The sequence below is a fragment of the Glycine max genome, chromosome 11 (genome assembly GCF_000004515.6).
Source record: "Glycine max cultivar Williams 82 chromosome 11, Glycine_max_v4.0, whole genome shotgun sequence".
NCBI classification, from domain to species: domain Eukaryota; kingdom Viridiplantae; phylum Streptophyta; class Magnoliopsida; order Fabales; family Fabaceae; genus Glycine; species Glycine max.
Window position 1 is genome coordinate 1,263,031 of NC_038247.2, and position 68,541 is coordinate 1,331,571.

The window sequence follows — 68,541 nt, forward strand, 5'->3', positions numbered from 1 at the left end:
GAGATATGCGGAAAAACCACTCAATGTAATCCGCAGATACCTGCCCATGCACTAAACAAGGCTGACCCGCAGGTAGTAAGTGATCCGCAAACTCCATCCACCTGTCATCTATCTGTTCCTGTGACAATCGTGCACTAACAGGCGGCGGAGGGATGCTCTGGATGTAACCGAACTGGCGTACCACCCTCTCCGGTCGAACTGCGACGATCATAGGACCCCATCTGAGCTGACCCTGGAACGATGAAATCTCCTGAAACGCCCTAACACCCCGATGCTCCGTGTACGGCAACCAGGACACATCTGTGACGGTCAAACCATCACAACGTGCCCTGTAGGGTGCTCCTGTGATGCCCTTCATGTGCGCCTTCGACGTCAACCACCGGGAAGCACGTGGGGACGTCTCCTGGTATGTGTCGTCAGTCACGCACTGATGCACACTAGGGAAGTGCTCATAGATCCAGCACTACACAATAATTGAGGTTAACATAACATAAAAACATGTTTAAATCATAATCGAACCTAACATATTAATAAACACAAAATTTACCTGAAATAGCGTCAAGTACCCCGCAAGCTGTCTGGTGGTGGTCCTACAAGCCTCATCTAACTGGTCGTACATATGAACCAGCGCGGCAACCCCCCAAGCGTAACCACCACTATGAGCGAGGTCCCGGAAAGCGTCAAGGTGGACCACATGCACGTATGTTGCACTCTTATTAGCAAAAAGAGTGCAACCGACAAGGTGCAGCAAATAAGCGCGAGCTGCGACAATCCACCGCCGGGCCTGACATCTGGTCTCATAAATGTCACGAACCCATCCTAATCGTACATATGCTCCACGTGTGAGCGCTGTCTCGGCTCTGGCCTCCTCCGCAGACACTTCCAGCAACTCCGTGAGCAAGAATCTGGCCTCCTCCGTAGAAAGAGCGTGGAAACTGTGCAAGGCGCCAGTGATGGGCAAATGTAGAATGGACGACACATCATCCAATGTGATCGTCAGCTCTCCTACTGGAAGGTGGAAGGTGCTAGTCTCACTGTGCCACCTCTCCACAAATGCGGATATAAGTCCAGGATCGCCAGTAATAACTGAACAATCTATCAGTGGACTTAATCCTGTGGCAGCCACCAGGCCTTCAATCTCAGGCACTGGCCTCCCAATCAGTGTCAGCTTCCTCCCATGTGACACTAACTTCAAATCAGGACGTTCCTGATTTGAAGTACAAATTATACAATTATTAAAAAAAAATTAATCATAAACAAATAAATAAACAATGACAAATAATTAACAAATTAAAATACCTGTCCACTCCACACGGCATGTGCAACATGCTCGGCAAATGATGTGAGCACTGACGGGTCACGTGGACCACCAGGAAATCCCTCTGCAGCATCATCACCATCTGACCCCTCACCACTATCAGCACCCTGTGCGTCCGCACGCATCTCAGGTGCCTCCGTAGGCTGCTCAGGGACATCATCAGTCATGTCAGCGACGTCCTCAGCCATATCACGTCCCTCCGTAGTCATCTGATGAACGCGTAGCCTACGGGCTGAGGCAGTAGGCCTACGCCTCTCGAGAACATCGCCAGCATCCTCGTCAGCAGCTCTATCTCTGCCTACAAATCTACCTATGGCACGACCTAAACCTCGTGTTCTGGCCATGATCTGTAAATCATGTCGAACACGTTTTTTTTTTCGGTCAAAATATACACAATTTTCTTTATAAAAAATCAACTTTATTTATAAACAAATAACACTAACTTAAATCAAATCATTTTCACACATACACGACCTAATTTTAAAAAAAAAATTAAACAACTTCATTTATATAAAAAAAACAACTAATGTAAAATAAAATTATTAATAAACATGCACAACTTAATTTTTTTTTAAAAAAAATTAAACAACTTCATTTATATAAAAAAAAACAACTAATGTAAAATAAAATTATTAATAAACATGCACAACTTAATTTTTTTTAAAAAAAATTAAACAACTTCATTTATAAAAAAAAAAAACACAACTAATATAAAAAAAATTAATTAGTAAACATCCACAACTTAATTTTTTTAAAAAAATAAACAACTTCATTTATAAAAAAAAACACAACTAAATTACTTAGTAAACATCAACAAGTTAATTTTTTTTTAAAAAAAATAAACAACTTCATTTATAAAAACAAAACACAACTAATATAAAAATAATTCATTACTAAACATCCACAACTTAATTTTTAAAAAAAATTAAACAACTAATGTAAAAAAAAAATTATTTAGTAAACATCCACAATTTTTTTAGTAAATAAAATACTTCATTTATAATAAAATAAACTAATTAATTATAAAAAATTAGTATTTTTATAAAACTTCCAAAACACACAACTTTAATTATAAAAATAGCCAACTTCATTTTTAAAGAAAAAACACTAATTTAAAAAAAAACAATAAACAAAAACAAACACAACTACTTTTATAAAAAAAATTAATTTACAAATTAATATTTAGTAAAAATACACAATTTAAATTATAAAAAAAATATGACATCAAAAACCCAAACTTCATTTTTCATAAAATCTAAAAAACAAAATAACCAAAATAAATAAAATAATTCATTTAAAAAAAAACAAAACAATTTCTGTTTAAAAAAAATTTAAAAAAAAAACACAAAAAAAAAACCCACTTCCGGAAGAAGTGGTTCTTCCGGAAACACTCCGGAAGAAGGGTTCTTCCGAAAAGGTCTTCCGGAAGTTTGAAACTTCTTCCGGAAGTGGGCGTCTTCCGGAATTCTTCCGGATGAACCACTTCTTCCGGAAAGTTCCCGGAAGACGTTTTCCGGAAGTCTTTCGGAAGAAGTGTTCTTCCGGAAGACGTTTGGTTACTTCCGGAAGAACACTTCTTCCGGAAACTTTCCGGAAAACGTTCTTCCGGAACTTCCGGAAGAACCCCTAACGGGTCTTCCGGAAGACTCCGTCGTCAGCCATTTCCCCATTTTTTCCGGCGTCTCCTGCTCTCGTCTTCTACCCTACGGTTCCGCTAACCTAAGGTTCTTCTAACCTACCCTAAATGCTACAACTACAGTGCATAATAAAAGCAAAGGGAAGATTAGGGACACCTACCTCGAACGGAAATGGCGTCCAACCGAAGCAGCAGCTGGGCTCGCGGTGAAGGAGAAGGCTCGCAGAAGAGGTATGCAAAGGAAGAACGAGAAGGCTCGCGGAAGAAGGCTCGCGGAAGGAAGAAAAGCAGAAGCAAGAAGAAGGCTTAGTGATTCCGGGAGAGGAGAAGAAAACTATTTCAATATTTTAAACTTTTTTAATGAAGGGTAAAATGGTAGTTTCAATAAATTGCTGGGTGCACCAGCAATATTGCTGGGTGCACCTAGCATATCCCAATATTTGGTGTAATGGGTTCAACTGAGTGTGCATTGAGTGTCCCATTACCACTGTTGGCAATATTCGAGAATCAGCCCTCACGGCTTTAACTAGTTAACTTGAGATTGCTACACGCGTTATTTAATCCTTTACCTCATAACTCTAACTGGTTTCTTATTATCATGCGAAGGGGATCTGAATTTCAACTAAGAAAACCGTCTTTTTATCGTTGACTGCCTCCTTGTCTTTCCAATGGAATGGAAGGAGTCTAATATTTATTTCCTCAGAGATAGCTAAAGTGTTGTATCCACCAACAAGCAACCAACCAGTTGACTTTTTATCGGATGAGATAATAAAAAAACTAAAATATTTTATTAACATTAAAACGAGAAAAATAAACATGTGCTTTTCTTTAATTTTAAAAAATATTTTTAAGATGTGTATATATAAAAAATAAATATGAAATTAAAACATTTATGCCTATATTTCACAAAAGATTTCAACTAGTTTTTATATTGTTTTACTTACTGTTTTGAATAATTGTTTAGTAAATAAGTTTTTTTTAGTAATTTTTAGTATTTTTTAAAACACTAACTTCTAATTTTTATATTTTCTTTTATTTTTGTCTTTAATATATTTATCAAATTTTCTACTTATATTTTTTTAAATAAATAATAGTTTTTTAGTCATTTTATATTTTTAATTACTTCAACAGCTAATTTTATTAAATATTTATAACTTCTTTTCATATATATATATATATATATATATATATATATATATATATATATATATATATATATATATATATTACATATCAACATTTTAAGACTAAACCATAAATATTATTCTCTCTTAAATGGTTTTTAAACTAACAAAAAATACTAGGAAGTCTGGGAAACATTAAAAATTATATTAAGTAGTTTCTTAAATATTTAAAAATCTTTTAAAATTTTAGTCCTTTCGGTTTTACTGAAATACATCAATTAAGAAATCAAACTGACGAGTATTTTATTACTTGAGAAACTATTATAATTTTAGTAAAGATGTTAGATTTCATGACATAGAGAGGAAAAAGAGAGAAAAATAAAATGAGTAAAAATCGACTATTTCATGCGAGAGTCTTGGGTTTATATACCCATTCCTGTTCTATATTTCCAATAAAAGAGGTTAGTAGTTTGACGCAAAATTGGTGTTTTATTCAATCATTTTAATATTCAGATAATTGAACCCGAGGAAGAAGGATTTTAAAACGATCGAAAAAGCCGTATGTGTAGAAGGCATGAAAAACGTAATCGGGAGTCCAACCCATTAATCTGATACGTATAAAATCCATTGAATAATAGAAATGATTAATTTGCTATGAGACAAGATGAATATATATAGGTAGGTAGGCGTGCATGGTCTAGAAATAACTAGAAGTGACTCAAAAACTTGCGGATCCTTTTAAAGAAGCCAAATCCAGTAGTAGTGTGATCTGCTTGTTGATGGTGATAATAAACCCTATCCATAGGTTAAAGGATGTCTTGTTGTGCAGGAAGGGAGTACGAGCCCATGAGAAGGTCAACAAAAACGAAAGGAAGCATAAGAATAGGAGAATGCTAGTGGAGGAACCAAGCCCTTTCTCCATTGTCATTGTTAACTGCATGGAATTCTAATTAATAGAGTCACAGTACAGAGAAACAAGGGAAGGATGACCACGTGACTGGATTTAACTCATTTCTGTCTTATGCATGTGTCATTCTCTCTAATTTCTTCATCAAGAAAATAATTATAAAGCCTTATTCAATAAATAACTTAGTAAATCAAAGTTAGTGTAAAGGTTCAAAGTTTACACTAACAGTTTTTTTATTATTATTATTAAATAACAAATTTTCTGTGTCATACTTTATGATTTTAATTTTATGCTTAAATAATTAATCAGATATAACGTCAACCACTACATGTTTCGTAGGGTGTTTATAACAGTTCATTATATACATGATGAGTTCGAATCCAATATGGTTTAACTTTTATTATTTTTAACTAAAATATATTGGAAACGGAAAACCTGTAAAGAAGTAATAAAAAAACCTGCAAGAAAAAAAAAACCTGAAAAACTACCCTTATATCCAAAGTTAACAATGTCCGACCTAAAAAAACATCGATTAAGCCTTATTTCATCCTGTTAATAACGACATTTCACGTGGGATCGAACATCGTTTGGCTGGAATAATTAACAAGAGAGGTTAGCCTTTATATAGCAGCCTTGAAGGGCGATAACAAACAATACAGCAACTTTAAGTCCTCAATGGCATCTATACCTTATCTTTAATCACATGAGCGTTAATGCAAATATTTATATATTTCCTGTTTGACATTCCCTTCTTGTCTTGTCCCTGTTTTCCTGTTTTTCACTTTATAGTTTATAATATCAAACGAGTATCAAAATCCCTTCTATTTCACGTGTAACTTCCTTGTTACATCTTAAAAGGGATAAATTATAAAAAAGATTACAAATAAATCTTTAATTTGGTCCTTCACTTTGTTAATTATTAAACTAGTTGCACATTATCTTATATTAAAAAAAGTAAAAATAAGAAACCATTAATATGAAATGAAAATGATTAGCTATAAGTTTTGCTTTCATCCTCTGAAATAAATTATCTTATTTTAATAACTTAAGAGATTAATCAATTACTAGTTTAGGATAAAATGAAAAGTTGACTGAAGAAGAAAATATAGGTTAGATGCAATAGGAATTCTGTATAGATGTAACAACTAGACAAGTAATAATCCTAAGTCCTAACCACCCATATATACATACAATGTCCTTTAATTTGACAAGTGGCAACCATCATCAGTCATCACCAACCCGTTTACATATATAAATCCTGGAACTCTGGAAGAGCACTGTTGTAATGGAGACAGCGCGCGGATTGAGGATTGAATGTGAACACGCGCTCCTCCACTATATTCTCTTGTACCTGTTAGCTACTTTAGTGAACAATTTATATTTTTTTTTTGTCAATTAATAATTTTAATATAGTTTTAAGGGAAGTTATCAAAATATAATTAATTAAGATGAGGCAAAATTTTATTTTAAAAAAGATAAATAATAAAAATTGTAAAACCTTTTTATATCCTAAAAAAATATTTTAGCATTTTAAAACTAAATATATTGACTCGTATAAAAAATACATCCAATTTTTTATTGCAAACAAATAAAAGAAAGACATATAATCACCAAAATTTAAAAATGAGTATTTATGTTGTATTGTAAATATGTTTAAATTCATTGATTTCTTACGAAATTTTAAACCATATTTTTATATATATAAAAAACACAGTTATAACCTTTTCTTTATTTGTCAATTTAAAAGTGTTTTATATTGTCAATTTATAGACATTTTTTTTATAAAACATTATAAGAAAATAGAGAATTTCACGAAAATTAAGCATGTATTTGGATTACTTACGGTTTTCCCTCTCAGGACTTCATTTGGTTCAACTGTTTCGAACAAATAAACAGTAAACACATTTCCTTTATTCACTGGAAAGTAAAAGCTTTTTACCCATCTAGGCAATCCACTTTCCACGTTGAAGCTTCATTCGATCATGCATTTCAAGTTTCAACATTCCACCGTGATAAAAGTTAGCCCAGATTTGTTCCACGTACAGGTAAATAATTGGTCAAATGTAGAATCTACCACGGAGACAACTAGTCGCCAGGTTGGTCAAAGTCGGAAAGATATATCCACATTCCACGGTAAAAAAGTCTCTGTCTGTGTTACAGAAAATTGGCTTTTATTTTATGTTTAAAATTAAACTGTACATCTTATTAAAAAATGTTTTTATCACAAATAATTTTAAGAAATGGAATGCAAAGGCTTTTGTGTAAAAGAAAGAACAAGATTATAATCAATTTATACTTGCAATATATTTCTAAGTAAGACTTTTTTTTAGAGGAAAGAGAATTTGTCATTTTTAGATGTTTTAGCTTTCTTCTTTTTATCTTAAACTGATGTTTTAAAATTTCAAAGTCTAACTATTTTTCTCTCCATTGTACCCCTATTGTTATGGAAATAGTTGAGATAATTAAAAATTTGTAATATAATTTATTAGTACTAATAGTATCTTAAATAAGGATTTTTTGTACAAATTTAATTATATCCATTAAATACTTTTTAATTCATGTGGTGTACGTGAGAGGTAGTAAAATTTTACTTGTGCTGTGATATATTTTAAATTTGAATTTTGTGCATATCTTACGTAATATGCTCAATATAATTTTCGGTAACAAAATCTTTATGGCTGAATAGTCTAGTCTAAGCCATGGCTGAACTTGAGAAAGGACCATCAGCATCAACAAGCGAGGAGAGCTCTCTTTCGATGCTGATGCCCTTTCACATTATTTTTATCAGATTCCATATTAAAACAAGTTTCTAGAATTAGTTAATCCAACCATACAACCTAATTGGATGCATCTCTTTGTTTATAACGTTAGCAATAGCGCGACTCAGTTATAATAACATTGGTTGTCGAATTCTCTAAATTTAATAATTCAATTCGTTATGAATTGAGAATTCAATAATTTTATCCACTAATTTATTGAACAAAAAAGGAGATATCTACTAGTCAAACTCATAATTTTATAAAGTGAGATCGATAGTTTTGTACCAGCCGTTCCCACCATGTGATGTATCCACCAAGCAGTCATTTTTTAAAGGTACTTTGGCCTTTCAACCCTCTGCCATAAGAATAAAAAAAAAATCAACAAATCATCTAATCTACTTCTCGAAGATTTGACAGGAGGTGGGAACCTTGGGAAATTCATTACAATCATTTTTTCGTTTATCTAGATACATATTAAGTAGTGGTATAGTGCTATATAGCGTACACAGTCATGTACGTCGGTGCCACAAAATAAATTTTAAGAAAATAAATCTCATAGATTATAACAGGTATTTTCGATAATAAAAAAAAAACAAAAAATGATCCACCCAAAGATTTGTTCTCCTAACTGCTTGATCGATGTGTACACGTGCAGTAGTATTTTGTGAAGAATCTGTATTTTTTTACTTGACGTGGATCTGACATTTTCGTTTGTTTAAAATGGAAATCTTTAAATACTGATGCTGGAAATCGTGAAATATTAAACAAAATGAACAACTATAGGTGATTTGAACATGCATCTCTTCTAGAAGGTTATATATATTAGCATTAGTTTGACTGACCCAGGCCAGAGCCAGAGCTATACATAGTTATATTGTTCATTTTTTTATTAATACATAAAATTATTAATCTTTCTTTATATAATCAGTCATGTTACTTTATATTTTTTTTCTTATTTATTAAAAATAATATAAAAGTACTGTGTGCAATTATATGGTACCTATAAGTTCTCCCATGTTTCCGCACTAGCTTTGAGAACAAATTATCTTGAATTCCTTGTTTGTATCATTTCATCAGCAGAAGAGAATGCAAAGATGTCCACCACCGCAACTACAACCTCTGAAGGTTTTTATTTATTTAATTAATCTCATCGATCCCGTGCCACCATTGAATTGTTTATATCTTTCGATCTCTTTAATTATATCTGAACTGGGCCTTTTATTTGTACATGCACCAATTAAGAGATTGATCAGCGAGATGCATTCATAAGTAGGATATATATATATATATATATATATATATATATTGATAAATGTTAACATACGGATGCAGAAGTTAGCAGCAATGAGTGGAAAGTCATACACATGAGCGAGCAAGAGGAGGATCTCATTCGCAGGATGTACAAGCTAGTCGGGGACAAGTAAGGATATTTTATAATCCCTGCATTTTGTTTCTTAATCCCTATTGCACCTACACTTTAACATGATGAATCAATGTCTTTGCTTGTTATATGCTATAGGAGATATATACTTGCACCTTTTCTTTATCTTTTCGATTTATTTTAGCTACAATTCCAGAAACTAGTCTGGGTGCTGTGACAGTCTGCTTCTAGCTAGCTAGCATGAGTCCAAAAAGTAGTTTTAACCATGGATCAAGAAGTCATGCATGCATTAATCTATTTATTGATTTAAAAGTTGAACGAATCAATGGTTATATATAGTACTAGATTATTCATTCAGCTTAACCTATGGGGCGCATAGTAGAATTCACCATGCAACAAGTTTTGGGACCTGAACACTTTGACTATTTGATAGTAATAAGTTGTTCTTGTACCAAATGGTTAGATTGGGCATGATTATTACATACAGACAAAAGTCAGACAGAAAGTAAATAGTTAATTACCTCACAAACCTATCGTACCAAAACATATTTCTACTCTTGTGTCCTAGCCGAGTTCTATATTTTGATCAGTATGGATTATGGTATGTTTGGTTTAGGTCAGGAGTCAAAGTAAAAGAATGAAATGATTTTTAGATTATTTAATAAGAAAAGAAAAGAAAAGAAAAAATATATATGTAAAATAACATAAATACCTTAAGTAAAAAACTATGAGAGATAATTTAGTGTCTTTATTTCTTTTAATTTATACAAGTGACAGTTTTGTTCCTTTTAGCTTAAATCCGAAAGAAACACTATTAATAGTAGGACTCATGTGTAGCTGCCTGTTTTCTTTCCTTGCAGAATCCTTCCTCTCCTTTTTCTATCGAAACAAACAATTAATGCGTTAGAATCAAGCCTTAGTTTAATTTGTTATTTATTCTTTTAAAAATAATTTTAAGAGAAAAAACATGTATTAACATAGGGTTACTTAAACTTTTCTTTTTGAATTCCATGCATATAAAGTTAAAGACTTAAAGTGTAATAGAAAATTTGAATACTAACGATATTTTAATCTTAAAAACAATCAAATTAAATCATCCATTTTCAAATTACAAATATTTAGATGCATTTTAAACGCTCCTCTTTTTTTAAAAAAGGCTTCAACACTCCTCTTTAGCTTAATATATATGGACATCCAATTTAAATTTAAAGTTTCAAATTTGATTTTCTTTCTTTTGATTTACCTACAATCTTATCATTATATTTATAGGGTGAGATCACATCTACATTCAATTTCAGTTTTTCCTACGACTTCCATGTTTTTTTTTTCCAATCATCTTGAATTTCGATCTCCTTTTTTTTGTCAATTGTAGCTTTGGTGGCAACATTTTACCTTTGATACATGTTTGAAGGTGGTCTAGTTCCACTTATAGGTCCTTCATCCACATTTTCATTTACTTTGAACATTGAGTTTCTTCATTATCTTTGTTTTCTTCTTTTGCTTCTATTCCTCATCTTTTGTCTTCTTTATTTGTAGTCCACTCCTCCGGCCCTTAGCAAATATAAGGCAAAGCTCACCTTTCGTTTTTATCTTTAATAACACAAATTTTATATTCAAACAACATTTTATAACATTTATCCAACAACTAAGTAACACTTAATTTTTATTAATTTTAAGAACAAATAAAAATCAAAGATTAAGTTCAAATTAACTCGATTGCAAATGGTTATTAATTTTTATTTGTGGGTTTTTTTTTTTTGTAGTAAAGCATGACATTGCAAATGGTTATTACTTATTTAGTTTATCCTCAACAACATTGGCCTCTCCTTGTTGTTTGTGAGACTTTGATATTTTCTTCATGTGTTCTAATTGATCACACTTCTAACATCTTTTGTTTGACCCATCAGCATCTATTTTGTGGATTATTAGTTGAATCACACTTCTAACTAACATCTAGTATATGTATGTGTAGATATAAAAGAAAAACTTCTTTTCGTATAGTAATTTATATTTGTATGACTTCGCTATTTAACAGGTGGAATTTGATAGCCGGTCGCATTCCCAGTCGTAAAGCAGAAGAAATAGAGAGATTCTGGATTATGAGACACGGTGATGCTTTCTCTGTTAAAAGACACAGAAGTAAAGCCCAAGACTCATGATTTTCTTTGGTCATGTATCTTTAATTTCCGGGCATAATTCGGCTAAATATATAAATTTGGATTAAATATATTTTTGGTGTCTATAAAATTTCATTTTTTTTCTCAATAAATTATTTTGCATATTTTTAATCTCTTGTTTATTTTTTGTTATCAATATCAGCTTCTAAGAGTTAAACTTTTTATACTTTTTTTTCTGCCATTTTTAATTTAATCTCTTTGATGGACTGATATTTATGACAAGAAATAAATAATAAAAGACTAAAAATAAAAAAAAAATGAAATTTCATTAGAGCTAAAAATATATTTAACCCTGAATTAAAAAATTTATTCTCAATTTTACAGAATTATCGTCGATTGTATTCCTTTTCGTTGACAATGTACACTTCCATTAATCGGTCATGAGTATCTCATGTAGAAGCTATGGAAAAGTTTGCATTTTGGTTTGTATAAAAGAAAAAAGTGTGTATTAGTTTGCTCTAATTTGAGTGATTTATTTGAATTTATGATTTTTTTCATTTATGTTTTGGGGATTACCCGACGATACTAATAGGTCGAGTTCTACGAAGCTATGCCGGCATATAAAAGAGATCGACATATGCTTAATTACCGACATAGGCTATATACGTATCACAAATAATAACAATAACACGTGACATATATAACTGATTTTCCCGCGAAAAGACTCCAAGTGAATTATAAAAAACAACTTCGACTCATTAATAACAACACATTCTCTCTCTCACTCAAAAATCTCTCTCCATCATACTCTTAACATTTCAGTGATCAACATCATAACAACTTATATATCTTAATACAAATTAAATAAAAAATATGTGTGGAAATTTCATACATTTTTGGTACAGAAAAAACTATACAGTTACCTTGCCATACGTAGATGATATTCCTGGAAGTAAACTTCTAACTTACTATACCTTGACTTACAGAAATAAATAAATTAAGAAACGTTAGAATATTGTCAAAAAGAATATAAGAATTTTTAAACAAAGAAATTTTAGAACATTTTACTAAATCGTGATTTGGAGTAGCTTATGAAAAATGAATTAATTGCTAAATAACCTCATATATCAAACAAGCTTAAATGGTCAAAGTAGTTTATAAGCTAATCAATAAACTTATAAGTTTCTCAAAAACCTTATCAAATATAGGTAGAAGTATTATTGAATTTTTGTAAATTTCCTAATAATCAAAATAAATGATAAAAGTCAATTAATAATATTCATGGTTTCTTGAGATAGTATCCTTTTCGTAACTCATAAGCCCAATCATCTTCAAAATGTTGGAGTCCTATAAGTTGTAATGGTTAGTTGGCAATTTAGGTCAGATATCAATTGACTAACAAAAATGGAGTCAAAATTAAGTTTCGCTATGTTTAAGATATTAAAGTGTTACAAACAATATGGGAATTGAACCATGACAGAAAATATCATAAGTAAGTTATTAGACAATATCACATTAATAGAATTGATATTACAGAGATCAACTAACAAAATGAGATGATGTGACAAACATGAATTATGTCAGGAAATTTAGCTATTGACAAACATGAATTATTATTATCATTATTATCATCATCCAAAAAATTCAACAATAATACAGTGTAAATACATCTCAAAAAGCATTTTCAGTTATTTATTCTAATATCTATAGTTTCTATCTCTTGTATCTCTGTCTCTTTACGAACATGTATACCTATTGAGATGTGAACGGAACATTTTCCAAAAGCAAATGACAAACTACTTGATACCAATAAACTGTCTTAGGCCTTCGCATGAAGGGGTAACGATTGAGATAAACTAAGGCATACGAATAACTTGACATGATGAATGGAAACAATTTTTTTTCTCTCCAGTTGAATAAACTTCATTTGACAACAATACAGATGGAGTCTTAATTATAGTGTTTGATTTCATATTAGATTATTAAGAACCACGTTGAAATATCAATTAAGGTTATTTTTGCATATTTAGTTTTACATTCATGAGAAATTAATTTTGGGTCAACAATTCATTTCGAGATTAAATAATTTTAGGAAGCTTTTGTGTCAAATAAATTTTTTTTATACTAATTTTATAATAAAATATTTACATATAAATCACATCTCTTTATAATTAATTTTAATCAAAAGTAATTTCATTTAAAATTGATTTTGTGAAGGTTTATCCAAATACACATTACATTTACCGCAAACGTAATTGGATCTGGAAAGAATATTAAGACCACCACTTGAATTCGTAGTTCCCATCGGGTGCTGACGTTGGCGCGATGGGTTGGTTTAAAAATCAAATAGAGCTGAATAAAAGTATAATGAAAAAAGATAATAAATAATATAACTTAATTGAAAAGGAAAAATGAATAAAAACAAAATAATCCTAGAAAGAAAATACTTTCATTATTCTTCTAGAAATGAAATAATAGTATTTTTAGTATATTTTAGAAATTCTCTTACGCCTCAAGTATACAGCAAAAGGATGTGAAATGATCCCTTTTGTTTTTCATTTGCGGTTTTTCTGTTCTAGTAGACGATACAAAGAGAGAAAGCGCAATGATTAATGGGGGATTCAAAATTCTCTGGTCTGTGCTCTGACCTTCAAATATCAATATCCCAGGTGAGAATGATCCCTTTCCCAAACTCCAAACACAACTGAATCAAATTATTTTCTGTCTCCACTTGAGAATGAATTTCATACTATGGGATGATGTATAACACTCCAGACAGCACTAATAAATATGCCGGTGTAGTTTGTTGGTTCTAAAATAACCACGTTCATTTTTAGACAATACTCTATCAAATTATTTATTTATTACTTTCAAATTTAACTTAACTAGAAATAATAATAAAAAATGATGATAACATTTTAAATAACTAATTCTCTTTAAACAAAACTCATTTTATTTAGAATTGACTGTAGCTAACATCAGCAGAAGCACCCTGCACCTACAGACAATCAAAGCTTTCCCCCGCTTAATTATGGATGGAACGGTGTGTGACCACGCTGCAAAATAGGGTAAGAATCCAGAAAGTTTAAGGCTGACTTCTTAAGGGTTAAGAAAGTAGTGTGATTCACAGAATCAGAGGAAGCAGCAAAGGTAATAAATAATAAATGCCACTTTTCAAATGTCAAAATGTTCTCATCTCGCTTTCTCATAAAAATTACTTTTGTATTAGGGCCCGAAATCGACATAGTGGCCCATAGCCAATAGACCAGGAGTGTTGGGATAGTGGGAGGTGGGACTGCCAGGCCCATAATATGGTGTCATCCAAACTATTGGGAGTAACATCTCTCCAGCTCTAAGCTGATTGAACATCGAGTGACGAAATTTAAAATTTTCATTAGCTACAACTGGTGCTTATATTCCATAGCCCTTTAACTTTTTTCTTAATTTAAAAATAAAATAAAAAATTGCCATGCTGTTGTATTTTCATCCTATGCTATTTAGTTATATTTCGTTTTCTCCACAACCTGCAAACACTGTAAAGCGCTAAGGGTTCTATTTCATTGTTAGGCCGAAGCCCATGCTACACGGTAGCTATGATGCACCCACAATTCCACCAATAGTCTGTTAAAATTATAATTTTTAATAAATTTTAACTAATAATCAAATAAAATGAAAAACTGAGAGGGTCTAATATGATTAAATATGATACATGAATTATTATAAATCTCCTAATGTTTGTTTTTGATTTCTACGGAACCCCACAAAAAATGTAATCGTGTTAGATAGTATATTTTTAACTTTTCTCTAAAACTAATAAGCTCATCTGGACAAAGTAAAACGTGTATTTCCAATATAGCATCAAGGAAAATCTTATCGTTAAACATACTAGAAAGCGAATGCATGATTTGTACAAACAGCAACGTACATCGGTGACGAGAGCAAATGAAAGGCATCTAGCATCACAGCTTTCATGTAGCACGAGAATATTGTCCACCTAAATTACAACAGAATACACTTCATCCTATTCTTCGGGGGGGGGGGGGGGGGGGGGCAAAAACAAAAGGAGAGAGAGAACCCAGGCCAGCTTACTGCTTACGACAAATTGAATGAGGTTTAAATATCGGTTATCATTCGAGATTCGTTTTCCACATAAAACGGCTGGGTATAACTTGGTGACGAGTGACTAAGAAGTGGGTTCAAATGCAGCTTGCTGATGCCAAACACCATTGAGATTGGACTGCCACAATCGGACCATTCCATCATGACCTGTAGTAGCCAAAGTCATTCCACTCATATCCCACTCCATTTGCCACACCTAAAAAACATTTAACGGTGGACATCCAGTAAGTAAGCAACACCTTGTCATATAATCCATCAAAAGCTAAGTTCCAAGATCCGTACGTATGATCTCTGAAAAACAAATTGAAAAGTAGGCCTGAACATATAAAGAGGCAAATCTAAAATCATATACCATGCCCTCATGACCTGACAGTAGTGCAACTCTCTCCACTGGGAGTCTTCCATCATGATCAGGGTTCAATCCAAGATGCCATATTGCAAGTCCCTTGTGGGTTGCAACCGCAATGATCTCATATGGTCTACAAGAAAATCATACCATAATATATGATTGTAACAGAACAGGTTCTTTCACATTTCATTGACAATGTAAAGACTGATGGTAGACATAACCACAGTCTGAGCCTAGTATAACAAAGTTCCTCACATTAGTTGACTTATATGGAATCATGGCTATCACGCCAATCCAACCTCATTTTGATGCCAGCCAAGCTATATGAGGAAGTCCAGGCCAATAAATGTGATTGTCATTTTTATAAAATTTTACAAGTATTTACCTGCCAATATTTGGTGCCCATGCAACAGCATAAACCTGATCACCCTTGTCCTCAGGCAGTGCCAGTTCTGCCACAGGAAGCCATCTTTGATGAGCCTGATCAAATTCCCAAACCTGTGGGGGAAAAGTATCACATGCCAGAGATGTAAAATCCCCCTCTCCAAACCCAATAGAAGGAAGATGTGGAAAAAATTTCTTCTGTTGAAATACTGAAATCTTTCACATTGTCACAGCTTGTATCATTTGCAAGGTTATGCACAGTTCAGAGATGGAGAGACAATTCCAAAATGCAACCATAGAAAAGTATAGATATTACGGCTGAAATCAATAAAATAACAGGGCAAAATTGTAGCATTGAGTTACCTTAGAAGAATTAAGCTCTGGTGTATTTGAATTAAAGCCTACAAGGAAGCTGGATTCCTGGCTTCCACCTTTTTGTGGATTCCAAGATATGGATGCTGAGAGGCATGAAGCCTTTCCAAATGAAGACACTGACTCAATAACATTTTGAAATTCAGCCTAAAAAGAGAGAACAGAAATAAAAGAATAATAAGTTGATATTCTAGCAGTAAGAATATTTAGTATGACATTTCATGACTCAAAGGGAAGGTATAATTCGAGCAATAGGTAAAACAAGTTAGTATCACCTGAAGCTGCCAGTTTCTCAGTTCCAAGGGATCCGAGAGCTCAAAAACTCTTACATTACCATCTGAATATGCAGCAACCTATAATGTTCATAAAATTAATAAATAAGAGTAAATAATTAGTGCACTAGATATAAGCATGCTTACAGAATTTCACATAAAAGAATGCAGCCACAATGTAACCAGGGAGAAATAGATAAAATAAAAATGTGAAACTGCATCCAATAAACTGACAAATAAAATTACAGATGAGATGACTATTTGAAATTTAGATATAAAAAACACAATTTCCAAAATAAATATCAATTAAATTGTTCAGGCTATATAATCTAACCATTTTCAAACTAGCAAGAGAGATTCCAAATTGAACATCAAGGACTTTGCTTGAACTGTTTCCAAAGCTTTTACACATCTTCCACTGAAGAGACTGGGAATCTGCACAAAGGCAACCTTAATTTTCAGACTTTCAGCATTAACTGGATAAAGCTCCTTAAAAGATGTAGTAACTTATTGAATGAAAAGCTCTGAGCTGTTAACAGAAAACGTATGAAAATTAAACTAGTGGATGTAAAAATAAGTACAGAAAATGTAAAACAATAAACATAGCATGCCATCAACATTGTATCACCAAACCAGGGTTTATTTCCAACATTTTAACAGCCATCGTACAACTCTGCTCCTAAGCTCAAGCGATAGAGTGTTTATTATAAGAAGCGTATTTTTCAATTTTAGCTGAAAAAAGAGAGTTAATGATACCTTCTGCGACCTCCTCCCACAATGACACAATTCCATCGGCAGAAATGCACGCAACTGCATCACCATATTCTGGCGGAATCCAAACAATCTTCACGATGTTTCCTTCTAGAACCTTAACAATTTCAGGGGAGAGTAAGCACACACAATGTAGGTATCGTCGATAACTGAATCTTAGTCCGAATTACAGAAAATGAACTTAGAATTTATTTATTGGTGTTTTAATAAAAGTGATCTAGTCCGAATTACATTAGATTATTGAATAAAAGCAAATGAAAGTGGAAAAGAATCGAAAGACGAACCCTAGATTTGAAAGTAGAACGGAGGGAGGAAGAAGAAGGCGGCTCGCGGGAATCGAAGATTGAAAGAGTGCCATCGGCGGAACCCGCAGCGAGCCTGGTGCCAGAATAGTTCCATGATGTGCAGGTTGTGCCATTATCAAGAGTCAACAACTCCTTCGCCATTTTCTCCTTCACTGAGCACTCAAACTGCCCAAACCTAAAAACTTGTTTCCGGGACTAACACGCCCACCAATCCAATTCATTCCGACAAGTTTATTTTAAATGAAAAATTAAAATATAAAACTACCTGACATTGTTTTTATCTTTTAAAATATTTAATTTATTTAGTTTTTTTATTAACTTTTCATTTGCATATTTTTCGTCATTTATATTTTTAATTTCTAATAGTAGGGTTTTAATTTTTTTTTTTAGTGAATTTGGTTTGATATTTTTATAGTTATTTCTTTACATCTTTAGAATAAATAAAAATACATTAATTTTTAATAAATTTGAAAAATTAATATATAATTTTATGTATTGATAAATTGTAACTGAAAGAAGAAGAAAAATACCTTAAAACAATATTCATTAAATACCATTTTTTCTTTTGTAAATTATATTATCTTTCAACATTATGCGATGCAAGCATACTGCGTGAATGTATGCTAATCCATTCAATTGCTTTCAAGTTGTTTTTCAAATCTTGCAACAATTTCTCCTCCTACTTTGTATCAAGATTCTTTGCCACAATCGTTGAAAATCTTTCGTTTTCTTTGAGATAGGCATACTTGAGATGTTTTGGTAATTGCTGATTTAGTTCCAATACAAGGGGGTGTTTCCTAGACGAAAGTACAGAGATTTCATCCACAACCAAGTTGTTTATCTTTTTATTTATTATTAATAGAGGATTTAGGTTAGATAGTTGTCCTTTTTTTAATTTTTATATCGGTTGCTGATTCTGCAACCTTTTTTTTTTTTTTTTTATTTCATAGCAACAACATTCAAAACCATGTTCCCGTTATACATGTCAAGAACTTCTGACATGGATCACATTTTTCTTCTCTTTAGAACGAGGACATACCAAAAGGGTTTAGTATCGGAAGCAATTGAGGAAGAGGAATTGTTTTGATCAACTTCCTTTAGGAATTCTTCTACCAACTCATCTAGCATTTTAATGTGAAAAAACATAATGTTTTTTTTCCTTGTGGATCATTGCTTGTAAAATATTAAAGGTCTCCATATCCTTGTCAATCTCCATTGACAACTTTTCATGTTGTACGCCAATCTTTGTTTTGGCTGTCATGAGAATCAGTTTCCTAAGGGGTGTTAATATATTCTTGTGGAATTGTCTCCTTGCATTTCTAATATGTAGAAATATTCTACAGGGAAGACTAAGTCATTCACTCAGTATAATATCTTCTACAATTCCTACTTGGATGCTTCAGTGTTGGCTAGTTGAATGGTCACTCCTGTTGCTTGTAGCGGCCCAAGGTTCAGAGAATAGAAAATAGACATAGGCATATGTAACATTTACTGAAACTCCAAGATTGATCATGCATGGCATTGTCAGACTCAAAATTGCATATGGTGAACATTGCTAGATATTTACATTTTGGAGGCAGAGATCGATGTTGAAAGTATTGTTACATTTTTAACTCCTCCAGCCTCTTTTCATTTTATTTTTTTTGCACAGCAAATGAAAGATATATATTAGCAAGTGAAAAGGTTCTGCCACAAGAAGTGTCAAAACCCTTCACAAAATTACACAATAAAAGCACAAGTTTGGTGATGAAACAACCAAACTCATAAAAGGTCTCGATGTAGCCATGCTGCCCTTGCAGCATACAAAACAAAGACTCACCCTCTGTAATCTATATTCCCGATTAACTACTGCTACATAATTGCAGTTTTTCCATTGGCATCTCTACCTTAGATGGAGTAAACAATTGAGGATGTCTATACGCGATACATATAAAGATGGATCAAACTCTTTGATGAAAGCTTTACTCCTGCTCCACGCCCTGTAACATCATAAATCCCAGATTGCCTCTGAATCACAGTTAGCTTGATTAAAAATTATCTCATCCCAGATTGCCTCTTTGATGTTCTCACTTTTCAATAAAATATTAAAACATTTATTCTAATTTTATCATATGATAAATAATGTTCTCTTAGAAGACTTAATAATATATTTATTGAAATTAAGAAAAAAAATAAAGATATTTTGGTAAAATTATTCCCAGTTAAATAGTAATTCTATTGGAATATTTATGTTCTCAGTCTGTCTAAAAGAATATTAAACATCATTGATTTTGGAATGAAAGGAGGAGCAACGTTACAATAAGTCACTGGCAGTATACTCATCATCAATTAGGTCATGTTTGAAGACCACAAATGGAATTAGACTATACTCATCATCAATTAGAAGCTAGCGCCATGGCCATGTACGTTGCCAAAACATGCCACGCAGGTATTTTTTATATGTATAAAACAATTTAAAACAAATATTATTTTGAGACGGAAGAAGTAAAATGTTTGTGCAATGTTTTTAGTATGAAATTATTCCTATGACATATATTGACTCAACTATAGTACTGGTACGTTTATGTTAAATTTCAAACTCCATCGCCACTAGCTAGTGGTCCTTTCCTGTCTAACTTTGTGGTCCTGTGCTCTCTCTCCTAAATCCCAATAATAAAAATTGAGATAAAAAATGTTGTTGGAGTTTAACTATCCTTTTATATAGAATAGCACATATTCATCCAAGTTGCAGATTCCTATGTCATCAAACATTAGTAAATAAGAACAAAAGTTGCCTCGCGAACCATCTGAAATAGTAGTATTTCAAACAGAAATCATTCACGCGCTAATTCACATATGCTAGTATAGTTGATTACAAATACAATACGAGGGCAATAAGGTTGATTAACAAAAATATCTTAACCACTAACATTGACTTCAAATCCTGAAATTGAAACTGAATTACATCTCCTACTCAAGTTGAGTAAAAACAAATAAGACCAGAGAGATTTGTGCTAACTATTTAAGCGCAGGAAACACCGATTGCGGTGGGAGTGAAGCGCTCCGACGCTGACCTTCTGACGAAGGAAGAGATCTCCGGCGAAAGTGCACCGATCTCAAATTCCGGAACTTCTGGGATGGTGGAGAGAACCGGTCCAGACTTATCATAAACAACGTAGAAACGTTCTCTGGAGTATTTCTCTGGCACTTGGAAACTCAAACTAGTGGATGTAGTGGTGGATTTATTGTTGGACTTGAAAACGGAGCGAAGGAGTTTCTGAAAGGAGCGAGAAATTTTGAAGGACTTTCGGGACATGACCGTCGCAGGTTGCTCTGACAGCGCGTGAAGTGAACGTTCCGGTAAATGAGGCATGGAGAGGGTTCTACTTATAGGGGAATTAGCTATAGCTGAGTCGAGTTGGCGTTTGAAGGAGTTGAGCTCGAACGAGTCATACAGCGTGCTGCCACAGTCCCAAACATTATTACTAGGAGGATACGATGATGATTTTGTCGCCAAATCAAGTTTCTCCATAATGCATTCAGCGCTGCCAAGAATCCTGTGAGACTGTCCTGTCTTTTTTGTATGTGCCAAAACTATATTAAATAGGAATAGGATGAATTCAAGAAGATTAAAGAGAGTGACCTTTCGTTTAATCGCTTTCATTTTTCCTTTTGTAATGGTTGGTGAAGGATCAAACGCGTTAGTCATGACTAGTGACCAAGAAAACGATTACCGTCGCCATATAAGCTAGCCTCTTCACGTTCTGCCATATGAGGACCATATATATATATGTTAACTTTCCATGCATTTTCTAAATGGTAGCTGTTCATATTGTTGTTACATGCTAGCTAGCTAAGTATTGGTCAAATGGAGATATTTCAGTTACAGATCAGCTTTAATTTTTTTTAAATCTTTATTGCATTCTTCAATCGTGTATGATTCATATGATGGTTTAATAGAAATAAAACAAACGAAAACAAGTGGGGAAACGGGATTGTGCATGTAATCCTAAAAGTTACCTTTGCATTGTGGGTGCAATATAATAAGAGAAATTAGACTGGTACAAAAAATTTGTATACAAAGTTATATTATACTATATAATAAAAAAGTGAAATAGGAAGAGAACGAATTGGTTTTATTTATTTTTAAATATTAGTGGTTAATGGTTTTTTTTGTTAATAAAAGAATTTGAATTCATAACCTTTTCTTTTCCTTCCTTTCTTCCAACACGAACTATATAAATTAAATAAGATCATTAATGCAATAGACTGCTTGTTAATTACTTGTTATGGCGATTTTCATGGATGATGTTATATGCATGAGTTGTCTTTAAATATCATCCGATGTGACTCATGTGAGATGCATGGCATGCTAGTAAGTGTTTCTTTTTGCCTATAGACACAACTACGCAAGAGGCAAAAAGAACAATTATTTGGGAATGTGAGGTCATACATGCAAATTAGCAGGATCGAATAAGCCTAACCGTTGAAGTCTAATTGGTTGGACTAATTAGTTTTTTATCAGTGAATTAGTTAACTTCATATAACTGCAAAATAATAAATAAATAAAAACTCATTACCTGATCGGTGATTTCTAGGAAGAATTCGACAGCATATATGCAGTTTGAAGATTCTCGTACTCTATTGTATGAAATGTTAGAATTTTTCCTTATGCAAATTATTGAAAGAATCTTTTGTTATTGTTTCACATTCAACTCCAGAGCAAATAATAGAAATTCTGCTACAGTCAAGCATTGCATGGAATTGAATATGTGGAAAAGGAAATCTATATCTTTGCAGTCATATGCAACCCATTATTTTAGCAAAAAAATGTTCCGGACATTTGATTTGTACCCACTCGCTCTGATAGTTACAGTTCTATATTGAATCTGAACGTATTCTTTGCTTTGGATCACTAAACCTACTCCTCTCTTTAGAAACAAAACATGGTTGAGTTTGAGCAAATGAAGGTTAAGCAAGTTGTAACTAAACAGGTAGAGTGACAAGTATTTGTTTTGCCATGGCTGGAGGCAAGTGTCGATATCTGATTATGCTTCCACTTATTTTGATTTGAATGTGTTGTTTGAATTCATAGCATATTTAATTTTTTTTTATTTTTTTATCGATAAATATTAGTTATTAAAATGTTTAATTTTGTTAATAAAAAAATCAAATCCGTGATATATTTTTTTCATTTTTTTCTCTTATCCATTCAATCTTATTCTAGTTTTACATTTGGTGTTACTCTTATAGCATAACTTTGCCTTTCTTAACTGTATGTTATGTTTGGAGTTTAAAAATTCTGAATATTGATGTTATATTTTAGATGTTTTTGATCCAAGCTAAAATAAAATGAAAATTGTTGTTTTAAATTTTTTTTTATTACTTTAAAGCGCTCTATTCAGTGTTGAAAATGGTAGGAAACTGTCTAAAAACTGGATCTAGCATGAAGAGAAAAAGGAACAGATGGGCTCGGCCCAATGGAGTGAAAGCATGGGGGCAGCGTTTCAATAACCCATGATTCCATTATAACTTAAAAACTGTTTTAATAAATTGATGACATAAAATTAAGAGTTAATGTAAAGATTTTTATACTTTCAATTAATAAAAATATTTTAAATACGATTTTTAAAATAATTTTTATAAATTAGTACTACTATTATCTATAATTTGTAATTAAATGAGACTTTTTTTTACATTATCTGTGTATTTTCGTTAAATTCTGAAATTAGTGCCAAGCAAACTAACGAGTATGTTGGTAAACAGAACAGCATTAATTCATTCCATTTACAAGGAACAATCATTCCCCCGCCCGACCAAGGAATGATTATTATCGTCCTTCACTAAAAAATCTTGAAAGGTTACATGATTTTTGCATGCCAATAAAGTGAATGAACCAAAACAACAACAACAAAATGAGCTTATGAGCACTCCTATGAAGTATAGAAAAGATCATATAACCAGAGAAAAAATATAATTTTTTTCTTAAATATAAATATAAGAAGATTTCAACTAATTTTACTTCATTTAATATTATTATTTTTAAAATATTTTTTTTTATTTAATTGAAGTGTTAGTTTCTTTCAATCAATCTTATTAATTTTGATTCTCATTTATTAAGTTTTAGGTAATCTAAATATATACAATTATACGATATATTTAATTTCAAATGTCTACCCATACGTCCGCACAATTAGTTTTCTTAAAAATAAAAAAATTCAACCAGTATATGACTTTAATTAGTTTCTTGTTTTTCAGCGAATGCATAGTTCTTTTTTGTTATTCCCAATAAAACAAGGGAAGCATTTTTGCTTTAGTTGCAACAAATTAAGGATGGAATAATCTGTCGCCAAAGCATGCATGCCACAATTTACGAATGTAGCCGATTTGTACGTCTCAGGCTGCGGGTGGATTTGAATATCCAACAAACACGGACACCACCGCAAGTTGTTGTTGCTGCTTCCTATATTCATCTGGCCCAGGCCCACTTTAACTTCCAAGGGAGATGGCCCAAAAATTATCACAAATCACTCCACCAAACATTTCTAACTTGTCCAATTTCTTTCGATCAAGTATTGTTTATACTTGTTAATGGAATTAATCAAATAACTAATATTTTAATAACTTCATATTTCATTCTTAAAAAAAATTATGTTGGATATAATTAACTAGAAAACTAACTAAATTTTTTTAAGATAGTTTATTAAATTATAAGTGTTTGGTAAAATTTATTGTTGAAAAATTTGAAAAATATAAAATAACATAAATATTTTAAAGATAAGATGAAAATAAAATATAAAAAACTAAATATTAGAAACTATTAAAAATTTAAAAATTATTTTTAAAAACTTGTCTATTAAAAAGTCAAACAAACTTTTTAGCTAATAAAAAATAATAAAAACTAACTAAAATGATTTGCCCATAGCTTCATATTTCATAATTTATAACAACATACGTGTATGAAATGATGTTATCATTGTTTTAAAAAAATTGATAAATTCAAATTGTAAAAATTAAATTGATATTTTTTTACATCAATTATTAAATTTATAGATTTTAAGTATAAGTTTGTGTGAAGTTTTATGTTATGTTAAAAATGTATATCTTTTTTTTTAACAATTATGTACTAATAATAAGATTTCTTAACTTAATGGTTAACATTTTACACAACATAGTATTACATTTATTTTATTTTGAAATATATACTATTAAATATATTTAATTTTAGTTTTACGCTTCTATAGTTTTATAAATTAGTTATATATAATATTAAAATTGATATATTAGGTTAACAAATCAGGTTTATATATAATTCATATGATATTATTTCATTCCCATTCAAGTCCAAATAAACTACCATATCAAAATTATGATGCAAACAAGAATAAAGATAAATCTATCCTAACACTTATCAATGTCTCAATCATTGATTGATTAATTCATCATTTATTTTTTATAAATGCATTATCAAATTAGAAACATATATATCAAATGGCAATGTCAGATTCTAGACCCTAATCTCTTCTCAGGATGGGTAAATAACAAGATTATACACACCGAAAGAGAATTAAATCATTTAATATATATATCTATATATACAGGACCGTTTCAAAGTCAAAACATGAAAACAAACATTGTTTACATGTGACATGGAATAAACTCATAAACCATTTATAATGCATTCTTACTTGGTGAATGTGTTTATCCGCTTTAAGGGTAAAGAATAACTTTTGATTTAAATAATTAAATGAACATGTGAGATTACGAAGACTTTTTAAAAACAAAACATGACGTAGGCTATAGTAGGAGATCCTGACTAGATGTGATATGCTCTCATCTCTAAGTCGCGACCATGCGGTTGTTCTTTGCTTGACGAAACTGTCACCAAAAACAAAAATAATCTCACTTCAGCTTCACACGTTATGTGGAGACGCGCGCATATATAATTCTAACTTTTCGAAAGGGAAATCCGCCAACAAGAAAATTTTTCGTTTCGCTTTGTATTCTGTTACACCCTCTACTTTTCTTAATTTCTCTCATCCTTCTTTCTTTCAAGTGCAAAATCGATCTCTCACTGCCTCAGCAATGGCTGCAGATGATGGTGTGAAACCTCCAACTCTCGAGTTTCTCAGCATCTGCAAGTCTCTCCTCGCCGGCGGAGTTGCCGGAGGAGTGTGAGTTTCTCTCTGCGTTAATTTTTTCTTTTCGTAGTGGTTGCGCACACCTTTTCTATATACTGTTGTTGTTTTTCCCTTTTTTTTTTCTTTCTTCTTGCGATTATTGCCTCTCTTGTTCTCTTGAGGTGTTTTCACTATGTTGCATGCTCGAGGTCATTATATTTCTACGCTGTGATCGTGAAATCTGAATTTTCTCTTATACCATTCATATAATTTTCTTGTATGTCATTCATTATATTTGCTGGACTAATAATTATTCGGGTTCAATGGGCTTGTTTAATATCTTACTCTCCCCCTTTCAATACGTTAGGAAAAACAAAAGACAAATATTAGTTTGTTCAAAAATTGTTAAATCTTTTTTCCAATTATAATAAAAAAGAGAAATTAAATTTATGTGAATTGTTATATAAAAAAAAAATAATGCAACAAAGATAGAGATAAAAGAAAGGAAAATGTTGAATAAAATAATTAATGTACGTGATGGAGGGAAATAAGAAATAATAATATTTTAAAATGTAAAAAATATTATATAAATAATGTAACTCAAAAAAAGGCTGTGTATATTATTTTTATTCCATTAAAGTCAAATATAAAAATTGGTTAGGATCCATAGGAATAGGATGATAGTCAAATCTAATGGGTTGAAGTCTGTTTCGGGACATGTTAATACTTTTTTTCTGGTGTCCTAAACATGTTTGTTTAAAATATTACTAAAATTATTGGTATTTGACTATTTGTCATTAAGAATACAAAACAAGCTACATAGATATAGCTTTTTCTTGGATCGATGACGCAGTGTTTACCTCAGACAATGTTTTACAGACATTAAAAATGAGAGAATAAAAAAAAATCTTTTCATTTCTGATGAATTTTTAAAATGCGTATATATGAAGAAAAAAAAAGACAAGTATATGGAATGTTATGTGCGGCGTTTATTTTTCAATATCAGATTATTTTGCCTTATATTTTACATGTATCATACTGGTTTTGACTTTTGATCTTGCACTATGATATAGTCAAGCATTATATATCTAACTTCTATTATAGGTCACGAACTGCTGTAGCTCCTCTGGAGCGATTGAAGATTCTGCTGCAGGTAGTTCCCGTTAAGTTATAACAACTACTGTTATCTTGGATGGTTGGTTGCTTGAATTGATGTAGAAAAATATGTTTTCAAGGGGGAGGAATATGTTTATATACTCTGTTGTTCGGTGAATAAAACAAATTGCTTTTTTGAAAATGCAGGTTCAAAATCGTCAAGATATAAAATACAATGGAACAATTCAAGGCTTAAAATATATATGGAAAACTGAGGGTTTTAGAGGAATGTTTAAAGGAAACGGAACAAATTGTGCTCGTATAGTCCCAAATTCAGCAGTGAAGTTCTTTAGCTATGAGCAAGCTTCCATGTATGCTTCTCCACATTTCTATTCTGATATTTTTTTCATTGCTCTGTTTTAAATTTGTTAATTTAATCAGTCTCCCTCTAAATATGCTTAATACTAATGCAGGGGTATTTTATGGCTCTATCAGCGGCAACCTGGAAATGGTACAATAAAATCACCTCTCGATTAAATAACTCTATCATAGTATCATGCATTTGATTTATGTACTTTTTGTCTCGGACATGTGATTCATAATTAATGTGCTTTCCTACCCTTTTAAGGCTTGATTACTTGATTTTCATTCCCCAAACCAACTTATATATATAATTTTGCAGAAGAAGCACAGCTCACTCCTATTCTGCGTCTAGGAGCTGGCGCATGCGCGGGAATCATTGCCATGTCTGCCACTTATCCAATGGACATGGTGCGAGGAAGGCTAACCGTTCAGGTAAGTTGTTTTGGAATTTTGGTTCATTTGGATTTGCTTCTACAAGTGTTGTTTGTGGAAGATAAAGATGCTTCATTGAATCATTTGCTTGGCTGTTGGCTGTAACTTCAATTTGATTTTCAATGATTCTGTAGACAGAAGCATCTCCTTGTCAGTACAGAGGAATTTTTCATGCTCTTTCAACAGTCTTCCGGGAAGAAGGCCCTCGAGCTTTGTATAAAGGCTGGCTACCATCAGTCATAGGAGTTGTAAGTGAAAAATAAATTTAGATTCTTGTCCTGAAAAGATGTGTATTTGGTAGTAACATCTGATTCTTGTCTGCAGATACCGTATGTGGGTCTTAATTTTTCCGTATATGAATCTCTGAAAGACTGGTTGATTCGATCTAAACCATTTGGGATAGCTCAAGACTCTGAGCTAAGTGTGACGACAAGGCTTGCATGTGGAGCTGCTGCTGGAACTGTTGGCCAGACTGTGGCTTACCCACTTGATGTCATTCGCCGAAGAATGCAAATGGTGGGATGGAAAGATGCTGCTGCTTCAGTAGTTGCTGGTGAAGGGAAGAGCAAAATTGAGTATACTGGCATGGTTGATGCATTCAGGAAAACTGTGCAGCATGAAGGATTTGGAGCATTATACAAGGGCCTAGTTCCCAATTCAGTGAAGGTCAGTTGATCCATTTGCTTAACTTCCTTGTCATCATGTTATAATAATAATACGGCAGGCCGAGAAACATTTTGATTGCAAACTCCATTCTTTTCAGGTTGTCCCTTCTATAGCTATTGCTTTCGTGACATACGAGATGGTCAAGGACATTCTTGGTGTAGAAATGAGAATATCTGACTGAAGAATTTAGCAATTCGTTTTGGGATTTTAGAGGAAGTTGCCAGAGGTGGTAATTTATTATTTCATTTTCTATAAATGAAATTTCAAGATTCAATTGTAAAATACTAGCAGTAAATCCTAACGATATCCACGGGTTATCTTTACTCTGCATACTATTTTCATTCAGTAGTAAATTAGCAATAAGTTTTGTGTGAGCATGTGAGAAGCCACACTGTAGGCACTTTATCGGGCATGATGCACATATTTTAAAAATTATTCCCAAGATATTAAAAATTTAACCAGACATATTTTGTTTAAGATATCCAAAAATGATATTCCCATATTATAAGAATAACATTTCTGAAAATATAAAAAAAATTCTGAAAAACAAACGCGCCTGAATAAAAATGAAACTAACAACACATTAAAACTAATCCCTAGGATTCTAGTGTAAAAAAAGAAATACACATTTCTTTGTTTATTATAAGTTTTTTAAAAGTATTCAATATTATTGATTCCTCGTAATGTTATAATTTTCTTACAATATTTTCTTACATTTATATTCCCATTTAAAAATATTTTCAAAATATTAATAATTTAACCAAACATTTTTTTATAAATACCCAAAAATGATATTCACATATTATAAGAATAACATTTCCAAAAATGTGACACAAACACCCCATAAATAAAAATAAAACTAACAACATATTAACAGTACTAATCCCAAGGACTCAATTAAAAAAAATATAATGAAGGCCAATTAGAAAAAAAAAATCAAGGTAGGACAAATTTTAATAATTTTCTTAATTAATTAGAAGTAAAATATTTTTACATGTAGAATAGCAATACATTCTTTACGCACAATTGATTGATTTGATTCCTAAATTCAAAATTCAGTTGCAATAAAAAAAATTGTTTTAAATAAGTTTTACATTTTTTTTCAAACATATTTTAAGTTTTTTTTGGGTCCATCGACGTTACAATCCTGGTTGCGACACACATTCCTCAAATGCAGAAGCTACGGTTTTTGCCGTTTGTATAAGAACAAAATCTAGCCCATATATACACGCTAGAAGTATAGCAGCTACAAGATATTGTTAATCATCAGAAGACAATTTTTGCTTCTTCCATTTGTAAGCAGCTTCCAAGATCTTGAGATTGGTTGTCTGGCTTTCCTCGGGGAATAAATAGTCGATGAATTCTTCAATTCTGCAAAATCAAATTAACAGGAAATGAAGTTTGAAAAAAAGAAGTCTTACAAAAGTTAAGATAGAAAGAAAAATGTCGATAGTTATAAAATTAACAATGCGTAGACAACAAATGGTCTTGCCAACATGCAAGAAGCTGAAGGCTCAAGTGAACCTTCAAATATTGTACCTTGGGAAATAAATCCACAGAATAGCTGTCACCATATTGCATATGAAACCATATCAACTAACCCTTGGGAACTAGTCGAAAGATAAACAGAGTTAGTTACATACCTAGTAGAACCATCTTCAGTGGCAACATGCCTTCTCTTCTTGAGCTTCTTGGGCAGTTTAGACTGGACTAAGCTAACATCACCCAACTCTCCAGACGTAGCCTCCATGTTGAGCCATTTCTCCAATAGCATTGCCCTTTCTTCTTTCAAATCTGGAGCTGATGATCTGAAGTAGTTAAGAGCTTGCTCAAACACCCCTGATGCAGGCACAAAACAAGATATAAAGAGAATCAGAAAATTAGTCCACTTATATTCAAACTGAAAACAAACAATAAAAAATTAACAGCACAAGAGCACAGCACTGGATTCACATACTTCTAGCACACTGAATGCATTGCTTCTTTTGTTCATCTTCTGGTAAGTCTAAACTGTCCATATCCATAGCTGTTGCCTCAAATTCTGCATAACTTAACCATACCTTCAAGTGCTTTGTTCGATCAAGAAGCCTTTCATAAAGTGCTCTTGCTCTCTCAAATTCACCCTCAGCAGTCTCAAAGTTAATGTATGCCTGTTTTAAATTCACAAATTTATAGTTACATTATGACCAATATGTAAATGTTATCAAGTTATGCAGTAGAAGACAACAATAAAAGTTAAAAGGAATGATAAAGGGGAGTTTAAGTCCATTTGTTGTCTATGCATAGTGAAAGATGAGGGTTCAACAGATCATACAATTATAAAAACAGAAAAATAATGTGCATACACATAGTGAAAGATGATATTCAATGTTTTTCGGGCTCAAATTTTAACTGAACTGAACCCAAAAGCAATGAAAATGTTAAAACCCAAACTTATATTCATTGAATGCCTTAATCATTCGTAATTTTGTAAAGTCAAGGCTTGAATATTTTTTCTTATCGCCTACTTTTCCAATGTTTTTAGTATAATGGCTCTCCCTAAAGTGAGCTACTGAGATTTATATTTAAATAAAAAGCTACCCAACATATTTCTATAACTTCCCTTTCCATACAACCCCAAAATTTAAGTAAATTCTGTGCTACATCAAGAATAAGCCAAAAATTTAAATGCAAGTGTGTGCAGTCATTTTCTTGCACAAGAAATAAATTTGTGTACCTTCCACAACAGCTCAGGCATGTCCAAAGCTGGTTGAGCGATTGCAAGCTCAAAAATTGCTCGAGCTCGATCAGTCTCAGATAAAGATCTCTCCAGTTCTGCATACTTGCTCCAAGCATAACAATTTTCAGGCGACCACTCCAGATATTTTTCATACAGCTTTCTGCATCGATCTATATTACCAAGCTGCAGTTCTATCTCTATATACTTCTTAAAAATCTGTTGTCAAAGAGTAAAGATGTGTGAAAAAGTTAATTAAGCTGCAATGAAAAGAAGTTATAATATTTGCATCTTCAGAGAATTACCTTATCTTTAGGAGCCTTTCCAATGGCATTTCCTAATATTTGACGAGCGGCCTTGAGATTCAGCTGACGTATTTCAAACTGGGCTGCTAGAAGCCATATCTTTGCAAACGAGAACTTTAGGTGAGGTATCTGATTGAGACACTCCCTAAAGAAATGGAAGTCACAGAGAACATCAGTAAGGTCAATACAACTGTGATTGAAGAATCTGGTATAAACAACAACTCAGTTAATCCCAGAAAATTCTAGAGTCTCCACTCTTCCTTTATTTTATATGTGATATGTGATGTCCGCTGGTTTAACCAATTTACTGTTGATACAATTATCAAAACAATTGTAACAGAGACTTTTCTAACTAACTAATTGCTGATACTCATGACAAGTATGACAAAAATTATATTCTTAGGTGTTTTTGGTGCTGCTTTCCCATTAGAATTGAAGTTTCACTTTGTTGAGCTTTAATGTAAACATTTATTACATGAATAATCAAGGTGAAACTCAAATTCTACTTGGCAAAAAGCACAAAAAGCACTTAAGGAACTGTTCTAAGTTTTGTTCAGTGAAATATCTACTAGATGCAACTCTGAAAGAGACATTCCATACAAGACTAAATTAAAAAACAGACAAACATTCATTATCGGAGTGCTTATATATGCTTGGTGCACGAGCATGCAAAGGAAACACCTGCAATCTATGATTACTGAATTACTGTCCCTTTTTATTTCAGCAGTTACTAAGGGCATCTATTCTTTTTATCTGCTCTATATTTAGCTGTGAAAGAGGAAGGGGGGATATGATATTCATTCAACATTTTTTAGTAGTTCCATTCTAACAACAATCTTCCAAATTAAGCCACTGTTGTTAGATGAGATCACACAGTCTCATCCAGTAAGTTAACACGGTGGGCATTGGTGACACCAATTAATATATGATACACGGAACTTTTCAAGTATGTATAGCTATGTATTGAGTACTTATGCTTTGACAATACAACACTAAAGATAATGACTCAAATAGCTTGAATTGTTGAAGTAATTATTTCATAATTAACGGCTGATAAAGATTACTGAAAATATGGAAAACTTATTGTATTTGATATAAAGTCATAATTAATTAGTTTGATTATTCCTTGTCCATTGCAAAGGGTTAAGTGCTAGTTGATGAACAAAACAGAGACTTAAACATAACAGTGATTAGCAACATTCAAATCAAGCATAATGCAGTTATAAATTCCCAAACTTCAAGTTCATAAAACGCTACATACTTGTACACATCCCTTGTTCGCTCCATGTCTCCAGCATCAAGCTCTTCATAGAGTGCATAATTAATCCTAAATTATCGAATAATAAACATTAGGACAAAATATCAAAACAGTGACTAAACAAGAAGACGGGAAAAATGAAATCCAAATCAAGCATACCACAAATAGATATAGCGCTGCCAGTAGCGCTTCTCCTCAGCCGGAGGAACATTGGCTATAGCCCTCTCATAGACCTCCCTGATTCTCTCCTTATCCCCCACACTTTCTTCCAACCTTATGTAATCGAACCAGGAATCATAATTTAAAGGATTCTTTTTCACTTCGTCCTCATACTGAAACCTTCTCTTCCCAACAATAGCATCCTCAATCCCTTCCCTGTCACCATACTGCTTCTCAAATGCGACAAACTTACGATACAAATCTTCTGCCCTTCCCTTGGGAATATGATCAAGAGCAAACTTATATATAGCCCTTGCACGCTCAGTCTCCTTACACCTTTCCTCAAACTCGGCAAAAGCAACAAACAACTGCTCTGCTTCCTCGTCATCGGAGAGCTTATCCACGGCTCTCTCGTACACGTTCCTCGACCTCGCAACCTCGCCATTCTTCATCTCAAACTTGGCATAGCGAATCCAAGCCCCAACCCTAGGGTGGCACTCAACAAACCGCTCGAAAATCCCTCTGGCGCGCTCAATTTCATTGTACCTCAATTCAAACTTGATGTAAGAGAGCCATCCCTGCTGGTCAGGGGTCCACTTCATCCACCGCTCGAAAACCTGCCTGGCACCGGCGACATTGCCGAGCATCTCCTCCATGTGAATGTACTTGTACCATAACTGATCCACCCGGGGCAGAAGCGTCACGGCGCGGTCCCAAACGTTCCTCGCGTGGTTTATGAACTTGTTCTTCATCTCCACCTCTGCGTATTTGAGCCATAGTGTGTGGTTCTTGTAATCCACCTCCAAGGCTCTCTCCCAGACGGAACGCGCGCGCTTGAAGTCCTTCTGAGATTCCTCCCACTGCGCGTACTTGATCCAGACGCCGATGTTCCATCGAACGCGGCGGATTAGGTCTTCGAACTCCTTGCGCTTGCGGAGACGGTACTCGCCGAGCTCGGTGGGGTCGGTGATCTTCTGCTTGGGAGGGCGGATCTCGGCCTCTTGGCGCTCACGTGCCTCGCGGAGAATCTGCTCGGCGGTGATTTGAATCGGAGCGGGGGTTTTGTTCTTGACCCTGGTTGGACGAGGAAGCTTAACCTCCGTGTCCTTGCGAGTCAGGTAACCCAGGCTTGGGTCTGCATCTTTCGACGAAGACATTGCTATTCTCTCTCTCTCTCTCCGTAAACCCTAACGGCTAACGAGATTGGGGAAGAGTGTTTTTCCGGTATAGTAACTATTGCTTTGACCTGTATTTACACGATTTTAAGCTTTACTCCAGATACTAACATATATCATATTGTTAAATTAAAGATTAAAGATAAAAATATATTTTAGAAATTTAAAAACCAAACCTATTAATTAATTAATTAAAGTAAAATAAAAGAAGACATGAGAAGTTGTGGTCTCTTTTACAACTTTGGAATAAAAGAAAATTACAATAAGTCGTAATCATATTTTCATTTTCATTTAGAAATAAAAAATTAGTTGGAAGATGAAATCTAATTTACAATACTTCATTAAACCAACTTTACAGGATGCTTCACAAGATTTTATAGAAATATAATTAATTTTAAGATTTTTTTTAGAAAGCTTTTATGATAAAGATTTGGTAGTTTGAATCTTAATATATTTAAAATATGAATTTATGAAATGATTTTATGAATTAAAAAAATCAAAATTATCATACTCAACAAGAAAGATGATAAAATAAATTATAAAATTTGGATTAAAAAAATAAATTCAATACAAATTATAATTACTAATTAAAAAAACACATGTAAATTATAAAGTAGTTAAAAAATAAAAAATAATATAAAAATAATAAAATTATAATTTATTTTTAAAAAAATAATCATGATAAATATATCAACAATCAAAATATAAAATATAAAAAATTAAAAACAAAAAGTTAACATTTTTAAAAACTTATTTATTAAGCAGTAAAATAAACTTTTCAAATAAAAAAAATTATAAACAAACTAAAATATCTGTCCAACATAACCTAAATATTTAAATTAACTTTAAATTTTCTAAAGATTAACTTTGTTTGTGTCAGTACTTTAAATATTAACGTTAATTTTACGTTAATATATCTTTCTAAAAGATTTAAATATACTATTAGTTTCCTGTTTTCATAATGCGATAATTTTTCATAAATGTATTTTTATTATCATTCACATCAATCATCACATGACTGACATGTGATATGATATGTCTATATTTTATTTTTATTACTTGATATGTTTATATGTATACCTAATAATACATGTTTGCTTATCATTTAATAATAAAATAAGGAATCATTTTCAAAATTTATAAAAATCAAAAAAGAAAATACAAATACTAAAAACTAAAAATCATCATATTTAAAGCAATTAGCAATCATAGAAACCCTTTCGAAGTTATGAACCTTAAGAAAACATGATCAACAACGAATTACATATACATTAATACATAGTTTTCTATTGAAAAAATTTAATCCTCAGTACTCTAAAATAAGTGTTACTTTAAGAGGGCATTTTTTATAGATAAAGTTTTTTTAGGAATCATAATTTTTACTAATGATTAAAACTTATTTGATTGATCATAAATATTTTTCTAAATACTTTTTTAGAATAAAATATTAACATGATATTTTTATTAAAAAATTAAAATTTTTATCGAATTAAATGACCTAATAGCATTAACATAAAATTTTTCATCATTTTTTATTATAATAAAACTATTTTTTAATTCAGAAAAGTTGAATTTTTATCCTTCTCATGAGAATATCTTAGTGAAAATCTGGATGAAAACTTAATTAAAAATAATTTATAAGAATACTAGATTTATATGAATGATCTTTAAAATATGCATAGCAGCCTAAGATTGTTGGAAAACTTAAAAGAATCACTCTATCAAACACCTCCTAAATTTAAGGAAATCAATTCTAAAATCTAAAAAAAATATAACAGTCAATTATTATTTTTCTATATTATATATTTCTGAGATTTTTATTTTAATGTAATATTGGTGTAATTTTTTTATGTTCTTGACTGAATAAAAATTACTCTAAATGTGATTTTTTTTTAAAATATTATAAAAGGTTACTAATTTTTTATTTATACGATTTTTTTTTACCGAATGGTAATATAAAATAAACTTTCTATTATCAATATATTTTAATAAGATTCTATTAGTCTTTTTTCCGATAATAATATTTCATTTCTAATATTTTAAATTATTGTCTAAAATTTAATGACAATCATGAAATTCTGTGGGATCCACATATTTTTCTATCCGTAAAAATTAAAATTAGTATAAGAAAATTTACAATAAATTCATTTATCTTACTCAATTAAGTCATACTCACCTAATAAGTTTTATTATTTGTTTTGTATTTTTTTAAACAAGTTTTAACTAAAAATAGAGAGCGATGGAATAAGAGTGTCTAAGAATATATTAGTGACACCCTCAAACTTATATACAATCAAATTATAAATTATCTTTTTATGATTTATTATTATTATTATTATAAAAATTAACCAACGTGCATCACAATATGTGATTATGTGGCAATGTCAAAATATTTAAACAATCTGTCTCTTTCTCTCTCTATATTACTTAATCTTTTTTTTTCTGGAGTATATATTTCTTATTTAAAAACAATACATTTTAAAACAATTTATTTCATGTTTTTTCAAGTTTCCTTTTAAATACTGGTTTGTAAACAAGAATATAGATATATGCCATTTCATTGGGGGTATACGAGGTTAAAAAGGAAAATGACAAATATGATAATTGACAAGTAATACAATGAAAAAAAAGAGATAAATAATAAAAAAGAAGTAAGATAAGATATTTTTTAATAAAAAAAGTAAGATAAATAATATATATTACTTAATTATCTTTAATAATATTTTTTTAATAATATTTTTTATTCACAAAAGTTGTGATTTATTTAAAAAAATCAAATCCAATATACTAAAACCAACAACATATTAGTATACAAAAATAATTCGTCAATACTTTATACAGTGCATAATAAAAAGAAAGACATGAAAAAAACAATAAATATTAATAAAGTGTTTATAATTTTAAAAAATCTAAACATCTTCCCTCTCTCTATGTATTATATATATATATATATATATATATATATATATATATATATATATATAATATCTAAATATCATTATTCAAAGTTATATAAACACCATTAGATTTAGAGCTGGACTTATGATTAATTGATTAGACTGGTCTTAGTGGTTTTCCTGAATTGTTACACTCACCACAGATTATATAGAGATTAAAAGTATTGATTATTGAAAATATAAAATAATTTCAACTTATCATTTAATCATATATATATATATATATATATATATATATATATATATATATATATATATATATATATATATATATATATATAAAGCTTATTAATTTTATAATAATTATCTCAAGGATCTTAATTAGATCACTCTTGTTTTCTTTTCTTTCTTTATAACCTTACAATTTTTTAGTTTTTCAACATGTATTTTGGTACTGAGATCTTGTCAGTGCTTTTCGTACTATAGCATATGACTGTTTATAAAAACCCTTGCAAACATGTTCTTTACAAAGACAGAACATTTGGAACCCGAATACAGAAAATATCACGAACTAGTGGACGACGATCATCGCCTTCTGTTTTGCGTCTGTAGCACACCAAAGTGAATGTACGTGGAACCTCCATTACCATTGGTCCTTTCCCCCCCTAAAAGGTAAGCAAGACGTGAATTCGATTTGATATTTTTTTACTATTCAATATCTTTATGCTAATTTTATTTATGGGAAAACTTATTTGATCAAATCAATAAAATAATTTACAATAAATTCAACATTTGTGTATTATTATATTTATTTTTAACCAAAGTAAGGGATACTAACAAATAATATTACAAACGTATTTTATACTACATCAAGAATTAGTTAGAATGTACACTTATAATAACACTTTAAATAATATTTAAAGTGAATTCTAATTGATTAAAAAGTAGAAATGTTTATTTCAATAAATTGCGAATTTTCTTTAAAAAACGTGGCATGAGAATAAATAACATACAAAAGAAAGAAGGAATATTGAACATAGAAAAAGTAACGCCTGTCATTCTCTGTGAGAAACACTCTTAACTCAGCTGATATAAAAAAAGTAAAAGGTTAAATTCATCCAAAATATTATTAATCACATGTAATGTAATGACGAAAAGAGAATGAAGGAAAAAAATTATAGTTAAGGGTCTTTGACTCGAGATGTTTTTTACGTTTAATTATAAAATGTTATCTTATTTTTTATTTTTTAAAAGTTCATTTGAAAACGTTGTAATTTTTATGCAAAATTTTAAAATGAGAAACGAAATAAATATAAGACAACGTTTTTGCAATTTAAATAAAAATAGAAAATATTTTTCTCAAACGAATTAATTATTAAATCTTATGAAATAATATTATATTAAAAATACAGTTAACCCATAGAATTTTTCTCAATTTAGGAACGTATTTTCCATAAATAATATAAAAAAAAATAAACCTTCCAATTGATAAATGAAGGACAGATATATCATTAATAAATAAAATAATAAAATAATTAAAATGTATTTAAAAGTTCACAACGTTGTGACGAAAAATAGCCAATTTGTGTTTCACTATTTTTAATTATGAAATCAATAATAGTGTTCAAATTTTAATTCTTATAATTAGGAAACCACATGCATTTACTTCTTTCTTAAATTTTTCATTGACAATTAAACTTTAATTTTAATAGTTTAATTAATGTATCATATCAAATATTAATAATAATTTACATTAAATGATACAATCGCTCCTTTTGTATGATGTTTAGTCCAAACTTTACTCATTAAATTTAAACATCGTGTAAATACTTTTAAAAAAACAACTAATTAATAAACTACAAACCTTTTTAATTTATATTTATTAAATGAAAATTTTGAATTTCAAATTAAAATCACTATATAATCAATATAATTTTTACTTTTTTTTTCACCATGATATTAACATGAATTATTTGAATTTAGTGTCACGATAGACAAATCAAATTGTTGCTTAAAGGATTCAAATCCAAAATTGACGTGGGTTCAGTAGTATATAATTTGAACTTAAAATCATTAGATCAAATATAAGAAGTAATTCATACTATACTATTGTAATAATTAATTAATAAAACTTAATGATTAGTATATTGATGTAAAATTTAACTGTGTTTACTTAAGTGAAAGTTAATTTATTTAATAAGAGAGTTTATGTTTGATTTTTAATTTGTGAAAAATTCTCTTGGATTGAAATTAGTAGTTGATCCAATGAATTGAGAGATATTTTTGATTTTTTACCAAAGATTAAAGAAAATATTATTATAATAAAAATTAATCAATGAAAATACTATCCTATAATAATAAAATTCAATGATCTATATTGTATTTGATAAAAATAACATATCAAATAAATTATTTTTAAAATATTTTAATCATAAAAAATTCTTCAAATTATGACTTAAAAAATATTTTTAAAATTTATCTAATAAATATTAAATAAAAAAAAAACTCATAAATCGTACCGGTAATTTAACTATTAATATTTTTGGGTATTGCTTAGTTTTGTTTTTGGTGAAAAGAGGTGTATTTGAAAGACGGAAATTTATTCGGGTCGGATCCAACAATGAAGCCCGACCCTGACACCGTTATCTTGAATTCATTCTTCATGATTCTAATTTGCCATTAGCCAATACTACTGCTGGGTTTCTATTGTCAGAACTGCTACCTTTCTTCTTCTTCATCTTCCTCTCTGTATAGTTTGGTGCCACCGACTTTACCTTACACCACAGAATCAATCTCCTTTATTATTATTTTATGTAAGTCCTCTTCGCTTCCACCTAACTCTTCTTCTCTCGCGCCTTTTTCTGCTCCTTAACTTAATTCCATTTGTTACATGCCAATCTCTTTCATGTCCCTGATGATTATTCGTATTTTTAATTTATCTATTATACTTCATATTTTCTTTTGTCCAAATGAGATTCACCTGTGAGGTTATAAATACGTCCATTGGTCTCTTTATTTACTGGAATTTCACCTTTCGAATCTGCAAATTGCATAGCGTATATATATATTTTTTCTTTTTCTATTGTGATTCAGCGATTGTAACTCTAAATGGTAATTAATAAATATTTAATTAACGTGTTTTTTTTTTTAAAAAAAAAATTGACAGATTGGTGGATGTTGTGTATGAGCAGTTGTAGTTTATGTTTTGATTGATAAATTTGCTGCTAAGGATATGTGATTGTTGAAGCTAAAACTATAGCATGGATGAAGAATTGGTTGATGAGGCAACCCAATTAGAGGTTGCCGAGGAAACGCAGCGCCAAAACAAAGATTCATCCAACCCGGAATGCCAAAAAATCTTAAAATCCCAAGAAGCCTTCATCCCTGTTAAGCAGGACTACTCCCAGATACCACCTCGGGAATATGATGGTAAAAATGTAGTTGAAGGTATTGACCATGCAGATACATCACAGCATCCTCGTGTAAGCCTTTTTATGGATGATGCTGATGCTATGATTGAAGAGTTAACAGTAAAAAGTTACAATGGCTCAAGCTTGGATATTGGTACATCAAACAACCGAGAGCAGATGTATAATCAGCAGAATCATTGGCAAAATCTCTATCAGCTAGCAAGTAATTCAGGAATTGGAAATTCACTAAGTGATATTGGAACCAGAAACAGTGTCCAAGCTACATCTAGTGCTCGGGAGGATATTGGTTCCTCATCTTTCCCAGAGATGCTAGCTAGAAAATCTCTCAGTGATGGCCAGAGCAATGCCATGGAACACTTGGCATCTGCTGAAAATAAAGGGGGTGCAGGTGATGTTCATCAAGGAACACGGACAAAAATTATATCCCAATCAGGATTTGCGGAGTTTTTCATCAAAAATACACTGAGGGGTAAGGGTATTGTATATAGAGGTCCATCATCTGATGGCTTCTGTGTTCAGTCTAGAGAGCAAAACCGGATGAAGATTGGGATTGATGCAGATCAGAATAGGATGAAGACTGGCATTGGTGCAGATCAGAATCGGATGAAGACTGTCATTGATGTGATTCAGAATCGGCTGAAGACTGGCATTGATGCAGATCAGAATCCGATGAAGACTGGCATTGATCAGAGTCGGATGAAGACCGGCATTGATACAGATCAGAATCAGATGAAAACTGGCATTGGTACTGATCAGAAACAGATGAAGACCAGCATTGGTACTCACTTGAACTCTAATCAATCAGTTGGTTATGGTTCCAAAACTGCAAAGTTTCCTTCTTATTGTGGTGCTATGCCTAGATCTGGCAGGTCTGAATGTGACGGTGTGACTTTGAGAGAATGGTTGAAACACGGGAACCACAAAGCAAACAAGGTGGAAAGTTTGAATATATTTAGGAAGATTGTGGATTTGGTGGGCAATTCTCACTCTCAGGGAGTTGCACTGCATAACCTGTGTCCATCTTATATTAAATTGACGCCATCAAACCAGGTCATGTACCTTGGTTTACCTGTTCAAAAACAGATGGTGGATAGTGTTGTAAATTCTGAAGTTGTCCACTTAGATAATTCTTTTATTAGAAAAAGGTTGTCAGAGCAAGTAACACTTCCCTCTCTTGATATGGGGTCAAAGAAACAAAAATTTAATGAGAATGTAAGAGTTACTGGTGGTGACTTGTGTCTTGAAACTGCAAGTGATAGGAAACTTCATAGTCATACAGTTGGATCACAAGATTATTACAATGAATATGAGGAAGGTACCCAATTCTCTAAATATAACATTGGAAGAATGTCTAGCATCCCTCGTGTATCTAATGCAGGTCAAAGGCCATTGACTTCATGCGAAAAATTTGAAAATAAATGGTACACAAGTCCTGAGGGAGGCTACACAACATCATCAAATATCTACTGTCTTGGTGTTCTCCTTTTTGAGGTGTGTATACAAGTTCATGATGCCTCTCCATTTTTTTAATGCAATTTTCATGCATTATTTTGTAACATTTATTCCTCAAATTGAAATGTGTTTCTACATATGAAAAGTACAAATGAAAATATGCTTTTGTCTGTATACATTGGAGCTCAATATGGCTTTCTAGCATTAGTGTTGGTTTGAAAACTTATAAGTTTTTCCTTTGGTTTTTCACTATACTGATATCTTCCTAGCAAGGCTCAAACCCAGACATAAAGTACATTTCTTAGCAAAGTGGTTGCCTCATTTCAGGTTGAATAAAAAAACTAGTGTGGGAGTTTAGTGAAATTCTTTCCAGTCACTAAAATTAAATGATTGGTATAATTGGAAGCAATTTGATGCATAGCAAGTTCAGCAGCTGATTTTATTTGGGTCAATTTTTCAGTTACTTGGTCATTTTGACTCTGAAAGAACACATATTGCAGCCATGTCTGATCTTCGTCATAGGATTCTTCCTCCAATTTTCCTATCAGAAAATCCTAAGGAAGCTGGCTTTTGTCTTTGGCTGTTGCATCCTGAACCATCATCACGTCCATCAACAAGGTAGTATTGAAATATTATTTATCATAGTTAATATCAGATTTAATTCAATCAACATTATATGAAAAAAGTGTTTCACAAACATCTGATATACATATTTCACTTGTTTTTCATTTTGGATATATGCTGTAATATGGAAGAATGTATATTGAATAATGAAATCATGGCATGCTGTTTATGTTGTTTTTCAAAGAGGTATAAGCATACGCATAACATCTGTCATTGTTATGCTGATGAATTATCTCTTATATGTGATTATGTGTGTTATCACTCATAGGAACTTTATACAAGGATCTCCTCCCCCCACCCCCCTTTCCACGCCAGGGGGCTAATTTGGATATTGTATTATGTTCTCTAACATTGTGTTAGTGCTGTAGGCATTGTTAACTAAGTGTTTGAGCAAACTAACAAGATGAAAGCATTGAAGGCACTTACTCTATAAATCAAGAATAAAAATATAATTCCCATTCAACTAGACAATGACACCCACATTTTTTTCCATAGCTATTATTTATAAAAAAAAGTGTCTATGAAGCTATTATAGGTAGAGTTGAAATATTTGTTCTGTGAGATGTCTTCTCTGTCCCTTCGATATTACTAACTACAAAGTTAATAATCTTGTTGCTTTTTTTAAATTGCATCTGCATTGAAAATTTTAAACATAGTGCATTGAAAAATAGGAGGTTGCTTGGATGTTATATAATGTCAGAGTCAAGGGGAGTAAATGGGCTAATCGCTGGATCAGTTTAGTCACAGGCAATGCATTTGGAAAATTTATTCCAGGAGGAAGAGGGGCATGTGTTGAGAAGGTATAGGGCTGGTAGTTATGCATGAGGTCAAGGAGGGAGAGAGGGACTTCTGACTTATTAGGAGGGGAACTGGAGGAAGGGAATCATCTGGGGAGAATTTGGAAGGAATTTTTGGCATCTGGTTTGTGCCCTAAGCTCTATGAGCTATGGGATAATTATCTTTTTTAAAGTGTCATCTTTTTTCTGGGTTTTAGATATATTCCAGTGTTCCACTATTAATTTGTAACCTTTATCTGCGATATTCAATAAAGATCATATTTCTGAGTGGCTAGTTTTGAAGTCTCATCAAAATGATTCAGAGAATTTTTTAAATTTGATTTTCTTCTCTTTCTGGTCTTTAGTACATATTTTTAGTAGTGTTTTAGTTAAATATGCTGGTAGTCCTTAAAATATGGTCTTCAAACCTGAGTTATACTCTATTGATATGATTCCCTAAAGTTACAACTTCTGTTGCATAACAGGGAAATCCTTCAATCTGAATTGATTAATGGATTGCAAGAGTTGTTTAGTGAGGAATTGTCATCAAGTATTGACCAAGAAGATGCAGAATCAGAATTGTTATTGCATTTCCTCGTTTTGTTAAAAGAGCAGAAGCAGAACAATGCCTTCAAACTGGTAGAAGATATCAAGTGCTTGGAATCAGATATTGAAGAGGTGGATAGGAGGCATGACTCAAGAAAATCCTTGGTTTCCTCTGGCTTGCAGAATGATTACTCTTGTCAGAAAGAGATTATGCCTCTTAAAAAGGAATCTTTGAGTTTGGAAATGCTGCCCTCGATATCCCCAATCTCTAATTCAAATGAAGTGAGATTGATGAGAAATATATGCCATCTTGAAAGTGCTTATTTTTCCATGAGATCCAAACTTCAGCTTTCTGAAACAGATGCTTCAACTCACCCTGATAAAGATATACTAAGAAATCGTGAGAACTGGAATGTGGCTGAAAAAAGCGAGGAACAACCTAAGAAAGATACTTTAGGGGCATTCTTTGATGGTTTGTGCAAGTATGCACGCTATTGCAAGTTTGAAGTGCGGGGTGTACTAAGAAATGCTGATTTTAACAATCCTGCAAATGTAATTTGCTCTCTAAGCTTTGATCGGGATGCAGATTACTTTGCTTCTGCTGGGATATCTAAGAAAATAAAAATTTTCGAGTTTAGTGCACTTTGCAATGACTCTGTTGATATCCATTATCCTGCAGTTGAGATGTCAAACAGATCAAAACTCAGCTGTGTTTGCTGGAATAACTATATTAAGAACTATCTTGCTTCTACAGATTATGACGGTATAGTGAAGGTATGTTTTGCACATTGAACCATTGTTTAATCATTGGAAGACATTCTTTGCAGCGTTCGTCCATTACCTTTGCAGTCTCCATCCATTACTTATATGGAATTGATGTTTTTCTGATTCAAACTGAAATGGTTTACCTTAGAGGGTTTACTCACCTGTTTACTTGGATTTTTGGCTAAAACTCTGCTGCTAAATAGAGAAAATAGTGCTTATTTTCTCAAGATTGGTGGGTCTTGTTTGGAATGTAACATCTAGTCTCCGTTATTCGTGTCATGACTCACCAATTATCCCAAAAGTTTAGCTATTAGTGAAACTGCGGAAGACTAATGAAAGATTTTATATTTATATTTATTGATATCTCTAACACACCCACTTATGCAAGAATTCTTTGGGCTTAAAGCATAGATAATGCACAAGCCCACCTACCTTGTGCTGAAATTTATTTTTTATTAGAAAAATGGGGAGACAACGATCAAACTCTAGACCACTTTGTCATAATGACTCTAATACTATGTCAAGAACTAATTGTCCCTAAAGCATAAGCTGTTAGGTGAAGACATATGAACAGTTTTATATTATATCTCTAACAATTTGATTAGTGAATTGTTAGTACCTTGACTGTATCATATCTGTTTCCATGATTTTCTAAGTTGCATATAAGATTATATTTTAAATCTGAAGTTTCAAGGGATGTCTATTTCCAACTGAACTGGTTGACTCCTATAAAATAGTACTTTGAGAAACATTGAAGCTGGTATTGGACACAGATATTTATAATACATATACATGGATAGAGCAGTTTTCTATGAATTCAGAAAATTTGGGATACTTTTGTTATATTATTAGATTACAATGCATTCATAAGTTATAATTTAGAGGTAAAAGCATGTGTGGTTGTGGACATGCAGATACACTTATCCTTATAAACTTCTCATTAATGTGCCGGTAAAAACCGTAGATACTAAGTGATTTTACACTTGTTCGTTTAAAAAAAAAGAGAATAAAATAACTGTCTTGGTGGCTATCCTTGTTCTTTTTTTTCTAAGATGTTCTTGAATGTCATTTTTTGCTGTCACTTTGTGTTACTGTGGCGGCACTGCCTGAATCATGCTCATTACTCAGATTGTATGCACCTTGTAGAAGTACATGTGGTTTGTACATAGGATATGATTATTTAGCATCAGAATAGAGACTGGTGATCATCATTTACTTAAATTTAGCATGGCATCCATTCACTTGACTGTAAACCGCTGGGCCCAATATCATTGACAAATGATTTTTTGATAGCTGCCATGCTTTGACTTCCTGCATTAGTCATGACATTGTATAATTTGATGCATTTTCAGTTATGGGATGCTAGTACAGGCCAAGAATTTTCTCAATTCACTGAACATGAGAAGAGGGCTTGGTCTGTTGACTTCTCTGCAGTATGCCCTACAAAATTTGCCAGTGGAAGTGATGATTGTACTGTCAAGCTGTGGAGCATCAGTGAGGTAAACCCCCTTTTTCATGTACAATACACGTTACGCTGTACATATGCATGTAAGCATGTGGATTTGCAGATTTTGCTTGACTGAAAGTTGGTAACCAAAAAAAGAAACTAGAGTTACAATGTAATTGAATGTTGCTTCTTTCTGAGCTTTAATTGTATTTATGACCTAAAACGTAATATGTATATCAGACCTTTTGATATTTACTGTTGATTAGGGTTGGGGATCATGGATTGGGTCAACCTGAGTTAAAAATATCGGATTGGGTTGGGTTGACGAGTTGGATTGGTTTGAAAATAGATGAACTCGAAGCAATCGGGTTGGGTACTAGGTTTGGAAATTTCATACCTGATCTGAACCTTTTCAATCAGTTTGGGTCAATGTTATTAGAATCTTGCGATTCAATGCGATTCGGCTGGCTATCTATTCGTATCATAAGATAAATTTCAAATGACTTTGAATCTTATAGTACATGAATGAGTTGGTCCAATTTCTTATCATTGATATATGATATGAATCACACAATGCAACAATTCATTTTTACTTTTATATTACCAAATTCTCTTGAAAGAAATTGAGAAGTCATACATGCTTAAATAGTTAAATGAAAAGGAATTGAAAGAGCACTAGTGAACTTATCATATATTTTGTTGTTCCGCTATTTTTTGTTTGACTCATTTAATGCATGCACTCTATTTGGCTGTTTCATTGCTTTGTTTTCATTCTGCATAGAGACTTCACAAACTTAGATATAACTAATAATTTTGTTTTGAGACTTATGGCTAAGTTGTTTTATTTGTTTCTAGTTTAAAATTATTACATTGAACACTATATATGATCTATATGATATATTTGAAGTTACTTTTCATTTCTTTAAAGCTATGATTCACAATTCAAAAATTAGCTTGAGAATTTGTGATTGGAATCTTGATTTGATAACCTTGCTTTGGGTCCAAGATGCCCTCAAACCTGACCTGTGTTCACCCTTACTGTGCATTGTGATTTGCAAATTTCCCCCTTAAATAATAGTCCTTGATCACCAAATGAACCTTCTGTATTCATATCAGGAAGATATTGAATCTAAGAAAAAAAAACAGTTTTTGCTTAACCAATACTATGGAGAAAGGTTCCTGGTTGAATTGTTTTTATCTTGAGTTAAATATATTTTTCAAAATAAATAATGTGGCAGTGGAGACCATTAGTCCATGAGCAGGGGGACGAATATGAACGACCAAGATTTTCTTAATTGAATGGATAGATTTTGCATCACATCGTCTCTTCATAAGCTCAAGATGCTGCAAAAAATACAAGATAAATTATTTCCAATAACTAATCAAGAGCTAACGCAGTACAATTTTTTTTCTTCCAGAGAAACTGTTTAGGCACAATCAGGAACGTTGCTAATGTCTGCTGTGTTCAGTTCTCTGCTCATTCCTCCCATTTGCTGGCCTTTGGATCTGCGGATTACTCAACATATTGTTATGATCTTCGCAATCTCAGAAGTCCCTGGTGTGTACTGGCTGGCCATCGTAAAGCTGTGAGCTATGTCAAATTCTTGGACTCTGAAACACTTGTTTCTGCTTCTACTGATAATACATTGAAGATCTGGGATCTCAATAAAACCTCTCCTGTGGGTGCATCCATTAATGCTTGCAGCCTAACTCTGTCAGGACATACTAATGAGAAGGTTTGGTTTTAAATTTTATAGCACTGGATGGAATTTATGTTTGTAAAGTATGTAAGGTTTTCTTTGTCACCATCTTTCAAATATCCTTTGGAGAATTTTACTTATTTGGTGTTAAATGGAGCATCAGATTGTGGTTGATGATCTGAATAGAAAAATCAATTTTACGAAATCCAGATTGTTTTTGACCTAAATGATTTGTTCACAGCTGTGATAAACAAACTACTATGCCTTCATGTCAGAAATTTGATCTGTTTTTGTTATTAAACTGACAAATGTTTATGATTACTTAAATTGGTAATCTGAAATCCTCCGCCTGTTTCTTGACAGAATTTTGTGGGTCTATCGGTGGCTGATGGATATATTGCATGCGGTTCAGAAACAAATGAGGTATATATTAGTTTCAGTAGAACAATTATTTACTTGGTTTTAACTTTCTAAAATCAAACTCGTTCATTCAATTAGTTATTTCATTTAATTGCACTAAAGTGAAATTATGACTAGTCACAAACCTCGAAAATGTCAGTATGCTAATTCTATTAAGCAACTTGTATATGCTTCCAATTTGTCTTGATAACCGTGACTAGCAGCCTTACAATTTGCAACATTCAAAATTTATTTAAGGATAATAACCAAGATGGAGAAACGAATAGGTGGGAGTTTTGAATATTGAGCAGAAAGTTACGTGAGTGTGTGCTGGCTTGAATCACAATTTATTTTCTCTTGCAGATTTACACCTACTATAGATCGCTTCCCATGCCAATCACTTCACACAAATTTGGGTCCATTGATCCCATTTCTGGTAAAGACACTGATGATGACAATGGTCAGTTTGTTTCAAGTGTATGCTGGAGAGGGAAATCAGACATGCTTATTGCGGCCAATTCAAGTGGGTGTGTAAAAGTGTTACAGATGGTTTAAAGGAAAGGTTCCCTGTGGCGGCAACTTTCTTGCAGTTTTGCGAGTTCCTGGAGTTTTGCACTTGTCGCCCTTGCACTCAGGCTAAATCCCATCAACCTGCTGGGAGCATATAAAAAAATATTTTGACATCTTGAGCTCTGGCTTATAATTTGAAGTAGAAGGGCTTCTTCAATTTCGGCCATAATTGGATGGAGAAATAGATCTGCAATCTAAATCCTGGTCTTTTTAAATCCTGATGTGCAACTCGGATTTCAAACCAGAATTTCACATTGTCATATGTAGAAAAGGCTTGTTATACTTAAATATCACTGGGATCAATCCGAGAAGCAGATTCAATATGAAACAGATTAAGCTCCACCTTAGATAAACTTCTCAACGATAGTTTTATTGGAGAAGAAAATAAATCAAATTTCTCTTCCGAATTAAAATTAATTTATGTACATCAGTCTTTTAAGTTCTTTCATTTAATTTTTTCGGAAACTGATGTGCGTAATTTAATTTTAACTTTTAGTAGAAATTTGATTCAATATCTCTATTTCTTCTCTTTTTTATTGTTAAAATTATCTAAATTGGGCTTAATATTTTAGAATTGGGATGGCTGGTGCTAAGTTGCTTCTTGGCTCAGACGCCCTGTATCTATGCAAAGCTTGCCCGTGCCAGTGTAAATTGTATTGCTGTCCTTTTCAGATTTTTTAAATTTTATGAAGGACTAGCAATTGTACGATTATAGGAAAAATGATTTTTTTTTTTATCAAAAGATAAAGCAACTCCATTACCATGAATCGAAAGCATATAAACTTCATGTGTATACCATCCCTTTATTTTTTTGTCTCTGGGGCCACGCTTCATCTCCAATGGTTGTATGAATCACCGTAGTAAAATTACCTTGACCATATTGATTCTAGGTTGGTGTCTTTTGGCTATGGATATCTCTCTATTTATCTCAAGTATAATTCTATACTTGTAATAAAAGCTTTCTACGGTCAATGTGTATATTAATTTTAGAAAATATTTAATTAAATTTCTTGTATGTGTTTATTAAGTTTTCCATCTAATAATATCTATATGTTTATTTAAAATGTTGCAACACATTAATAGAGGCTATTTATCATTAAAAACTTAGTTTAATGTTTGGGGTGATTTTTAGTTTTTAATTATAATTAAAAAAACAGTTTTCAGTTTAATTTTTTTTTTCCAGTTTTAAAAACTTGTTAGTTTTATAATTTTTCTTTAAAAAATCCACTAAAATAATAGACCCTTCACGAGGTTGTGATGAGAGGATTTGATGTGAGGGCACAACAAAAAAGAAGTAAAATATTTTAATTGTGCTCAAAATTTATGACATGAATATATTTCCTTCTCTCAGCACACACCGAACAAATTAATTGTTCGCAGTTTACGTAAAGAATCCTAATCCGAATTGCACATAATTGAATTTAAGAAAGAGTATAACGAAGGAAATAAAATTCAGCAAAAAAAAAAAATAATAATAATAATAACGAAGGAAACAAAAAGGATAGAAAGTTGGGGAGGCAACTCCAATAATTTATGACATGAATATATTCACTGAAATTCATCAGTTCCTAAAAACCATACTCCTAAAAACACAAGGAAATCTCCGAGAGACTGCAAATAATACAACCAAGCATGAAACTATGCTTCTAACCTTCCGTTAAAAAGCTACATCTTTGTGTTTTCCACTTATCTTAAGACATGTCTGTGTTAAGCAAAAGAGTAAACAAATGTTGGGAAAATCTGCATGGTGCAAAATAGTCTAAGGACTATAACTGTGCTAAGAGGCAAAGGTGACGACTGATTAAATAATCTGAAAATCTTCCATAGGCACTGAAAGTCAAAAGGGCCTTAATTAATTAATCCGAGACATGGCCACAGGTTGTCCTCACATAAGGACTCAAAGGGCTCAATGCGAATGGTGAAAGACTTCCTCTTTTCTTCACAAAACTGCTCTCGGAGTCAGAGACATGGCCGCTTGTTTTCTTTCTTCTCATATAGGGGCTTAATGCCAACGATGACAACCTACCTTTTGTCATCTTTAAACCGTTATCCAAATCTGAGACATGATAACTACGACTTCTGTTTGTGCATATTCTCTGAGAGCATAACGTATGGGTCGGCGTGAGCCCCTTCAAATTGGTCTCAGTGTTGGAACGTCGTAGTCTTCTTGGGCTCAAAGAAGGGTTCAACTTCAGTTGTGACTTTTTCATCTTTGAACTACCTTGTAATGCTAATGGTGGCTGATCCCTTTTTTCCAGCCTTAAACTGCCCTTAGAATCCGACAAGCTTCCGTCATATTTTTTTCTCCTGACTGAGCTCGAAACTAGTGGTGATTGATTCCCTTTGTCAGAGACTACGGGAGGTCGTCTTCTATCTGCAGCTGCAGGGCTCAAAGTGCTTGGTGCCAATGACGACTGATTCACCTTTGTAGTCCTTAAAACTCGATTAGATAAAGATGATGGTAATGACTTTGTCACTAACAATTTTGGAGTTCCTGTTTCAATCAAATATATTATACATTTAGTTTCTTGCAGTCAAGTTTAGCAAAATATATCTCCTTGTCATGCAAACATTCTATTGAAATCTTATCTTATCAAATTGCCTGTCACATTTATATTTCTCTCTTTGGATGTATATTAGCACTGGTTATTCATGAATATCTTTTGATATAAAAAAAACCATACTTCAAAACACAAACATACTCCTATTGTCATCAGAAATCAATTGTAGAGGAATTAAAAAATATTTTATCTTTTTTTACGTGAATAAAAAATGAGAGAATGAGAAAACACTCAATATTATCATACAAGACATCAACGACATATCAAAACTATCAGAAAAGGCGTATTTAGAAAATTACTGCCAAAGCTTAAATCATCTAATCTCAATTACTCAATCACACTGTGAACTATCTGAAGAAACTTAAATTATTAAGTGAAATTTTAGTGACTTGATAGAAAAAGTTCATTCTCTCAATCCTTAACCTAGAGTCCTAAAAACCATAATTGAGACATAAAATAGAAGCCTTTGGAAAGCATATGTACACATACATATATAGTGCAAAGAAGTGAACTAACCTTGTTCTTTGTTGGCCTTTACGGGTGTTGGTTTCTTCATTCTAACAGTTTTCCTGAACGGGGCTTCCGAGCAAACAGACCGTGCGTCACCGCAAACTGATGTCGGAGAGGTTAGTAGTGGGAACGGATCTTCCACAGTGGATGCGTTATCACTTTGCTCATCACTTTCACTCCTACACGAAGAGGGCTCCTCCTTTTGGTGCTCGCAGCACTTACTGCTGTTGTTGGGATTGATTTTCAATTTCTCGGCAACTTTATAAGCAAACATTTCGTAGGGTATCTGCGACACAGCGAACACACCAGATGTCGTCCTCTCCATTGAAAAGCCCTTTAGGAACGTCGTTTCTATGTCGCAGCAGTCCACAGGAGGGGCCTGAAGCTCAATCTGGTTGTTGAGTTCTGGGTTCATGATATGGGACTCCGTGTTCATGGCAAGGAACTTTTTCGTGTAACGCAAAATCCTACAAATGGAGGAGAATGTAGGACGCTGAGCAGGGTCTGTTTGCCAACACTTTTTGATCAAACTCACAAGGTATTTTGGGGAACGGTAAGGAAACAAAGGCCTTTCACCCGCTTTAATGTTTTGGCTGGTTCTGGCTCCTCGAAGATGGTTATCTTCAAAAGGCACTTTCCCTGTCAACAACTCAAAGCATATCATCCCAAAGCTATAAGCATCAGCTTTCTCCGAGGTACAAGTAGAATTAGCATAAGCATCTGGCGTTTGTTCTAACTCCGTCAGAACTTCGGGAGCAAACCAAGTTAAAGGGTCGTGGTCCTCATGAGCATCACTGTTAATGTTAATATTGTTCACAGAAGACAAGCCAAACCCTGAAACCTTTGCTTGAAAATAACCCTCTTGGGAGTTCCTTGGCTTGAGCAAAATATTACAAGGGTTAAGGTGTCCGTGAAAAATCTTTTTGGAATGTAAGTACTCCATGCCTCTGGCCATCTGAAGCATGAGGTCCACCACAACGGGGACAGAGAAGAGAATCTGTCTCCTGGGACCACAATTATCCTTCATGTAAGTCCACAAATCCTTGTTCATCAACTCCATCACAAGGGAATACTCCTTTTTCTCCTCGTCGTAAAACCCGCAGAGGTATTGCAATATGTTGGGGTGAGATAATGAGAGCAGAGTGGAAACCTCGGCCTCGTGCGCTTGTCTCTCACCCTGAAAGTGTCTCAACGCGAAGCACTGTCCGAGCCATTGGATTTCCTTAAACTCCTTACCACCGCGACCCAACCTGCGTCTAACTTGGTAATCATTCGACCCAATAAGAACCTCAATTGGGACAATCTCTGACCCATTAAGAAGTTTCTTCAACAACATATCCGCTAGGCGCTGCTCGCTCTTCTTCTTCTTCTTCTTCTTCTTGTCCTTGATTGCTTCCACGAGACTCCACCTGTCCTCCCTCCACGCGTGTTCCAATTGCTTGCAAATATCGCGGGGGACCAAATACTGTTTCCCGAACCTCCACTGGAACAGCTTGGGGTCGTTCCATTCCAAGTCGTATTTCCGAGCCAGCATCACTTTCTTCTTCTCCTTCTCGTCCGGATCCGAGCCTGACACCAGTCCAGCGTTCTCAATGGCCTCGATGACGGCGGGGAAATAACAGAGAAGATTGTGGATGTGGAATTCGACGCATTCTCTGTTGTGAGAAAGGGTGAGGGCTTTCCCCAACCAGTCCTTGGAATCCAAACACTGCCTTATGTAAAGCTCTCCCTCCTTCAAAACCCTGCATAGCTCACGCAGCGGAAATTCCAGAGCCTTCCATTTCGTGTTACGCTCCTCCAGCTTCAGGTTCTGCCTTATCTCCTCCGCGATCGTCTCCATCGCCAAACCGAAGATGTCCAGGATCAAACAGCATTGTCGTTGGTTTATTTGGATTTCATCGCGCAAAACCATAAGCGCTTTCAGACTCCCAACCACCTCTCCTATATGCCGGAACTGTTCCATCCCGGCGGCACCTTTAATTCAAAATCTACAAAACAACAACGTAATCCAAATATCAAGGAAAAAGACCTAATAAGGTCTTAATAATTACTTATTGCAGATCATATTTGTCTAAAACTTATTATTGTAACGACAATACGAAAAACTCTTACGATCTGGGAGGTGAGAAACCAAGACGAGAAGGGTGGTAAGGTAATGATGAAGACAAAGGAAAACGGAAAGTTTGAGGCAGGTTGTTACTGGCATGGAAGTCAAGGATTGAACTAATTCTTACCTCAGAGTTTGGATGCGGTCTTCTTCGGAGGATGCAAATGGCCGTTGCATGTCTCCGATCTTCCCGCGAATTTCGTCTTCCAGTGATCCCATTCTATTCTGTCTTCTAGCTATATATATATACTATTAACAGACCCAAGATGCTCCTCATTCACCAGCCTACGTTTTTAGAATCAATCAAATAAATGTTACTATTTTTCATTCAACGCCAGCTTCCCCAATCTTTAACGCCTACGCCAATTCCCCTATAAATTTCTCTCTGATCTTATTTATGGAAAAGGATTCCCTAAAAAAATTTGATCTTTAATATTATCTCTAGTTTACAACAGGGAATATAACTTCCCATTCTATTGCTTATATTAATTTTCTTCAGCTTGAACAAAATTGTATTTCATGACTTGAGTGTTATTTGAGATATCATTATTTAGTAATTTAAGAAGAAGAAAAAAAGACAAACATTTTTATAATTACAAAGATTAAATTAGTTATTTAACTTAATATTTTATCTTATTTTTAACATCTTTCGTTCTAAAACTTTAGTTGTATAAAATAAATATTTATCATCTATAATGCACAAGCTAAAGTATTAAATAAAAAAATAAATTGATTTAATATCTTTAAATTAGAAAACACTAAATTAATACTTTATTTTTATCTAAAAATGAAAATGAGATATTTATTCATTTAAAAAAAAACTAAATTAGTTTAACAACAGGTGTGAATATTTGTGAATTTTTGATAAAGATGGATAAAAAACCAAAAAAGTTAGACAAAGCATATGGGGCCAAAAGGTGACAGAGTGTCAGCGCTGTGGCTGGTTTGGAATCCAAAGCAAAGGGGCATACAAGTTACAACAGCTTCAGCAAGCGTAACATGCAGTGGACCCCACTTCGTATTACCGGCTTGATCGGTTGCCTATATCCACTTTTGCTTCCCCTTCGTAACGGCCTATTAAACCCGTGCGCCGTCTCACACCAGTGTTCCCACTCCTCCAATTACTGCATTTGAGAGAGAGAGAGCAAAAAGATGGCTAGTTTCAGATTTTCATTCGGTTTCGGAGTGGTGGCCGCCGTTGTTCTCTCTCTCATCTTCACTCTTTACATGCCTGTCGCTGTTCATGCCCAATCCCTAGCTCCAGCACCTGCTCCTACCAGCGACGGTTATTAATTAATTAATTATTCATTCCTCTCTTTCTAGATCTAATTTCTTCGCTGGATCTGAACATGTGCTTGCATTGCTCTAATTTTCACATTCATGATTTTCCTTATGTTATGTTTGGTTCAGGAACGTCCATAGATCAAGGGATTGCGTATGTTTTGATGATGTTGGCTTTGGCACTCACTTATCTCATCCACTCCTCCACCTTCTGAAAAGGACGCTCTTTCACTTGAAAGAAGGTCTTATGTTTATTATTATTGATACAACTATTAGCGTTAGGAATCATAGATATAATAGACAACGTTATTCCCGAAATACTAATGACTGGGAAAAAATTTCCCATAGGAATTCGACCTTGTTTTTTCGGATTCATTTTCCCAGTGATGTAAGGGTATTTGTTTTTTACTGGCTTCTTAATGTCATTTTCTATTTGCTGATGCCATTCTAATTTGTACATTCTTGTCATTGTTTAATTTCTTTTTGGGAATAATAGCTAATTTGCTTCACGGGCCTTTCGTTAAAATCGATTAACAAATAACAATTGGGATGAAAATCATTTTTTTTAAAAGCCATTCCAATACTTCTTTTTAACCTTGTGAAATTCCAAAAAGGGATTAACTATGTGCAATTTATCATTGAGTATGCAAAACCCATAAAAATTAGCCACAACCTATATGATGCATTGATAGGATAGTATCCAACATAGTGATGTCATAATTCTAAAAATATATATACAGCACGCATAAGATACATGTCTAGCTATTTATAAAAATTCATAAGCTGCAACTTTTAGATTCATTGTTTACCAAAATACTCATCCGAGCCGCAGGAACATGTACAGACATAATACTAGAATTTCCACCTTGTTGAAGATCTAATACCTGTTCCATAAGTGTATAACACTGTAAATTGGAAATAGTATGCTATATAAGTCCCCTCTACCAATTACCATCAAGCTGGGTAGGAAACTGCAAACAACTAGCATAACATCGAATGGTGAAAGCTGTCATTATTTTTTGGTCATTTATTCAATTTTGCAATAAACCAAGCGACACAAATGTAAAGAGTTTAAATAAATAAATTTAAAAACAGTAGATATATGGGATATATTTGGATAAAAAGAAAAAAAATGTGTTTTTTTAATGAATTTTATCGAATTTTAAGACACAAAATAAAGAAGAAAAACATTGCTTTGAAAATAAAAGTAGTTTTGTAGCCTCTAATAACCAAACATGTACAACAATATTGGGTATCAAGTTGGGTTTGCGGCCTCCATAGTAGTGTTGTATAGTTGCTGTCCTTGGCTTTTACGGGAGGTGGTTGGACAATTTAAGATTCATGCTTCTGTTATAGAGGGATTCACGGTTTTAGTCTAAAGGACTGCGTGAGGGGCTCTCGGTGTGCTAGAGTTGAAGTTCCTTGTCTTGGATAATTTTTTGTATTAGTGTTATTCTCTTAACTACTTGGGTTACTTCTTATGACCCAATTAGTTCCTCTTTAATATATATTGCATTTTTTACTACCAAAAAAATTTATTGGGTAACAAGTTAACTTTCTGTGGCAAAACAAAGCAATGGTAGCAAAGGAATAGAGTTAAGGAAGGCACTAAAAGCCAACTTTAATTTTAACATCAGCTTACAATAATCCAATATATCCCAATGTAAGTTGATAGGTGAAGGCAAACCCATGTGCATCGAATCCAGAGAAGACAACTCCATATATGAACCGTGATTTAGCATGTTTGGTTTTTTAGTGGGATAAAGCCTAATGAATCATTTGGCTCTCAACACAAAAAATTATCTTCTTACGCTGACTTTACGGTGCATACAACATAATGACGAATGCAACTCACATAATGTCACATCTGTGCTGCTTTTTTGTGTTGTCCATGTTTTGGCCATCAATCTTGATTACCATTTAACATCAGGGAAAGGTCAAATATGACCAACAAAGCATTTATTCTAACTCATAACCAAACAAATCCTTAATTAGCCATCAACAACCAATGTTCTCAACATGAAATATAATCAAAGGCAGAAGACAAATGAAAATCAATGGACGAAAAACTCATTAATCATTATTATAATTCTCCCATGCTCATTCACCAAAAAAAAAAAAAATCTCCCCTGCTCTCTCAACACAAATTTAACAACTATTTGAAAAGGACCAAAATGTCCTCTTCTGGCTATAATGTTGTCTCAGTGGGACATTATATACTCATACATACTAATTCACATACCATGATACCATACCACAGAGAAAGAGAAGGAAATTCCAGAATAACTATTTATAGACAAGATGAATAACTAACTAGCTATGAAAATGGTGCCAACGAATTTCATTTTGACTCACAGCAACTGCTCCACAATCTTTAAATTATTTTTAGTTAGTTTATTATGTAATTTTTTTTAGAGATAATATAAAAAAATCAAAGTCGTTAAAAATACAATTAAGCCTGATATAAATAAACCCAACCTCTGCTTATAAGATCCATCGTTACGTGACTTTTCTAGTTGATGGGGAAACGACGCATCAAATATTTAATAGGGCCCAGATCAGGGAAGAAAACAACACCAAGGATATAAACCCAACACTTTCGGCCCGGAAGTTGATGTGGCTTTCGGAAAATTTTAAAATTACTTGGTACACTCGTATGAATAATAAGATGAACACTTGGCTAAAAACTTGACTTGAAACTCGTTTTTAACTTATTTGCGTTGTCCCATTCAATCTTCTTAACGTGGTAGGCCAGTAGTTTCTCACAAAAAAAAAATTATTATTTTTTTTTTTTACCCCCCCCCCCCCCCCCCCCCCTCGAAAAAAAAAAAACAATTCCATTATATGTTGTTAAATGACAGTGTATAAGTATAATATAATATTTTCATTTAGTTTCGATCTCTGTAATAAATCAGATATGAAAGTCTGTTTCATTTGTATTTTTTCTTCTTATTTTTTAATTGAATTATGTGATTTTTCAATTTTTATGAGTATTAAAAACAAATATTTTAAAGATATTAATTAATAAATAAAAAATGTGTACTGGTAATTTTATATACTACACTTATAAAGACTTCTCGGTTTATTTTCTTAACTAATAGTATTAGAATGCTAGTAGTATTTGCCTGTATAAACATATACATCAGATACTATTTGTTCATAAATAATAGAATAGGTTTTAAAATATGCCATTAATGTTGGGAGATGAACAAACGAGAATTGAGAAATTACATTAGTGCAAGGTTGACTAAGATATTTTAATTAGTTGTTAACTTTTTTTTACTAGTAAAAAGTTCATTTGATTATTTTTTAGTATGTTTACAGTAGCTTCTAAAATTTTATTTGAAACGCTACTTTAAATAATATTTTTTAAAATACTAGCTTATAAATTTTTATATTTTACTTCCCTTTTATTCTTAATATATTTATCTAATTTTTTTTTTATCCTTTTTAAATAAATTATGGTTTTATTATTTTACACTTTTAAGTTATTTCAACAGTTAATTTTATTAAACACTTTTAATTTAACAACCATAAACATTTATCCACGAATCACATAAATGTGATTATATGAGTGGTATTTATGAAAAATAATTAGAATTCTTTAATTTAACTCAATAATGCTAAAAACTGCAGTGTAGTAAACGAAAATCTCTGCCTATAATGTTTTTCTCTCTATAACTTTATATAATCAAGAGAAAAATAGGTAGATAAAAGATGAAGTGTCGAAATATGATGAGTAATGTCATCAAAATATATATTAAGAAATGCGTGTAAAATAACAAAACTCGTAGTAAAAAAAAATATTAACAACAACAATGTTGGAATATTTCTATCTAGACTTTAAACTCTTAATTTTTTTAAAAAATAAGCATCTCATATGCTTAATAAAAAACTACAATCCCATTTGTTAGAATATTTTTTGGTAACACTATTTGTTAGAATATAAAAGAACATAATTAAAAAAAATAAAATGAAATTATTTATTTCTGTAAATATAAATGTATATGAAATTAACCGGATAACATATGGTAATGTGGTATATAAAATTGATAATATATTTTATAAATATATAAGAAATAAAATAAAGGCAAATGCAAATTAATATCTTAATAAATGAGTAAAATTAAAAATATTCTTTAAGAAATTAAAATATTAGTCATATATTTTAATTATCTATTTTAAAAAAATATTTTTACTATAATTCATTAATATACCTCAACCTAGTTTTTAATAAATTTATTTATTAATTTAATTGAACTAATTACAAGTTCCATAAAAATATTATACGGTACTACAAAGGTGGGACTGGCGTGGCAATAGTGAATATTGATTGAGCTGGACGAGACGTGTGACGCGGGGACCAAATGATTCTGTTGGCTGTTGCACACACTTGCACAAAACGAACGAGGCCCAAAACCGTTGGATTGATTACGTGTAAGGCTGCGATTGAGCCTGTAGAGTGACGCAGAATAACATGGAATATCTCTGTATTTTTGTGATTCTAGATTGTGAATCCATATTTGGCATTTTACGGTTCTTGTGTTTGTATATCTTAACCCGTTATCTTCTGCGGCTTCTTGAAAGAGCAAATTAATAAACTCATCACTATTAAACCCATCAGCGTTGTCCCCGGCCAGTATTTTTATACGTATAATGAATGATATGATAATGATAATGATGCAAAATGCTAGACAGGGAAAGTGCATATATATAGGCGAAAATCTTGTTATAGTATAACGCCAGGGTGGGGGACCAACAAATCTGATTGATCGAGAATGTGAATATATCATACAGTAAGTAAGCACCAAGTTGCTCATGCTGAGTTTCAAAAATCCCAGTTGTATTCTAGATAAGACAAATTATGCAGGCCATCAAAATTAAAAATTACCCGTGCCATCCTTCATATATATACTAGACAATGACATATCTGCTGCGGCTTAACGTGTTTTTCCCAACCCTTCTTCACACATACACATATTTCAAGGTTGAGGCTAGCTCATTAAATATCATCACCTTGCTGTACATGACCATCTTTGTGAAGCTAGATATATAGACCGTCATTGATCAAAGCTTAAATAAATTAATGTGTCTCATTTATAAACAGGGAAAGAGACGTTTCTTCGTGGAGTTTGAAGAGCATGTTTGTTACTTTGATTTTTATACGATAAGATCCATATTCCATAAATTTCAACTTGTTCATCATGGTCCATGGGTGAGGTATAGCTTTTCTGGGTTCATGGTATGGCTGCATATGGGGATTAGGTTACAACAAATAAGACAGAGATATTTTCGTGAGGCCCAGTCAACAAACTAATTTATATATATAGAGTATCAACTACCTATAAGCAATTTCCATATATATATATATATGTGTGTGTGTGGCAGCACCACGACAGCGTATACAATATTTATACTAGGAAAAGGAAATATAAACTTTCTCCTCTCTATATAAAATGTTTTTTCCCCGCTAAATAACGACTTTGCCCTCTCTTCTTCCTTTTTTGTAAGAAAAAAAAAATCAAACTCGATCAAGATCTTATTTTGAAATTAATTGGATGATGCTTACATTTAAAACGGCTAATATGGAATTGGACGATAATATGTAACTTATCCTAATAGTAACTAATAAAGCAACATAATACGACAAAGAATTTAATGCGAAATGTGTTTCATCATAAATGTTGTTCCAAGATGAAACATTAGAGTTACTATAAAAGTAAAACAAATTGTTAATATAAAGTGTCATATTGGGTAGTTTAATGGAATAACAAAAAGACCGGTAACGTGATGTTGCTTCATAAATGCTAGCTGTTTCAACCCGAAACATACTATAGTAAAAATTATTTGATTTTTTTTTTAATATAGATCACATGTATCCTCTTGCTTGAGCCTGGTAAAATAAAGATGATTGTGAGTGGTAAAAAATTTGAGTATTTAATCTAATTATATATTTAATACTTAAATTTGAAACAAATGATTAAGTTAAAATAAGTTGATGTTAATTAATTTATAGTGTTATTAATGTTTATATAGAGAGAAAGGTATTTTGTACGAGAGTGAAATAATTAAATTTACATTGTATAACTAAATATGAATGATTAAGATTTAATGTTATGTAATTATTTAAAAAATTATGTGATTTTTTAATATTAAATTTTAACTCTTCATATATGATTATACGATCTAGATTTAATCATCTAACTCTCATATAAGATGTTTTTACTCATATATATATAGAGAGAGAGAATTTGTTGTATATATAAGGTTTTATTTGATCTAATTTTATTTGGCTTAAAAAAATACTTTAAACATAGTTAAAAATAATAGTGTTAAAAATAAGTAAAAATTGTTTGATGTTTTTTACTTTTAAAAAAATGAAATGAAAGATAGAAAAAAAAGAAGAAAGAGACAAAGAGAAAAGAGATAGCAAGGAGAGTTGAGTAACAAATAAATTAAAAATTAGTTCATGCATGTTATTTTTAACTTATTTATTTTATTTTAATAAAATTAAGTTGCTGAAGTTCTTAAGAACTTCTAAAAATTGTGTTTAATACAATTTTCTTATATAAAAAAAGCTAATCAATACTCGATAATATGCTGGAAAAGAAAAAGGGTAAAAGCATGAAAACGCTCTCAAACTACCGGTCTAACGTGGTCCAAATTCAGTGGCTACGAATATCTGCTTTTCCCTTGAGCGAGCTAGTGCCATGCCAGGAAAAGTATTGTGCCACTTGCTCCCCTCTGCTTCTGTCAGATATTGGGTTCAATCCAAAGGCCAAAACGCATTTTCATGTTGCCTTCAATATCACAATTGTGATTTTATGTGCCACTTGGCATATTAGAGATCCTGTCTTAATTTTTCTTTTGCTTTTATTGGGAAGTTGGGAACATGCCTCAATTTGGCCCAAACACAAAATGAACTTACGTTTCGGCTTTTGAGGGGGGCCAAAAGTCTTGTTTTTTCTCTCTTAATTGCTTTCCACATAAAAAAAAAAAAAAAAACGTAGTAGAAACAATTCATATAGTTGACTTTTCATGTTAGAATTTGATATAAGTTGACTAATTTCGCGTTATTTGTAGCGAACACAACTTTCTTTTTCTGTTAACAGCCAAATTGACCGAATTTGTTTCTTAAAAAAAAAAAAAAAAACCTCCGTATCGATAACTTGAGATGAACTTTTAAGATCCTAATAAGAACATGTTGAGTGCGATGGCCAATATCAGCACAAATTAACAACGGGGATTGTCATTGCACGTACCACAAACTAAATCGTTCCCTACCATGGTTTTTTTTTCCTTTTTATTATTAAAGTTGTTCACAAGGTTTGAATATCTGGTGAAGTATGTAGCTGGCAGGTATAAATTTACCCGAACAAACTCCGCTTAAATCAATACAGTTAAAATATCTCGACTACATTATTGATCGTACGACAAACAGTTTAATTCTAAACCTTTTCTCAAAAATTCATTTATACTCTAAAACTTTATACTGGATTGTCGTTATACGCGCATTTACCCGATAGTTCTGATTAAATACGTACAACATGCATACCCATGCTTGGTAGCAAAATACTCGTTCGTTTATGATTGGTTCAAAATGCTAAATTGGGGTACACGGATATACAAAATTATTTTTTATAGGAACCCACCCTTTATGATTATTAATTAATTCAATTCCTACTCCTTCGTACTTAATTTCATAAGAATTTTCTCGCACTAAATAGCATTACTCAAACCAAAATGGTCAAACTTAAACTAGTCTCAATTCTCAAATGCCAGTTTGAAATCACTTAAACTTTAGGACTTGAACCAATTACAAAATTGGACGGACCGCACTTCCACGTACTAAAAATAATTTTATTTGATGGTTACAACTGAAAAAAAAAGGAAAAAATAGAATTTTACTTTTTATGGCATGTTTAACATTAGACGGAATTCCCGTAAAAGAAAACTGAAAATTTAAATTACTAAATATAAGCATATAACATCATTTGGGTTTAATTGCTTTATAGTATAGACTTTTATTTTTGAAACGAAGGGATTTAAAAATAAAACGAATGCATCTCATGGTCGGGACTCACGTGGGGATTAGTCCCCCAATAGAAACGCTTTAAAAGATTATTCAAATTAAATGCTAAAACAGTACAACTCCATAAAGTAAAAGTATTAATCTCAAACGTACTACTACGTACTAAAAAGCAATTAATCTGTTTTTTTTTTTAAAAAAAAATATCATCATATAGTTAAAAATAATTAATATAATAAAATGCAAAGCTTCAACGTTCAAGGATTGAACACGACTACTACATGACTGTTACAACTTACAAAAATGGCCAGAACGAAAATAAATTTAAAAACCACACAGAGAAAAAAAGATTAGTGATTACAATGGCTATTATTTCCCGACGACACAAAATTTGCCGATAGTGGAGGCAACACAACGACGAGAATAGTCTGTTATAGAAAAGAAGTGAAGAACTCAGAGAGCAAGGAGGGGATCCGAGACAAACAAATCGTCGATATCTTGGAAAAAGTCACGATTTCTGTCCGTATGCCAACTTTTGAAACCGAAATCTTCATAAGAATTGAGAAACTCACTAGACCAATCATCATCGCAGAACAACAGACTCTCCGGCACAGTCGAACAAGCTCGAAACTCAAAATCTATTTCGGGCGGAAACGCTGACTCAGCTTTGACCTTATTCTCCGACACCGAGGAGTAGTCATCGTCTTTGGCCGTAACGGACTCAGCTTCCTCGGACAAGGAGCAACAGTGAAGCACGGAAGTGGGAGAAAAGATATTCTTGCTATTGCAATGAGTTTCCTCCCCGGAAGGTGGCGTTATGAAATTGGTGAGCGCGTGGGGTCCACGCAGCTTAATGGCGGCGTTGTCGTACACCAAAGCGGCTTCCTCAGCAGTGTCGTAGGTACCCAACCATAACCGAACGCGTCGCGCTGGGTCTCGTATCTCCGCGGCCCATTTTCCCCACGGCCTCTGTCTCACTCCGCGGAATTTCTTACCGTCGGACACGCGCCGAGTGTCTGAAGCTCTTGTCGCTTTGGGCGTAGTGGTGCTTCTTCTTCGAATTCGCTTCCTCGAAACGACGCCGTCGTTCTCGCTGGAGCACGACTCGATAGAAATCTCATTGACGAACTTCCTATGTCGGTGGCGCGTGGAAGAGTTGCAGTGGTATGTTTGTTCTTCTTCTTCGTCGCTGGAGGAGTCGGTGGCGTCGGTGTCAGTGACGGTTATTCTGACGAGTCTGGGATAATGGTGTTTGGGTGGGTCTTCTTCGGGGGGTATGAGTAGTTTGGTGTGGTGAGTGTACTTCGTCGGTGGCGCAGTCATGTTATTAGATTCTTGGGGGGTAGCATTGACGTTGAAAGGAGTAGGAGTAGTAGGGGAAACGGTGGAGTACTGAGAGGGAGTAAAGAGGGAAAAGGGAAAAAGGAAGAGAGAGATATATATTCCTTTGGGACACGGGGAGGGAGAAGAGAATAATAAATAAAGGAAAGAGAGAGAGAGAGAGAGAGAGAAATATAAGGTGAATTTATGGATTGAATAGATATGGTTGAGAAAGTTATTAATGGAGTAGTAATTTAAACAAAAATAGAGAGAGGCTAGGTGCAGAACAAGTTGATGAGTGAAGGAGGGGACACAAGGTACGAAAAAAGTGGAGGCATATGAGCCAGACCCGAGAGCTGTAGCCTCAGCTCAGCCTGTGAACTATGTGGGCCTAAACAAAAGCATCCAAAATAAAGATAAATTTTCAAAAAGTTAACAGTTTCTTCACCGGAAAAGAAAAAGGCAGCGTTGCGTTGCCGAGAAATTACGACCTCTGCAAGTGCCTGTGCTTGGCGTACTTTATCTGTATGGCTTTGACATGGTAAACTAACGGAACCCTGATGGTTGCAGCGAGTACTGTACTACTACAAAAATGAAAGGGCGGAAACCAAAGGAAGAACTATATGGGTCGGCAAAGGTAAAGAGAGAGACTATTGCTCTCACTCTCAACCGGTAGAAGAAGAATAACTGAATAAAGTACTCTTTATTTGCTTACCCAAACCTATTTTATACTAGTATCCAACACCTATTCAATATAGTATTTATTACGTATTCAACTTTAAATAAAAACCAGCTAACATACTTAACTTTTTAGTCTCTCAATAACTGATAAAAATAACTTGGATTTTTTTTTAAAGATTAATTTAATAATAATGTATTTTTATTTGATGTTATATTTTAGTGTTGACACATTAGAAATTTTACAATCACATAAAAAATTACATTTATTAATTAATTATATGTTTATTATTATATTTGTTTTAATTTGTGTTTATTTTTTTATTTTTTTAAGTATTTGTTATAATGTTATGATTGTAACAGTTAAAAAGGAAGAATCATTAAAATTAAGTTATATTTTAAATAAATAATAATTTTCATTCTAAATTTCTAACATAATAAATTAATGTTTTATGAAGATTTTTATTTTTTAGTCACTTTAATTTATATTTAAAAATTACCATAAAATACTAAAAAATTCTGTTATAAAATACTTAAAATTTACCACGAAGGATCAATTTATCATGTTATAGATTAAAAAAGTAGTTTTTCAAAATTTATGGACTAATTTTTTAAAAAAATTTAGGAACTAACAAAAATTCAATCCCAAATTCAAGGATTAAAACAATAATGAAGTAAAAAGATAATACAATACAAACTTTCTTTTCACAAATCAAACTAATACAAGATTACAAAATAGAAAATACTGATACAAATGTAATAACAGGTGGAAAAAAAATAGTGGTTGTTTATTTTGCAGTTATTAATTTTGCAGCACATGTTTCAATCTAAAACCAACCAATAAAAACAAACTTAATGCAAAAATAAAAATCTTGATCCATTGACAATGCAATTACATAATACAAATCATTAGGTGCAAAAAATTCTCAACACATGAATTGAACAAAACGGGATTATTTTAAGTTAATCACTAATTTTAAATTTGAAACTTAAATATGTAATTATATTAAATATGCAAAGAGACGGAAAGTTTTACCATCTATAATAGTCATGTTTATATAATTTAAGTATGTTTACTTTTCACTATAAAAAATATGTTTTTTCTTTAAATAGTACTTGCTCTGATCTTAAACATAAAAAGAAAAAAACATTTGTTGTTTCAAATATATTTTTCTATTAATTTTATCTTATTTAATGTTATTATCTTTATAATATCTTTCATTTAATTGATAATTTAGTTTTAATGATTATTTTTTTCTTAGATTTTAAATTTCAATGAAAGATAAGTTAAAAAAAACTTTTTAATTAAAATTGATATACTTAAGTATGATTAACTAATTTTCTTAATTAACGTCACATGTTTTTTTATATACTTAAGACCATAGGAAGTATTACATAATAAAAATAATTAGTTATAACTTACAAAAATACAATCAAATATTGTTGGATAAAAGAACATAATCTAGTCACTTATCTTAAAATTATGATCTTTTTAAAAGTGGTTTAATAACTTTCAATTAAAAATCACAATAACATTACATTAAAATTACAACAAAAATATGTTAATAACACTTTTTCATAAAATTACACTTATTAACACTTGTTTTAAATTTATTTCAAATGCATGATATATTTTTTATTTTAAGAATTATATGGTTTGTATGATAATTTTTTACATTTTTATAATTGATTTTTTAATTTCTCTTTATTGATCACACATTTTATCTCATTTTTTTATTTCTCTCGTTATTTTAAAAGAATATTCAACCTTCTTATTTGTAATTTTCCGTACAAACTTGTTCTGGTAGTTATTACTCCATCAATATTTTCATTAACGTAAATTGGAGAAGTAATTACTAATTAGTGGTTCGGTGTAGCTGCAAGGCTGCAACTGTTGAAGATACATCTCTCCTTATCAGGCAAAAAAGACGACACGTGGGGACGTTGGATAGGACAAAAGCCAGTCCAATCACGTCAGACGAGACACTTGGAACCGTCTCAGTCCCCCTTTGACTGAAAATAAATAAGGAGCAATGTGCCGCGCTGATTAGTATACATTATTAATCAAGGTGACCTCTTCGATGTAAGAGACTTCAAGTTTAATAACTAACATGGTTTAGACCTTTGCAGTTATTTTTTTGGGTGTTCTTTTACTACTTACTATATATATATATATATATATTTAAGGGAGTTTGCATAACTATTCTCAATTTAAGTTTAAATTTTTATATGAAAAACTTGTAGTAAGCTTTAGTTTCTGAATAATTTTTGTAGACATTTATCACTAAAAAAAATGTAACAGTATTACACCACTCCAAAGTGTTATTTGATATTAGTAATACAAATCAAAACTTAACTTTGATACACGTATGTGACTATATATGTGTAAGGATTAAAACTTACAATTTTCTCACATAGGGAATAAATTATAAAATAAAAAATATATATGCTTTAAAAAGGAAACAACTACTAGTTCCTCTGTTATGGTATATTAATGCAAGTTATTATATTTATAGTTTAATACTTATTTGTTTAAGTTGTTAAACATTTAAATTTATTTTCAATCCTTAAGAATTCAACATGTAATAAAAAATTTACAATATTCACATATCATATCATGTTTAATCAATTAAATTAGATCCTAGAGTAAAAATTTAAAATAGGAACATGTTTGATTTAAAAAAAAAAATAATATAAAGTGTAAAGTGTTATGAACTTATGATCACATAAAGAAAATGTGTTTGTGCTTGCTAGTTTTGTTTTTTAAGAAATGGTGCTGGAGAAACAATGCCGTTAGAGATAGCCATGGTCTCGTAGTCCTAGGGATGTTCATACTTTTATGCATGCATTGAGCCACAAAATACAGAGAAGCTCCGGTACTTGTCATTTTGGAGTTTAACCGCACTCATATGTATCTTTAATATGGAAATCAATGGGCTCTGTGGCCAATATGTGCTTTGTTTTTACTTATTATCATTACCCTATCATCATGTTTCAGACGACGCGCGGGTGCAACAACAAATTCACAATTAAAGTACGTAGTAAGTTTATGGCCAAATGCTAACAAGTAAGAATTGAAACAAAAAATTGTTATATTAAAAGACATAAAATTATATTATTCATAATTTTTATTATGTTTTTAATCTTTACAACAAATATATTTTTTACTTTCTTAATTAATATCATAAAAACACTAATTAACTAATTAACAAGAACCTAAGTTTATTATATAAACATCTTGTAATTAGAGGAGGAGGAGTACGAGTGTGTCTGATAAGACTTTGAAGAGTTTTATAAGTTTATTTGGTCGGTATATATGCTATTTTTACACAAAAATATATATGTGTTTGATATATAATTTTATTT

General features: G+C 32.2%; 8 protein-coding genes and 1 long non-coding RNA gene across 11 annotated transcripts; 4 read left to right on the forward strand and 5 right to left on the reverse strand.

Annotated features, from left to right (window-relative positions):
- Nucleotides 1-8,708: 8,708 nt before the first annotated feature.
- Nucleotides 8,709-11,764, forward strand: LOC100527129 (MYB-like transcription factor). Of its 2 annotated transcripts, none has more exons than XM_026124279.2 (3): nt 8,709-8,869; nt 9,077-9,164; nt 11,161-11,764. In XM_026124279.2, exons 1-3 carry the CDS (start codon nt 8,839-8,841, stop codon nt 11,282-11,284), a joined length of 243 nt encoding a protein of 80 aa, XP_025980064.1. In that variant the 5' UTR covers nt 8,709-8,838; the 3' UTR covers nt 11,285-11,764. The 2 variants fall into 2 exon arrangements, with proteins under 2 accessions (XP_025980064.1, NP_001336753.1); NM_001349824.1 differs by having other exon boundaries at nt 8,778-8,869; nt 9,080-9,164; nt 11,161-11,739.
- A 3,331-nt stretch (nt 11,765-15,095) lies between these two features.
- LOC100780788 (protein SEH1) lies at nt 15,096-18,039 on the reverse strand. Its single transcript, XM_003538142.5, has 8 exons — nt 17,794-18,039; nt 17,495-17,606; nt 17,073-17,173; nt 16,742-16,819; nt 16,458-16,613; nt 16,096-16,208; nt 15,714-15,840; nt 15,096-15,557 (listed from the first exon to the last, which is right to left on the reverse strand). Exons 1-8 carry the CDS (start codon nt 17,953-17,955, stop codon nt 15,426-15,428), a joined length of 981 nt encoding a protein of 326 aa, XP_003538190.1. The 5' UTR covers nt 17,956-18,039; the 3' UTR covers nt 15,096-15,425.
- Nucleotides 18,040-20,630: 2,591 nt separating this feature from the next.
- LOC100777768 (uncharacterized) lies at nt 20,631-21,536 on the reverse strand. Its single transcript, XM_003538630.5, has one exon. The coding sequence runs from the start codon at nt 21,500-21,502 to the stop codon at nt 20,816-20,818; it is 687 nt and encodes a 228-aa protein (XP_003538678.1). The 5' UTR covers nt 21,503-21,536; the 3' UTR covers nt 20,631-20,815.
- Nucleotides 21,537-25,631: 4,095 nt separating this feature from the next.
- LOC100787733 (mitochondrial adenine nucleotide transporter ADNT1) lies at nt 25,632-28,799 on the forward strand. The gene is made up of 8 exons (XM_003538155.5): nt 25,632-25,967; nt 27,018-27,066; nt 27,216-27,379; nt 27,482-27,519; nt 27,691-27,803; nt 27,938-28,051; nt 28,128-28,469; nt 28,567-28,799. The coding sequence occupies exons 1-8, from the start codon at nt 25,879-25,881 to the stop codon at nt 28,648-28,650; spliced, it is 993 nt and encodes a 330-aa protein (XP_003538203.1). The 5' UTR covers nt 25,632-25,878; the 3' UTR covers nt 28,651-28,799.
- A 744-nt stretch (nt 28,800-29,543) lies between these two features.
- LOC100791616 (crooked neck-like protein 1) lies at nt 29,544-34,166 on the reverse strand. Its single transcript, XM_003538162.5, has 7 exons — nt 32,908-34,166; nt 32,752-32,817; nt 31,491-31,635; nt 31,186-31,404; nt 30,427-30,619; nt 30,113-30,308; nt 29,544-29,840 (listed from the first exon to the last, which is right to left on the reverse strand). Exons 1-7 carry the CDS (start codon nt 34,062-34,064, stop codon nt 29,729-29,731), a joined length of 2,088 nt encoding a protein of 695 aa, XP_003538210.1. The 5' UTR covers nt 34,065-34,166; the 3' UTR covers nt 29,544-29,728.
- Nucleotides 34,167-39,638: 5,472 nt separating this feature from the next.
- On the forward strand, nt 39,639-49,036 carry LOC100778303 (protein SPA1-RELATED 2). The gene is made up of 8 exons (XM_006590432.3): nt 39,639-39,792; nt 40,146-41,901; nt 42,323-42,480; nt 43,748-44,582; nt 45,926-46,072; nt 47,439-47,756; nt 48,084-48,143; nt 48,483-49,036. The coding sequence occupies exons 2-8, from the start codon at nt 40,240-40,242 to the stop codon at nt 48,672-48,674; spliced, it is 3,372 nt and encodes a 1,123-aa protein (XP_006590495.1). The 5' UTR covers nt 39,639-39,792; nt 40,146-40,239; the 3' UTR covers nt 48,675-49,036.
- Nucleotides 49,037-49,954: 918 nt separating this feature from the next.
- On the reverse strand, nt 49,955-54,349 carry LOC100778844 (uncharacterized). 2 transcript variants are annotated; one of them, XM_014763768.3, is made up of 3 exons: nt 53,873-54,005; nt 51,767-53,748; nt 49,955-51,183 (listed from the first exon to the last, which is right to left on the reverse strand). In XM_014763768.3, the coding sequence occupies exons 2-3, from the start codon at nt 53,721-53,723 to the stop codon at nt 50,546-50,548; spliced, it is 2,595 nt and encodes an 864-aa protein (XP_014619254.1). In that variant the 5' UTR covers nt 53,724-53,748; nt 53,873-54,005; the 3' UTR covers nt 49,955-50,545. The 2 variants fall into 2 exon arrangements, with proteins under 2 accessions (XP_014619254.1, XP_003538680.1); XM_003538632.5 differs by having other exon boundaries at nt 49,956-51,183; nt 53,995-54,349.
- A 614-nt stretch (nt 54,350-54,963) lies between these two features.
- On the forward strand, nt 54,964-55,593 carry LOC100305470 (arabinogalactan protein 41). Its single transcript, XR_001383408.3, has 2 exons — nt 54,964-55,152; nt 55,278-55,593. It is a non-coding gene; the product is annotated as an arabinogalactan protein 41 (long non-coding RNA).
- Nucleotides 55,594-63,391: 7,798 nt separating this feature from the next.
- LOC100779905 (ethylene-responsive transcription factor CRF1) lies at nt 63,392-65,192 on the reverse strand. Its single transcript, XM_003538634.5, has one exon. It carries the CDS (start codon nt 64,498-64,500, stop codon nt 63,631-63,633), a length of 870 nt encoding a protein of 289 aa, XP_003538682.1. The 5' UTR covers nt 64,501-65,192; the 3' UTR covers nt 63,392-63,630.
- Nucleotides 65,193-68,541: the final 3,349 nt, after the last annotated feature.

Bases quoted from the DNA above. Each gene is read 5' to 3' on its own strand.
- LOC100527129 (XM_026124279.2), top strand. From the start codon at position 8,839: ATGTCCACCACCGCAACTACAACCTCTGAAG. The intron at 8,870-9,076 runs GTTTTTATTTAT...ATACGGATGCAG, and splicing joins CGCAACTACAACCTCTGAAG to AAGTTAGCAGCAATGAGTGG. The intron at 9,165-11,160 runs GTAAGGATATTT...GCTATTTAACAG, and splicing joins TACAAGCTAGTCGGGGACAA to GTGGAATTTGATAGCCGGTC.
- LOC100780788 (XM_003538142.5), bottom strand. From the start codon at position 17,955: ATGGCGAAGGAGTTGTTGACTCTTGATAATGGCACAACCTGCACATCA. The intron at 16,820-17,072 runs GTTAGATTATAT...TGAACATTATAG, and splicing joins CTCTTGCTAGTTTGAAAATG to GTTGCTGCATATTCAGATGG. The intron at 15,558-15,713 runs GTATATGATTTT...AATGTTTTTTAG, and splicing joins TGTCAGGTCATGAGGGCATG to GTGTGGCAAATGGAGTGGGA.
- LOC100777768 (XM_003538630.5), bottom strand. From the start codon at position 21,502: ATGACTAACGCGTTTGATCCTTCACCAACCATTACAAAAGGAAAAATG.
- LOC100787733 (XM_003538155.5), top strand. From the start codon at position 25,879: ATGGCTGCAGATGATGGTGTGAAACCTCCAACTCTCGAGTTTCTCAGC. The intron at 27,520-27,690 runs GTACAATAAAAT...ATAATTTTGCAG, and splicing joins TCAGCGGCAACCTGGAAATG to AAGAAGCACAGCTCACTCCT. The intron at 28,470-28,566 runs GTCAGTTGATCC...CATTCTTTTCAG, and splicing joins TAGTTCCCAATTCAGTGAAG to GTTGTCCCTTCTATAGCTAT.
- LOC100791616 (XM_003538162.5), bottom strand. From the start codon at position 34,064: ATGTCTTCGTCGAAAGATGCAGACCCAAGCCTGGGTTACCTGACTCGC. The intron at 31,636-32,751 runs GTATGTAGCGTT...CCATTTCTTTAG, and splicing joins CGAACAAGGGATGTGTACAA to GGAGTGTCTCAATCAGATAC. The intron at 30,620-31,185 runs GTACACAAATTT...AATTTAAAACAG, and splicing joins TGCCTGAGCTGTTGTGGAAG to GCATACATTAACTTTGAGAC.
- LOC100778303 (XM_006590432.3), top strand. From the start codon at position 40,240: ATGGATGAAGAATTGGTTGATGAGGCAACCCAATTAGAGGTTGCCGAG. The intron at 41,902-42,322 runs GTGTGTATACAA...TCAATTTTTCAG, and splicing joins TTGGTGTTCTCCTTTTTGAG to TTACTTGGTCATTTTGACTC. The intron at 47,757-48,083 runs GTTTGGTTTTAA...GTTTCTTGACAG, and splicing joins CAGGACATACTAATGAGAAG to AATTTTGTGGGTCTATCGGT.
- LOC100778844 (XM_014763768.3), bottom strand. From the start codon at position 53,723: ATGGAACAGTTCCGGCATATAGGAGAGGTGGTTGGGAGTCTGAAAGCG. The intron at 51,184-51,766 runs GTTAGTTCACTT...TGATTGAAACAG, and splicing joins AAAGGCCAACAAAGAACAAG to GAACTCCAAAATTGTTAGTG.
- LOC100779905 (XM_003538634.5), bottom strand. From the start codon at position 64,500: ATGACTGCGCCACCGACGAAGTACACTCACCACACCAAACTACTCATA.